This window comes from Eleutherodactylus coqui, chromosome 5 (assembly GCF_035609145.1).
Source record: "Eleutherodactylus coqui strain aEleCoq1 chromosome 5, aEleCoq1.hap1, whole genome shotgun sequence".
NCBI classification, from domain to species: Eukaryota; Metazoa; Chordata; class Amphibia; order Anura; family Eleutherodactylidae; genus Eleutherodactylus; species Eleutherodactylus coqui.
In genome coordinates this window covers 202,665,230-202,737,318 of record NC_089841.1, presented here as the reverse complement: position 1 = coordinate 202,737,318, position 72,089 = coordinate 202,665,230, and the positions used below count along the sequence as shown (strand labels likewise).

Genomic DNA, 72,089 nt, shown 5'->3' with positions numbered 1-72,089 from the left:
CGATTGAGCGTGCGGATGCGTGGTGGCGTACTTGCGCTTGCGCTCCAACACTTGCGCTAGCGACGGCTGGACTGTGCGGTGCGAGACATTGGTGGATGGGGCCGAGGACAGCGGAGGTGAGGCTGTGGGTGCAGGCCATGAGACGGTTGTGCCTGTGTCCTGAGAGGGAGGTTGGATCTCAGTAGCAGGTTGGGGCACAGGGAGAGAGGCAGCGGTGCAAACCGGAGGCGGTGAACGGCCTTCGTCCCACCTTGTGGGGTGCTTGGCCATCATATGTCTGCGCATGCTGGTGGTGGTGAGGCTGTTGGTGGTGGCTCCCCGGCTGATCTTGGCGCGACAAAGGTTGCACACCACTGTTCGTCGGTCGTCAGGCGTCTCTGTGAAAAACTGCCAGACCTTAGAGCACCTCGGCCTCTGCAGGGTGGCATGGCGCGAGGGTGTGCTTTGGGAAACACTTGGTGGATTATTCGGTCTGGCCCTGCCTCTACCCCTGGCCACCGCACTGCCTCTTGCAACCTGCCCTGCTGATGCCCTTGCCTCCCCCTCTGAAGACCTGTCCTGAGTAGGCGTTGCACACCAGGTGGGGTCAGTCACCTCATCGTCCTGCTGCTCTTCCTCCGAATCCTCTGTGCGCTGCTCCCTTGGACTTACTGCCCTTACTACTACCTCACTGCAAGACAACTGTGTCTCATCGTCATCGTCCTCCTCACCCACAGAAAGTTCTTGAGACAGTTGGCGGAAGTCCCCAGCCTCTTCCCCCGGACCCCGGGAACTTTCGAATGGTTGGGCATCAGTGACGATAAACTCCTCTGGTGGGAGAGGAACCACTGCTGCCCAATCTAAGCAGGGACCCGAGAACAGTTCCTGGGAGTGTTCCCGCTCCTGAGCAGGTGTCATTGTAGCGGAGTGAGGAGGCTGGGAGGAAGGAGGAGCAGCAGACAGAGGATTCGGATTTGCAGCACTGGACGGCGCAGAACTGTGGGTGGATGATAGCTTGCTCGAAGCACTTTCTGCCATCCAGGACAGGACCTGCTCACACTGCTCATTTTCTAATAAAGGTCTCCCGCGTGGACCCATTAATTGGGCGATGAATGTGGGGGCGCCAGAAACGTGCCTCTCTCCTAATCGCGCAGCAGTCGGCTGCGACACACCTGGATCAGGAGCTCGGCCTGTGCCCACACCCTCACTTGGCCCTCCGCGTCCTCGGCCACGTCCACGTCCACGTCCTCTAGGCTTACCCCTACCCCTCAGCATGCTGTATTACCAGTGATTTGATTTCCCAGGCAGGAAATAAATTGGCGCAAGCCTGCAGGCCAAATATAATGTTTTCGCTTTTTTGCAAAGGGAAGACCCCACTGCGTGTATTCAATGAACAAGAAGTTTAATATCTGTGGTGTGGCCCTCAAAAAGTGTCACACAACTATAGTGTAGCAGAGTTATTAACTCTAGCAGAGCAGGTATTTTCCAGTCAGGAAAGACAATGGCGCTAGGCTGCAGTAAAGCGTAGCTGGTTGCGTCTGATTTTTGTACGTTGTACACGCAGCACACACGTACACGGAGACCTTAGGACTGACACAGGCAGGCCAAATATAATTTTTTTCCTTTTTAGCTTAGGGAAGACCCCACTGCGTATATTCAATGAACAAGAAGTTTAATATCTGTGGTGTGGTCCTCAAAAAGTGTCACACAACTATAGTGTAGCAGAGTTATTAACTCTAGCAGAGCAGGTATTTGCCAGTCAGGAAAGACAATGGCGCTAGGCTGCAGTAAAGCGTAGCTGGTTGCGTCTGATTTTTGTACGTTGTACACGCAGCACACACGTACACGGAGACCTTAGGAGTGACACAGGCAGGCCAAATATAATTTTTTTCCTTTTTAGCTTAGGGAAGACCCCACTGCGTATATTCAATGAACAAGAAGTTTAATATCTGTGGTGTGGCCCTCAAAAAGTGTCACACAACTATAGTGTAGCAGAGTTATTAACTCTAGCAGAGCAGGTATTTGCCAGTCAGGAAAGACAATGGCGCTAGGCTGCAGTAAAGCGTAGCTGGTTGCGTCTGATTTTTGTACGTTGTACACGCAGCACACACGTACACGGAGACCTTAGGACTGACACAGGCAGGCCAAATATAATTTTTTTTCCTTTTTAGCAAAGGGAAGACCCCACTGCGTTAATTCAATGAATAATAAATGTCTTCTGGCCCTGCCTACACAATTCTATCCCTGTAGTATTAATGCCGGGTGCAATGCTCTGCACAGCCGGTTTTGAGAAAAAAAAATAAAAATGCAACACTGCTAACAGCAGCCTGTACAGTACTGCACACGGATAGAAGTGGCCCTAGAAAGGACCGTTGGGGTTCTTGAAGCCTACACTAACTCCTAACACTCTCCCTGCCTAACCCCCACTTCTGTCCCTATTGCAGGGCGCAATGCTCTGCAGATCCAATTTTGGACAAAAAAAAAAAAAAATACTGTGCTAACACAGTACTGCACACTAGTAGATGTGGCCCTGAGAAGGACCGTTGGGGTCCTTGAAGCCTACATTGACTCCTAACGCTCTCCCTACAGCAGCACCAGCAGCAGCACTGTCCCTCAGCTAAGTCACAAGGCATGTGTGGCGAGCCGCGGGAGGGGCCGACTTTTATACTCGGGTGACATCTGATCTCCCCAGCCACTCACAGCAGGGGGGTGGTATAGGGCTTGAACGTCACAGGGGGAAGTTGTAATGCCTTCCCTGTCTTTCAATTGGCCAGAAAAGCGCGCTAACGTCTCAGAGAGGAAACTGAAAGTAACCGGAACACCGCGTGGTGCTCGTTACGAGTAACGAGCATCCTGAACACCCTAATATTCGCACGAATATCAAGCTCGGACGAGTACGTTCGCTCATCTCTACATGGCATGTCTTTTAACCCCTTAAAGACCAAGCTGTTTTGTACCTTAAGGACCAGACACTTTTTAGGGATTTTACCCATGTGGCGGTTTTACTGCTCTATTTTTTTTCCCTTTAGCTACCAAAATTATTTTTGCTGCGTTTTTTTACCATGACATATAGGACAATTTTTTAAATATCTTTTTCACTGACTTTTTTTCCCCGTTTTTTAGTTTTATTGGTGGTAAAAAGCTAAAAAAAAAAATTGGTTTTTTAACATTTATAATTTAAAAAAAAATTATTTTTATATTTACACTAAAATAAAGTATGGGAGTAGGTTCCTCTAGTTGTTTCGGGCGTTTTCATATATAGTATGTATGGTTTTGGTTTACAGGGCGCATACGGCGACGGTTTTTGTTGGCGTCGGTTTTGTGTTATTGTCTTTCTTTTGTATGTATTGTTGTTTTATTCTGTTGTTTTGTTTTACTTATTTATGTAATTGTGTTTTTTTTACTATCTATGTCCACCATGACATCATATAAGACCTTTGGGGGACATTCACATTTTTTCCCCCTTTATTTGACACTTTCCCACTGTAGCTAGGGCGTCCATAGGAGCCCTAGTTACAGGGGAAAGCAACCCCTGTTGTGACATTGGTGACTTGCAGAGCTGCCAGGATCTAGTCTGACCCTGCAGCTCTGCAGTAGCAGGGAATCCCGGGAGGTCACATGACCCCCCGAGGCTCCCGTAGTGAAAGAACATCTTACTTTCACTTTCCCCATACAGTGCTCATTGAGTTAAAAACCCCTCCTGCCTTCTGCTCCGGGTTATCAGCTGTCACTAACAGCTGATAACCCGTTCCTGCCTCTGACTGATTGCAGAGCCAGGAGACTTAGAGCACCGCCGTAATTTTACTATCGGCGGTGCTCTAAGCCCAGGATCAGCCGCCGTAAATTTACAGTGGCTGGTCCTAAACGGGTTAAGGTCCTGTTGAAAACAATGGGTGAGGCGTTCCGAGGGAATGACAAAAAATAGAACGCACTGCGATTTTTTTCCTTGCAGAATGAAGTTCATATTTGTGAGAGTGTTGTGTGTCTCTCAACACACAAAATGCATGAGTGGAAATTCCCCTGCATCATGCAGAACAATTTGCATCTGTGTAAAAGGTCCCTAAGGCCCTAAAAAGTAATAAAAGCTATGCGCAGGAGCAGATCTGTTTGACGCAATAGAAGTAGCAGAGAAAGAGCAGAAGATTCTTGCAAGAATCCACTGCGTCGAGTTAACACAGCTTGGTGTAATTGACACTGCAGAGGAAGAAAATGAGAGCAAAGAAAGTTTACGAAAAATGCTCTTGTATGCGCTGTTAGCCGCCACCGGCTACTATCCATGCTGTCTGAATCAAAGATGGCGATACTGATTGACTGTTAGTGGATGTCATTATCGGAAGTCTGTGGCTTTTTCCTTTTAATAGTTAAATACTTATTGTTCATTTTACTAGAATGTCTATTAGACTTCTGAACTAACTGAAGAAAATTGGCGGGTTGCCACCATTGGTTAGGCATTATGTAACCTCACTTTGCAGGCAGCTTGGAATGTGTGGGCGCCAACCAAGAAAAGTTGCAGAATTGTGCTATTATGGATCAAGGTGGCCTCACGCATTAACAGTCTTAAAGGTATTGTGATGTGCGTCTGTTGCAGCAATACAAAAAAAAACGTTATTAAATACGATGTAATCATAATAATTAAATTAAGCAAGCTCTTCTCTGATTACTTGGTAGATTGAATTCCACACAGTGCAGGCTTCCATCTCCAATAGGAAGTAAAAATGTGGAAGAATTAATTTACACATATGAGGAATGCTAAATGTCATGGCTTCTGCTTATGAATATGTTCAAGAGAGTCAAGGAGCAAAAGTAAATTAGGAAAGCCAATGAAAGGTCAGCTCAATATATCAGTGATATCACTCAGAGATCCCGAAAAATAAATCCACAGTCCCAATAAAAATGGAGAAGAATGAGAAGGGTGCTGAGAGGGAGGACTTAGCACTGTTGTTCTTTTCTTGGACACAAGCTATATCATAAAATATCATTAATATGTTTACAAGGTTAGATCTAATCCAAAACTATTTTACAACTTGCTTTTCTCATCATAGACATTCATAAAATAGGATATGTATTAATACCTGATCCATGTCACTTCCATTTATCAGAATGGGTAACCCGGATGTTTGCTTGACTGTTTTCATAACTTTTATTTCTAGGATTTAAAGGGAACCTGTCCGGTACTACATGCTGTTCTCACCGGGGTAGGGGAAGCATAAAATAGGGACAGACACACCGACTCCAGTAACTTATCAATGCTGTGTTGTGTTTTTAGACATTTATATAGTCAAGCCACATGAGAGAGGTCCAGCTTCTGCAGTGCCTGGCTTGACATAGATCCAGCCTGTTTATAATAGCCAGAAAAATGTCAATCAAGGTGTCTGGGTCGGGCTAGCGGCACCTAATGAATACGCATGACTTATCTCAAGCCAGGCACTGTGAAAGCTGAATCTCTTTCATGCAGGGAGCTGTGGCTTGACTACGTAATTAAAGAAAAAAACTGCACATCATTGTCCTATAAGTCATAGACTGGTGGATACCAATGTGTCTGTCACTACTTTATGCTTTCCCGGTGAAGGCAGCATAAAGAACTTGACAGGTTCACTTTAAAAATTAATGGTCTGTCCTTAGGATAGGAAATAAATGTTTGATTATAAAAAAGACCTGCTGCTTCTCCTGATATATCTGTTTTAGTAAATACTTGTATTCAGTGGCATGCTGCCAATGTACACAGACCATGCGACTGCTATAGGGAGCCTGGGGCCGGATGGCACTGGCCCCTGTCTGACGACAGCCCCCCCCCCCCCCCCCCACCCTATTCTAAATCTCCAACAGCACAAGTCTCACTTACATTCTAGATGCTCAGGACACTACTGTATCAGTCAGTGCAGACTGCTCCCCTCTCTTGCCAGCAGGGGCGTAACTAAAGGCTCAGGGGCCTTGATGCAAAACGTGAGCTTGGTCTCCCTCTATCTGTATCTGTACCCGTACCCATACCTAAACCATGCTGCACAGAGACATAACTTGAAGCTTCTGGGCCCCAATGCAAAACCTGTAACAGGGCCCCCAACTATAATGCTTTATTCATAGTACTGGGCTCCCTATATGGAGAAGAGAGGCCTTATGGGCCCCTAAGGCTCCTGGGCCCGGGTGCAACCGCATCCCCTGCACCATCTATAGTTACGCCCCTGCTTGCCAGTACTACAGTGAGAGCAGAAAGGTGAGGGAGGAGCAGCTTGCACTGTCTAAAAGAGCAGTGTCCCAAGCAGGTATTATGTGAGATTTATTTTGCTAGCCATCCAGGGAAAGGAAGACGCACAAAGTGGACTCCGTTGTCTTGTGGGGCCACACAGAGGGCTCACCAGTGCTTTGTGGGCTACACAGAGGGGACATCAGTGCTTTGTGGGGCTGCACAGAGGGGACACCAATGCTTTGCTGAACCACACAGAGGGGACACCAGTGCTTTAGGGGGGGTACAGAGGGTACATTAGTAGTATGGTGGCTATCAAGAAGACACCAGTGTTAGGGGGGAGCCACACAGGGGACATTAATACTATGAGGGCCATAGAGGTGACACAAGTACTATGGGAGAGTTACTGAGAGGTGCATTAGGGGCAGTGACAAGTTGGTAATAATGCACAGTGAGGAGTCATAGCTGTTAATCTTTATGGTCAACTAGGCTCAGATATAGTTCAAAAATGAAAACTGGCATCACCAATCACAGGTCCCCTTTCATGGGGTTCAAATCCTCTTTACTTAGCTCCACTGTAGAATGATGCAGACCTTTAAGATCGAATAAAGAACTTTTACTCTTTCTCAAAAGTTGCTTGACTTTCCTGGATGCCTCTAAATATGGGTTTGCCTATGCTGCTTTGCCACAGTGGGTCTCTGTGAGGCTACGCTCTGCTAAAATCAGCAGTACCTGTGTACAACCCCTAACACTTGCAGCTAGGGGTAGTCAGATTTGCATGGTAGCTGGTGACAGAGCAGCCACAAGGATCTACAAAGGCACATCCATACTGAATGACTGTCTATTTGAGAGCAGGGGTTTCCCTTTTGTAATTATCATTACGATCTAGTGCATGCTCTATGTATAGAGTGGGAAACGATCATGACGCACACAACCCAGTTAACTAGGAAATTACTCTACTTGGCGCATGCGCTGTTTCTCTGGATAGACGCTGTTCTCTTTGCACCATTACCTTGTTCATGTGTGAGTACTAATTTTGATATTTGTTTAGCTGATTATGCATGCCTGCATTATAACTATCCGGTTTGGATATTTTCTTATTGACTTTGTCCAGTGCATGTTGAGTTTTTTGTGCTCTTGTATTATTATTTAGTTATATCAAGCTGTGCCCACTTTTCTAGTTTGTCAGAGTAACTAATATAGTCCCAGTCAAATTTGGAAAACGGTTTCCAATGCTTTAAAGGACTTATCAGTTTAACAGCCAGTGACAATACAACGGCATGTTACTTACAGTATTTATCCCTCCATTATGTCGGACGTCTATCATACTTGAACATAACTGGTTACTTGAGTTTGTCTTCCAACAACAGACTGAGTTAGTTACTGTCCCTCTTAGCCCTACCAGTCTACTCTGCTAGACTTGGATGATTAGGCTCCTCAGCATGCCTCAGGTCTACCAGTCTCTTACCATCCACTGGGCGCTCTAACTCTGGGCTGAAGCAACCCACTGTCCTAGGAATTGCCCCCAAAGTCTTTAAGCCTATCTACCAGCTCACCAGCTTCTCTCACAGCAGCCACACCACTTGGGCATACTTAGTCTCTTAGGGCACCCATACACCTGTAATAGCTGTCAGATAAATGCTTGTGCATGTACAGTATTTTTAATAGAGATAGAGAAATAAGCCACCACCAAAGATCTCTAGTGGCAGCTTATCTTACCTGAAAACAAAAGGACGAGGTGTTGAAACTTAAAATGCTCAATCCTTCTTTCCCCTAATGTTAAGAAGAAGTGTTCAGAGAACCCCATAAAAGGACAGTCACAGGTCCATCCAAAAGTATTTGGAAGCCTTTAGCCTCTGTCTGCAGCCCATTGGCTTGACTCATAGCAGCTGTTTTCAGGCCTACTTGTTCTGCGAGGACCCATCCAGCTCTTGACCTTCCCCAGCCGCCACTAGTTCAAAAATTTGACTTAGTCAGAAAAGCAGAAAGAGACACAGAAGGGCTCACTCACTGCCTTGGGGCCCCAAAAGGACCTGAGAGACGCAAACACTATGTTCCACTAGGTCAACACTGGTGTTTTTTTCTCAGTATGAAAGTCCTATACTTTAGTTTTATATTTTTTGCTGTATTTTCTTATACTTCTTTTTCTTTCCATAAAGGCCTTTTCCTGACTCTCTTTTCATACTTTGCTTAAATAATACCTAATTTTCTGTATAATACCCAAATATTTCATACAATGTTTAAGGAAGATATATAGCATATTTAAATAAAAAAACTAATTTTGCACTTTTGCCTAAAAAATTCACACATTCTATGGATTACCTAGGCGTTCTACACAATGGCTGCTTTTCACACATATCCTGTAAAATATATACAATAGAAAAAAATGAAGACAACAAGCATAATTCATAGTCTCCCCGATCCAGCATCTGCTCATTGAACTTTTGTTGAACCGTCAACTGCTACTTAATTTTATAACATTTCCTTTCAAGCCATCCTCATAACAACTGTAGAATCTAATTGCACTTTAATTGAATTATTCATGCAATTCTATGTCAAGGTTTTGCTTTGGTACCTTAAAAGTCAACTTGACTGGTGTTTTAATAAGCGGCATTTGGTGATGATAAACTTAAATTAACAAATTTGTAACTTCAATAGATGGCAGACACCAGGATGTTATATGGCTGCCTTTGAAAAGGAATAAAATGTTCTTGACTTCTCTACGTCTCTTAGCAACAGGAATACACAGAATGCGCCGGGTACACATTTGTTTACTCACTTGCTACAACGAATTCCCAAATGATCATTGTCTTTTTCTACATAAGCATGTCATGGGAGAAATAAAAGAACAATAATATTGTGCTCTTTCGTACCATGCACAATGTGCTAAGTGCTTCATAGGTATAAAACGGGGCCAAGGAAATTCTTCATCAAGCACCACGTATGTCTGAATGTCAGGAGTCATCATAACAGTTTTATTGCCGCACAAGGGATATTCTGACAATTGTGATTTGTATTCTGAGCTCATAGATCTCCATTAGTACTTTGGTATACATCAACGTAGCAAGCCAGAGTCTAATCCATTATTATGAATGCTCAACAAAGACCTGAAGGATAATAATAGATAATATCCACCTGTCAATGCAGGAAGCCAATGACCTGGTGTCATTGTAGAAAAACCGGGCAGCAGCAGTTAGGTAGATGGAATAAAGGCTCCATTCACACCGTGTTTCTGCATCTTGTTCAAATGTACTGCTTTTATTTTCAAGGTCAGGAAAAAAAAGTACTTTTAAAAACAGGATGCAGCAGAATATACATCCTATTGTACAAATACAAGATCTAGCTGGGTCTCGTTCTTAACCCCGTAAGGACCAAGCACGGTAAATTTACGGTGCTTGGTCTTGGGCTTTAATCCCTGCCAATAGTAAAAATAGGGCGTGGGATTAGAGCTCCTGCCGTGTAGCAGGTTGGGTCCTCGGCTATTACTCACAGCCGGGGACACAAAGAAGAGTTTGTAACCACTTCTGCCTTCTCCTTTACAGGCTACATAGTTCTCAATGGGTGCTATGTAATGAAAAGAGAAAGCAGAAGTGTTACTTGTGCTATTCGACCTGGCGATCATGTGAACGCCGGGTGCCCCCTGCCACAGCAGAGCTGCAGGGTCCTAGCTGATCTAGTTCAGTTCTGTTAGTGACCACTGTCACTACAAGGGAATCTTTTTCTCTGCAATTGAGGCTGCAATGGCTGCCCCAGTTACAGTAGAAAAGTGTGAAATTAAAAAGATAACGTGATTGACCCCCAGAGGTCTTGTGTGACGTCATGGGGTACATAAATGTTAAAATAAAAAGTTACAAAAAGAAGTGAAAAAAAAAAAAAAGAATAAAATTTTATATATATATAGATATATATACTGTATTTTTTGCTTAATAGTCAGCACTTTCCCCCTCCCCCAAGTTTGAGGGAGGAGGGGGTAAATCAGCGTGTCCTATAAAGTGAACGTGTCGAAATCCGGGCCCAGCCAGCAGCTGAAAAGGATCGCAAACCCTTCTCACACAGCTGCCGGCAGAGACCGCATCCATAGCAAGGGAGCAGAGCCGTGCATTCAAACAGCTGATTAGTGGATGCGGGGGATACAGTAGATGCAGCTGATTGGTGCCTAGTTGTCCACAAACGTATACACCATACCTCACCATAAGGAGACGTGGCGTGCAGGGTTCCTGAAAAGATGGGTGACAACGAATGGAATCATCATTAGATTGTCACTTAGCTCTTCCAGGATCCCGAATACCAACTGCAGAGTTATGCAAGCATTTATATCACATACATCACTATAACTAGTCAAACATGGCATTCAGGGCTCCTGGAAAGCTCGGTGACAAGTAATAAGATCATCTTTACATTTACACCCAGCTGTCCCTGGATCCTGAATGGCAGGTTGACCTAGTGCTATATACTTATTTCCGTGGCGGTACTACTGCTCTTTATTCCTCCTTTATACCTACCTGTCTGGTCTGAGTTCAAAATATTTTTTTCCTATTTTCCTTCTCTAAAACCTGGGTGCGTCTTATCATCAGGTGCGTCTTACAAAATGGAAAATATGGTATATTAAAAAAAAAACCCACAGCAACCAAAGCCTTTGCTGTATGCGCCTTGTAATCCAAGACTATACAAATCATAGATCAAAATGTACAAAGCAAAATGAGGAACCCGTTCCTGTACTTTATTTTTAACGTAAAAAAGGATCCTGCATCGTTTTATGAGTCCTGTTGCAATAGTAAATTTGCCCAACAAAAAATTGTACCTTTCAACACGATGCAAAAAAACATGGTGTGAACCTAGCTTTAAACACTTTCTGATCTTTCTGCAATACTTCACATTATGGGACAAAGGACTGTTAGATGAGCTGCGATTGGACTCGAGACACATCAGAATAAATTATCACTAAGGGTGGACGCACACTTGCGATATTTTCTCTCTTGCGCTGTGAGAGCACGAGAAAACTCTCGCCACGCAGCGCAAGAAAGAGGCCGGTATAGAATCGGCATATCGCAAGTGGTTTCAACGGGGCCAGCGGCAGCAGCGCTAGCCCCATTGAAAGCATAGGGAGAATGCCGCGGACTTCTGCCACAGCTGACAGCTGTCGCTGCTGTGGCAGGAGTTTCCATCATCCCCGCGGGGACTCTGATTGGCGGCGCAACACAAAGGAAGTCTCCATAGGGAAACATGGGCTTAAAAACCTTGCAAATCGTGGCTGTATAGAGCATGCTGTGATTTTGTATTCTCGCAATGTAGCAGCCTTCACATACGATTTTCTCGCCCGTGTGAAAGCGGCTTAAAAGACTGAAACTTTCTCCTCTTTTCCTTGAATCCACTCCTGATTTCGGCTTCAAAAACTGCTTCAAATAATCTGAACAAAATCTGCATGTTTACTGGCAGCCTTGTTGTGGGGTGTGGTGCAAGACACAAGTTTCAGGATATGATACAGCCAACGGAGGTACCAAAAATATACAAAGTTTAATTAAAAATACAGAAATGTAACTAATAATGGTATGAGAATAAGTAAGCAATCTGACTTTCATTCTACGGTTGCCTAATACTATCTGCACTAACAGAGCTCTATAAATAATATTCACTGCCAGCAATAAGATAACAACCGTATTGGAAAATAGTATTAACAATACTTTACAAAGATTATAGTCCTATAACACTGAAATACAGTATCCGGGTTACAGTACACAGTCCTTCGGAGAAAGGCTAGCAATCCCCTGCTATCAATACCATATGACTAAACACCGCGTATAGCTGAACAAGAGCTCGCATTGGTGTATAACTTTAGTCTCAGTTCGCATCTTGCAATCAATGATCCCATTGTTGAATACCTGATACAGCGTTTCCCTACATAAAAGGCTTGTTGTGATTTATCTACAGTGGATATAAAAAGTCTACGCAAACCTGTTAGAATGCCATGTTTTTGTCATGTTAAAAATTCCAACAAAGATGAATCATTTCAGATTTATTTCCACCTTCAATGTTGACCCATTATCTCTACAATTCCATTGAAAAACAATTGTTTTAGGTAGAAAAGAAACCAAAACTAAAATAAAATGGTTGCATAACTATACACACCCTAAGGGCTTATTTAGACGACCGTATATTGGCTCAGTTTTCACGCTGAGCCGATATACGGTGTCCTTGTCTGCAGGGGGAGGAGGATGGAAGAGCCAGGAGCAGGAACTGAGCTCCCGCCCCTTCCCCACCCCTTGCCAATATTTGCAATGGGAAGGCCGGGACATGGGCGGAGCTAAGCGTCAGTACTTAGCCCTGCCCCCATCTCATCCCCTCCTATTGCAAATAGTGGAGAGGGGCGGAGAGGGGGTGGGAGCTCAGTTCCTGCTCCTGGCTCTTCCATCGTCCTCCCCCTGCAGACAAGGACACCGTATATCGGCTTGGCGTGAAAACCGAGCCGATATATGATCGTCTGAAATAGCCCTAAAACTAAGATTTTGTTGATGTACCCTGTGATTTGTTGATGTACCCACAGATTTTTAATGGCATTCAGGTCTGGTTGGGCCATTGCAAAACTTTGATATTCTACTGCTAAAGCCATTCTTTTGTTGATTTGGAGGTGTACTTTAGGTTGTTGTCAGGCTGTGAGGTAAAATTCCTCTTCATTGATGTAGGTTTTGGCAAAACATAGCCGGACTTGGATGTTTTCCTTTGTTAGAAAGGCTTCCGTCTTGTCCCCCTGCCCCACAGCCCAGACATATGAAGAACATGGGAAATGGTTGTCACATGCACTGTACAACCAGTGCCTGCCAGAAATTCCTGCAGCTCCTTTAATGTTGCTGTAGACCTTTTGGCCACCTCCCGGATCAATTTTCCTCTGATCTTCTCAAGAATTTTTGAGAGACGTCCAGTTCTTGGTAATGTCACTGTTGTGCCAAATATAACCCACTCCTTGATGATGTCTTCACTGTGTTCCATGGTATATAGAATGCCTTGGAGATTTTCTGGTCCCCTTCTCCTGACTGGTACCTTCCAACAATCAGGTCCCTTTGATGTGCTGAAAAATGCAACTAAGAAAATGTCAGGAAAATCCTATTAGAAGAATAAAAGTAGAACCTTATAGGTGATAAATCAGAATCCCTGTAAATAATGGTAGGCATGTACTGACTACTATGCAACATGCGTTTAAATGTGATTGACTAATTCTGAACACAAGCGCATCCCCAAATGTTAGAGGGGGTTCGCACTTATGCAAACACATCATTTTAGTTTTGTTATTTTCATTTTTCCACGCTAAAAGATTTCAGTTTGTTTTTCAGTGGAATTGTAGAGATAACGGGTCACACTGAGGGCTTAGTCACACGGGCGTTTTTTGTGCGCATAACTGATGCGTTCAAAAACTCACGTGACCGAAGCTGGCATCACAGTGGAAAAAACGCTGCTAGCAGGGTTTATCCGCACAAAAGGGCTCGGTCACAAGGGCATTTTGGCTAGAGATGAGCGAGCGTACTCGCTAAGGGCAAATACTCAAGCGAGTATTGCCTATTGCGAGTACCTGCCCGCTCAGCTCAAAAGATTTGGGTGCCAGTGGGGATGAGCAGTGAGTTGCAAGAGTGAGCAGAGGGAAGCGGCAGCTTCAGAGAGGTGAGTATACATTTTTTTTTCATTTTTACACATTTTTAGGATGGTTTTCAGGGAAGGGCTTATATTTTAAACCTTTACCCAAAAATTACTATAGCGCTCGCCGGCAGCCCATTGCTTTCAAGGAGCTGGCTGCATTGCCGGCTCCATTGAATTCAATGGGAGAACATCGTTCTCCTCTGCCACAGCTGTGGCAGAGGATCACGATCCTCAGTATCTGTTCTCAGTGGGGTCAGCGCTGCTGCCGCCAGCCCTTATTGAGTGCAAGGTGAAACCCCCGGATGCAACAGCATCCAGGGGTTCCACATACACAGAACACCGTTTTGTCGCAGAACGCAGTTACATGTATTCTGCGAATCGTTGTGTCCTATAATTTTCGTCGCATGCGTTTGTGCGCATGTAAATTTCGCACATGTGATCGCTCCCCTTGCAAAGCATTGGGTCTATATAGATGCGGATCGCAAATGCAACTGTCAGACACGCGTACAAACGACCATGTTACTGAGCCCTGAATATGAAAATAAATCTGAAATGATCCATCTTTGTCATTTTTTTTAACATAACTAAAACATAGTATTTTAACAGGGGTGTGTAGAGTTTTTATTTCCACTGTAATCTCTATCATTGTGCAGACTTTTTCCTTGTATTGCAGTTGATCTCACTTACAATTTGCCGCTTGTGATAAAAAGAATCACTGTCCATATGCTTTTTTAGTTAGGCCCCCTGTCCATGGCTGTGACGGAATATCGTCAGCGATATTCCGCAGCGGGGGACGAGGGAGGAGCGCCAAATCGCAGCATGCCGAGATTTAGATTCCGCGAGCGGAGAATCACTGTGATTCTCCGCTTGTGGACGTCGGCGCTATGCTTTCCATAGCACCGCTATGGAAAGTGTCACACAATGTGATCCGCCATCAATTTATCACTGGCGGATCATCGCCCGTGGACATGCAGCCTTACTTTCTTATTGTACAGTCAGAAGCGCACGGGCCTTATGGAGCTGCACTACCAATTATATTTTCTGCAGATTGTTGCTCTGTGACTTACGCAGTGTTCTAAGTGGGTAAAAGCGAATCCTGTTGCCTTCTTGTGTTCCACACTGTCCTCCACTTGTCCTCCTCTACTGGCAGCTGCTGCTCTGCAGATGCCTGCACTCTTAAGGCCCATTTACACAGGACGAGTGTTGGGCAAACTATGCCTGACACTCATCCCTGTGTCTCTGCGCTCCATGCTCCTGCACGGGAGCTAGCAGAGCTGGCTGGTTCACAGAGCGGCCAGCAGGGGGGCGGGGCAATGCAGGAGATTTCTCTCCTCTCGCTCCCCTGCCCCCCTTGCTCGTCCACTCTAATTCGAAGTGGCAAATGTGTACAGGGGCACAATAACTGTGTGTCCTGGCCAGCATTTCAGCACTAGAGCTGTTCACGGAAATCTTCCGGGGTTTAACTGCATGGTCAGTGCAGCAAACCCCGGAGATTTTCCGGGCGTGCCACTAAAGGGGTTTAAAGATGTGTAGTACGTGGGAATGGATAGACTGGATAGATGGGTGGAGTTACAGTTGCTCGATCTCTTTGTCCCTTCCAACAATGGCCACTGTGTTTCCACTCCCCAAGTATGTACCAGAGTGAAAATGACATGCACCTGACTGTACTGCTTCCTGGCTATGATGTTAGTGTAATGCAGCCCAAATAATAGTCCAGGAAACACAAGAGCAGGTTCAAACGGACATTAATGTGCACAAAACTCTTGATGATTCCGCATCTGTTATACAGAGGCAACAACACTCGTAAATAACCACTTATTTTATCTGTGGTGGTGGCTGTTCTTGCTCCTTACTGCTATGGGTTCCTGGATTTATGTTCTCATGCTGCTCTCAAGCTCTTTTCTCTGCACAGAACTAAAGTTGTAAGTCTTTGGCTTTGTTCCCTTTGTCAGGTGGATGTGGCTGGAATTCATCTCTCTCTCAGCAACTGCCCCATAGTTCTGGCTTACACCACTCTCGGGGTATGGTCACTGCAGGGCAGTTTATAGGAAATGTATCCAAGAGGGCGAATGTCCAAAAAAGACCTAAACATCAAGTGATCCAGGATGTAAAAAAAATGGACACAAAGTGGGGAATAATTATTACTCACTTAGTGACTTCCTCGCCACTCTAGCACTGTCACGTTCTGCTTGTCCCATGTGTCTTAGCTCTTCTGCAGTGACAAAGTGCTGACCGTGCTACCTACCACCAGTGCAGAGATCAGTGATTGACTGCAGTGGTCATATGCAAATAGTCAGCACCACATCACTGCAGGACAGCTTACAAAGACTAGAGGGACTACCAAAGCAGTAGTAGATTTACAAGGTAAATAATAGTTGTTTTATCATTTTATCATATTCTCTCCTTTGTGGCCATTTCATTAATGCACTATCATTGATATAACAAGAAATATCTGATACTAAAACCATCTATGCAACCAACCAATGCTATCACAAAAGCATAGCACAATAAAACATGACTTGTACTGAATTAAATATTAAAATAACAAAGTAGAATGATATACAGAAGATAAAACAAGGCTATGGTTCCTAAAATCTTACTGGAATGATAAAACAACAAAAGTTGAGTGGTGGAACAGGAGTACAATAACATTTACCAATATGCAAATATAATGGGGAAGCTGGCATAAGGAGAGATTAGTATGCTGTGCCTAATTCTATATGCCCTAAGGTCATACAGAGCACCTGCCCTCAAAAAGCACAGTTTGTCTTCTGCAGCTTCTACATATCACTGTATATATAAACTGCAGTCTAAGTCTCCATAGGAGATCTGTCAGTGTAGTTGGACTGACAGTTTGGTTTTCAGACCAATAAACTTTATTGGGGACATAAACTGGCTAATAAGCTTCTGTCATATAGTATGAGTCATTACAGATTGGGGATATTAATATTTTGTACTTTCTTATAGTTTATATTTTTATATAGAATAGCATTTCTGTGAATAAATTTCTTTTCTGTTCTTTCATTGCCCTCCCCTTTTTTTAGTTTCAGTAAGGGACTAAACCATGTGATCAGAAGATCACTAATACAATATACTATTTATCATAGGATCTAAGACATTACAATTCTTCTGGAATAAGATCTATCTCCGATCCTGTTAGAGCTGACATCTCCCACTAATGGAACAGAAATGGTGAAAAACAACTAATATTTTAGCATGACCTCTGCTAACAGTGCAGAATCAGCACCTCAGCCCATGGTATCACTATATCATGCAACTGTTGCAGAAATTCATAATGCACACCTGGGTGAAGTAGCAATCCTTGGTTTGGGTATTGATAGAATAATTACCACCCAGCAAGAGTAGGAAGAAGTGAAGCTCATTCCACTTCTATCCATTTAAGCATCTATCAGTCGCCCTTTTCAATCTGTGTTTTAGAAAATGTGTTGTCTTCAATTTCAGGCTTTGGGGGGAAGAATTATGTGTGGGCCCCATAGTATATGTTGGTAAATCCTGAGTTCCACTCAGCCCAACAGTAATGTTCAAGTAAATGGCCAGTCCTCTTCATTTGCCTGCTGTCATGTATTACAGTCTGACAACAGAAGTGAGATCCCAGATGGGTTAAATGCAAGTAATAACCAAAGAGGTTGGGTGTAATGGTTCTGCCCTGCAAATCTAGACTGAGTTAGCAAGTTCATAGTTTTGTAATGGGTTTGTACACTGAGGATTTCCTGCCTCAAACATTGTCTCTGTTTCAAAGGGATGCCGAGGTTGGCTTTCTTCAAGTAGGGGGGAACTGTAGTGGCCCAGAGTTAGAGGCCCATCCAACACTGAACCTGTTTCTCCTTGTGTTTGTTGTCTCATGTCACTGTTGAGAGTGGTGTATGGTGCAGTGTTATCTATTAACACAAAATCGGGCATGGAAGAGCTAATGTCTGGTGTCTGGAATTGTATCAGCCTAGTCTAGTTATATGTATTGTCTGCACCTGCTGTGTAATGTGTCAGGTATTAGGGGGAGGAGTTAGAGAGAGTGTGAGAGAAGAAGAGTCAGGAGTTGATGAAGAGAGGTCAGAGAGAATAGAGATAGAGGAGAGAAGGGTTGCTCCTGCTGGGGCTGAGCCGGGGATAGGTATTTAAGAAATGAAAGGAAGGAGTTGGTGCAGTACCACCCGCTCCCCCGGTGAACCACAGCTTAAAGAAACCAATGAGAAACTAATTGCCATTTGCAACAGAAGTAAACATGTGTGAGACTGTGATGTTTAAGAGAGTTTGCCCAAGAGAAGCGTTCATCTAATAACAGCGACTGAGGATATATGTGCCTTGGGAAATGAACTGTTCCCTAATTTGAATGAGTCAAGGAATGTAAATCTAAAGGTTATTTTGAAGCATTGACTGCCATACTTTGCAAAGCTCAAGTGAACTGTTTGTAATTGGAATTAACCAAGTTAATTGTGAGTAACCAAAACCCCGAAAAGGCTAACTTCTTGTAAGGAGAGACTCCTTACTTCTTATAAGCAGCCCATCTCTCCTCCATCGCCATTACTCGACCAACTCGAACCACACAACCTCCTCTCTTGACACCTGACTCACGCCTCATACCACGTGCACATAGACCAATACATAACTAGACAAACTGATACATTTTCCAGACATCACCAGACATCACCAGACATTACCAGACATTAACACTTTCATGCCTGGAAGCGTTAATACACATAACACTCATGAAAATGAGACAAGACGTACATAAAGTATACATTCTAAAGTGCTGTAGGGGACTCCAAACTCTGGACCACTACATCTCAAGATAGTATGCCCCGAATAAATGAATGCTATGTTCCACAGACGCATGGATAAAGCCAAAAAAAATGGAATTCTAGTTTAAATTGAGTAAAATGGGAATATGATGTGTATGTAGATGCAATTGACGGGGAACCTGTAACAGCTCTTTCATGTAAGACAGAGTTTTACCAGGTATATTTGGTTGTACACGAACTCAGAAATCTCAACATGCAGCAATAAGAGTCAAAGATTTGGGTTTTAGTATTCTGTTGTGTGTTCAGGAAGAAGACTGATTTCTTTTAAGTGAAAATGAAACAGTCACATAAAATGTAAGAGATCATTTTGTTGCTTTTCTAAAATAGTTTTGAGATCACTGAGGGAAAGAAGATGCCATATTGAGAATCTTATCGTTACAAGTATGAAAAGATAAAATGATCATTTTGGGGGTGGATGTTGGAAGTGAAAACAAAACTTTAGCAGGCTGTAGGATTCAGACAAGGAAATCCTCAGGAACAGGGCAAATTAGTGAATAAAGGAAGGTACGTGTCCATCCCCAGGATGTTCTGTATTCACCTGTCTTATTTGTATTGATGGCATAAACTGTCAGCCTTGTATCTATATGTATCTGGGTTACTTGCGCTACAAACGTATATATATATATATATATATATATATATATATATATATATATACATACATATATTTTTTTCCCATTTGTGAATAGCTCAGATACATTGCATATAAATAATGACACCGGAAAAGTTTCTTTTTGCAAGAAGTTTGCTTAAAATTATGCCCATTTGCCTACTGTGTTTTCCATCCTTATTACTAGCGGGCACATGGAGTACAAGGAATCCAGTGCAACGGTTAAGAGAACAATGGGTAAACTATTGGATGGTGCAGTCACACAGCTCAGAGGTATTGATGTACGATCCAACATCTGATGTGACACCTAGGATTACATAGAAAATGAACTTTATTATAGTGTTGACACTTCTCTCAGACAGAATTACCTGTGGCCGAGCACATTTCTAGTCACGGACATGACATAGAAGATATGAAAGTTATGATACTGAAAAGCAATTTCAAGACACAAAGCTATAGAATAATTTGGGAATATAAATTTAAAACAACTTTTGACACGTTCAATAGAGGGTTAAATTCTTCACAAGGATTTATGCGTGACTGGAAAGTATGAGAAATCTATAGCACAGATAACACTGCTGGCCTCCTCTACCCCACTTCTCCCCCCAACACTAAAGGCCCATTTAGACACAACGGTTATTGCTCAAAAGATGTCACACAAGAGACTATTGAGCGATAATCGTTGTATTGTTTACAACCCAAGTTAAGCGATCACCTTGTGCTGCCAGCGGAGGATGCAGAAGGCAAGCAGGGCGTCCCCAGGATGTTATACAGCTGAGTGCTGGGAACAGAGGATGCAGAAGGCAAGCGGGGTGTCCTCGCAGATGTTTTCTGCACGAAGCGCCCGGCTGTTATACAGCCGAGCGCTCAGAGCGGAGGATGCAGAAGAGAAGCAAGGTGTCCCCACTTGCCTTCTGCATCCAGCTGTTTTCTGCACGAAGCGCCCGGCTGTTATACAGCCGAGCGCTCCGTGCCGGATATGGAGAACAGAGCTAGACCGCTCTGCTCTTCATACCCAGCCTGTCATCAGGGAGCAGGATGCAGCTTAAACAATAGTATCAGCTGTATGCCGCTGTGAATCCCTGATGAGGCTGAAAAACAATGATGAGTGACGGGATAACGAAAACTGCACAATGTAAGTGCAGTTACACGCAACGATTATCACTCAAAATATGGCTTTTCAGCGAATTTTGAGCGATAATTGTTGTGTCTAAATGGGCCTTTATTCAGGGACCATGAAAACATTCACTCTCTTATCAGCGACTATTTAAAGATGTTTGTATTTTTGTGGTAGTATTCTTTTAAGTGCAAATAATTCACATCCATGTTAGTGACTTGTCATATTTATGTGTGTATAAATATGCATACTTCTTCGGATCTATTTCATTTAAACCTGAAGAAGAACCCTACGTTGGTACGAAAGCTCGCATTAACATCATGTATTTTTGATAGCCATCAAAAGGTATCATATCTACAAGACTACGTGGTTTCTCTTGCTGGGAACAATCACATTTCATTCAGAGGGACACGTATGTTCACTAATCTCTGAGTGGCTATTACAGCACATGTACACAATTTTTATAGTGAGTAGGCAGGCTACTATTGGCTGATGTTATCTATATATTAACCCTTTGCAATCCAATTTTGCATTCAGGGTTTCCTAAAAGGTTTTCTCTTTTTGCACAGAACGGTGCCATCTGCTGGCTAAAGCCAGTATGTGCGTGCCAGAGAGGCTCCGACAGTGGAGTGACTGGCAATAGATGGTAAGAATACCCTGTCGGATGTCTTCTGAAATTGGAGCTGTACAAGTTTACAAGGAAGCATGCTTTTACTTTTGGATATGAAGGTAAAAGAGGAGGGAGAGAGAGAGGGGACAGGGGTCAATAGGGGATCACAGCTGCAATCTTCTTGGTATCCAATTACAAAGTGCTCATCAGATACAAGTTGAGAGACAGTATCACACAGCAGAGGATTAGATGCATAGCTCAGCAGCTCTCGGGCTGATAACAGAGAAACAATAGCTTATAAATCCTTGTACCACATTTTAACTTGAAGTTCCTGTGCCCAATGCAAAACCAGTAACAGCAAAATCCATCTAACATGTTCTATTTGTAATACCAGTGCCTTCGTATGTGGCAATCAGGTTTTTGGGCCCTATTCGGGCACCACAACCTGGGTGAAGCATCTTCTTTCCCTAGGGCAGGCTCACACGAGGGAATGGTAAAATGCTGTGTATAAAACACAGCGATCGTGATTACGTATGCCTGCGCATGACTGCGCATCTCACGCACGTTGTCCTGAACTGTCTTACTGGTTTCTTCTTTTTTTTTGTGTGTCACTTACTTTGTTTTGCTCCCTAGCAACATGTGTATAAAACGCCACACATATGCAAAGCAATTGTGTACATACAGCGTTTTCATACGCACCCATAGAGAACAATAGGGCTCTATCATGCATAATACGCAGTCAAATAGAACATGCTGCGTTCTTTTTTTACATGCGTGTTATACACAATAAATATATGCAAATGTGAATGGATCAAGGAAAACCAATGTACTTTCATTGACACCATTACACGTATATCGCGCACGCAATGCATAATGATATTACGCTCATGTGAGCCTGCCCTAATAGCTGTTTCCTTGAAATGACTGCTCTACTGAAAGCTGTATTAAGCAGTTGGTACGATGCCGGACCTGACCATGCATGTAATGACCTGTGATAATGCTTACCTTAGACTGCAGGCAGCAAGAAGGCGAGCACAGCAGGCAAATGTACACACATTTTAAACCTATTGGAGCACATTTATTATTTGCTTGTGATAGAACTGTAGCATCAGAAAATCACAAAAATACCCCAAAGCCAGAAATTCCAACTTTTTGCAAGTTTATGCTTGCCAGGCCCTTTTTAAAGTGAATGAGGCCTATTTATAGGAAGCATAAGCAGCTCACAGCCCATCAAATTTACTGTCATTTACGCCAGAACCTGGTGTAAATTATATCTGAAATCTATGCTAGCTTGTATATACATACAGCTATGTCGATGAAAAAATAAAAAAGTTATTGTTATTGGAAGGCGGACATGAACATAAAAAAAAATTTAAATCTTTGGTTTTGAAGGAGTTAACTTTCCTAATCTGCTTTAAAAATTCTGCTAAATTGCGAAACCAAGAACCACTCTTCCTTTCAAATTACACTTCTGACATTTAACCCTTTCCAATCCACTGTCTGACGTCTGAAGACATTCTGATTGAAGGCTGTACAGCTCCGATGTCGGAAGACATCCACCAGGGTATTCTTACTGTATTACAGGGTATTCTTACTGGTCGCTCTGTTGTCGCGGGCTTCTCCAGCATGTCCCATACCGCAGTACTGGCTCTAGCCAGCAGATGGCACCATTGTATAATGGCAGAAAGAGAAAGCCCCCTAGGAAACTCTGAATCCAAAATTGGATTGCAAAGGGTTAAAGAGGTTGTCCCATTTCTAGCTGTTTTGCTGAAGGCAGAAGACAGCTCTGTACATTGTGCAGTGGCCAGTTTTGGTATTTCAGGGTAGTTCCTACTGAAGTGAATGGGACTCATTAGCCTGTAGTACCAACCCAGACCACTGTGCAATGTATGGAGCTGGCTGCTTCCTACAGGAACAACCCCATTTAAGAAGATTGCACACTGTTATAAGCTGCAACATTTAAAGCGGTTTTCCAGGGAGAATACTACTGATGACCTATCCTCAGGATAGGTCATCAACAGTTGTTTGGCGCCAACTGATCAGCTGAGTGGGCGCATACTGTTAGCGCCACAAATACACAGAGGTCGGAGCTTAAACAGTGGAAATCTCTGCGCCGACCTCTGTGGCTGCCGCTTCTAATTTCTTGTAAGAGCTCCTGTCCATGGGCGAGTTTTCACTGTGTTCCCCACAGCGATAATCCGGTGTTGCTATGGAAATCATAGCGATTCTCCGTTCGCAGCCAGCAAATCGCAGCATGCTGCGAATTGCCGCGATTCTCCGCCGTGAGCCAATCTGTCAGATAGGCTCACCGCGGAGATCCATCTGCTGGCTCCTGTTTCCCGGTGGCGGATCTCCACCACGGGATATCACAATGCCCGTTGAAATCAACATGAGCTGTTCCTGCGGTTACAAGATGCAACCACTACACAGAGGTTGGCGTGGAAACTTCCACTGCTCCCGCTCTGACCTCTGAGTATTTGCCGCGCTGACAACATGCACCCACTCAGCTGTTCGGTCGAGCGACGGACCCCAGCCGATCAACTATTGATGACCTATCCTAAGGATAGGTCATCAGTAGTATTCTCCCTGGAAAACCCCTTTAAGACTATATTTGTTGTGCTTCTAAAGGGTACCTATCACATGTCCAAAGCACTATAAACTAAGTTATATCTCTGCTAGGGAGCGTGACAGGAAGTGGAGGACTTAATTTTTATGCTCCCCTGCTCCTGTGATCCATCTCTGTCCTCCTTTGAAGTCAGCGTGTGGCAGGAATATCTGACTCTTTTCGGAGCCCTGCGCATGCTCTCTCGCATAAATTTACATAGGAGAGTGAAATCATCGGACTCTGAAAAGAGTCAGACTTTCGAGCAGAGCTGGGACTTCAGAGGGGGCCACTGCTGGATCGCAGAAGCGGATGAGTATAAAAAATACATTCACCGATTCCCTGCCACGTCCCCTAGCAAGGTCATAGCTTAGTTTAGGGTGCTGTGGAGAGGTGATAGTGTAGTGGGCCAGAGTTAGGGCCCCCACAGCACTTATCCAACTACCTCATGTGGAGTCTCTATGTAAGTATGTCAGTGTTGTCTAACTTGTGTATGTCTGTACCCCTGTCACCCTAATCTGCTCTGTGTCATGTCAGTTCAGGTGTCGAGTAAACCATGTGCCTCTGGTTTTACCAAAGTTCTTCAAGTCTAGATTCTTTTTTTCCTTCATTACTTGATACTCAGAGGCACTGGCGTCACATGGAACTTTGACCACCATGATTTCTAGCCACCCTTGTGTGATTCGTCTACTGCACGGGCCTTCGTTTCACACACCATAGCCACCACTGTGACTAGGCCTAAGGAATGATACCCGCTCGAGCTACATCTGCCAACTCCAGCTCGTTGCAGATAGGTTCCTTTTAAACTTTGCTTACTACCTCGTGTTCCTAATGTTGGTCATGTGCGGAGACTGTTACCTAATTGTGTTTGTACATAGAAACTGCTCCCACATTCGCAGAAAAGTAGAGCATAGTGGGTTTTTTTCATGACTGAAATGCGTGCACAAAATGCGGAAATATGAACAAACTCATTGAAATCAATAGGTCCTATTCTCTGCATATTGTGCACTCAAGTACGCCCGTGTGAAGGAGCCCTGAGTCTCAACTCCTTATTGTGGTTAATACTGAAGTTCCAGCATCTTTCTCCCTACTACTTTCTATGCTCACACAGGGTGCGACTGCAAATACTACAGGAGGCCACCTTCCACTGGCTTCAGCAAAGCTTCTACCTATGTGCAGACTCCCACTTTCACTCCTCCCTTCTGCCAAGGCATACCCACCTCCATGCTGACTGGCCAGCCAGTCAACTCTTCTAGCATGGTGCTGCTATGCCACATCAACACTGGGTTCAGAACAAGCTCACAATGGAACTGTGCTTTGTCTGGCTACTGCATAAAACAATATTCACTGACGCCAGCTTCACACAAGCATTTGCTCCAATCGCACGCCTCAGCGCAGCGTATTTGCGCACTGAACAAGTCTTTTTTGCGTCCATATTGGCATATAAAGTGCTCTCAGGGAATGTTCATTTACACACGGGACACAAGGACGCACCAATTGAAATGGCTAATTTGTATCGTGTTCCAGATGTGTTTTTTTTTCAGCATAACTACGCAGTTTCATGCATCTTCTTGTGTATTGCCTGCACATTTATGCACTGCCCATTGACTTTCATGGAGACCTTTGATATGCAGAAAAATCGTACATATTCAATTTATTTTTTGAACAACCGAAATCTGCGTGCAAAATACCGAAATGTGAAAGAACCCATTGAAATCAATGGGTTCCATTCCCTGCGGATTGTGAGCACAAATATGCCCACGTGAAGCTGCCCTTACTTACATTTTGCTAGCAGTGATTTTCCCTTCATATTGCCCAATAAATCACATTATTACCGTCACTTATAGGCAATTTTTTTTAGTTGCTAAAATATTATCTTTGACCAAACTGCTTTACCTAAATATCTGTGGTCATCTGAATAGTACAAAACTTTTTTTTATATACAGCAATGAATTAGGCAATGTTCACTTATCTGATCAGCGTTCCATCCAGGAATTCATAGTCATACAGTATGAGAGGCTGAAAAAGACACTTGTCCATCCAGTTCAGCCCATTATCCCCCAATGATGATCCAGAGGCAGGCAAAAAAAAACAAACAATGAGGTAGGAGCCAATTTTAGGGAAATAATTGCCTTCCCGACCCCAAATCTGCCAATCGGAATAAAAGATTTATGTCACTTTTGACTTCAAAAATAGTGCAACAATAGAAATTTCGAAGGAACCCCAATGCACCCCATTACAAGTCAATGGGGTCTTTCAGTCTATTGGATGTGTGACGATTGGAGATGAGTGAGCATACTCGTTAAGGCGATTTACTCGAGAGAGCATCGCCTTTTTCAAGTACCTGCCGGCTCGTCCCTGAAGATTCGGGGGGGCCGCGGGGGTGAGTGGGGGGTTGCGGAGGGGATCGGGAGAGAGATCTCTCTCACTCTCCACCCCGCTCCCCTCCGCCGCCCCCCGCCAGCCTTCCTCCCCGAATCTTCAGGGATGAGCCAGCAGGTACTCGAAAAAGGCGATGTTCTCCCGAGTAAATCATCTCTAGTGACGATGTAAACAGGGCCTTAAACAACTTATTTATTAGGTAATTTTAGGTCAAATAAAACATCTCTACCCATCAGACTGCATACTTTGGGTTATATATTTCGTACTCAGACTCACTACAGTATGGTATGAGTGATGCCAACTGGTGAGCCTCATCCATTGGATGATACACTCTCTAAGTGAATGCATTGTTATGTTGTTATGGTATTAGTAATTCACACGCCTATGGAAGAAGAGAAAATCAAAGGTTGAGTAAAGTAAGGAAATATCTATATATAAGACTGTCAGTGTCCTAACACAGGCAAAAAGAATCCCAAAAAATCTATAAGATTTGACACGTTGCTGCAGGATAGATTCCAGTAAGGCGAAGTTAAGAGATGATTGTCAATGCTGCATTATTATATATAGATTGCAAGGGAAATATGTCAAGCAGTGAAGCAATGCAGCAGAAGGCTAAAGCAATCAAGAGAGCATGAGATGAGTGCACTTATGAGAAAGACGGAGTATCTTATCTTATATTATGGAGAAGCATGTGGAGCACAAAGGTATGATAAAATGTAATGGGAGAATGAGATGTGTCCAGCTTAGTTCTGCTTTGACCACAGAAATGTTCGAAAGAGGAATATTCCAATTTTGCTCTCATATCAAATTGTAAACCAGCAGTGAGCCTATTAATTTACATGTCTACCGTGTATTTTCTGATTTTATGTATGAAGTTATGGTTTACACATTAATATTGGATGTGGGAAGTTACTTCAAAGGGGTAAGGCTGAGCATAAACATTTCACTGATTCAATGGACTGTAATTGCCGATGTGCTGTGAGTCTATCAGAAAGATACCACAATCCCAACTCCTGTATGAATATTTCTGTAGACATTCATGCTGGTGCTTTTCACACTTGGCTTAGTATATTCCCACTTCTCTGCCATTTGTAGGACCATGGGAAGAACAGTCAACAGCTCCGTACTCAGGACTCAGGTGTGTGTCACACAAAGTAGGTCTACCTCTGGATCACACATGTCAAACACAAGGGACGCGAGCTGAATTCGGCCTGCCAAGTCATTTTGTGGCCCGCTGGCTGTGCATTAAACTTTAACAATGGGTTATCAAGGCTACACTGGGGTCAGCGAGGAAGCACTACTCCGAGCCTGTGTAATGGCCAACGCTTGTATTTGTAGGTGGAGCTTTCATTAAAATCAGTGGGATCCCAGTCTGCAATGAGCGCCGGACACTACACAGGGGTTGGAGCAGCGGCTTCCGCTCTGACCCCGCTGTATCCTGTTGGGTGCTGCCTGGATAACCCCTTTAAAAGGAATACTACTTCCCCTGCCTGCAGCTCTGGTCCGTGGGTGCAATGTAGAGTCTGTGACTGGTGACCCCTGCCCCAAGGTGAGAGGTTAGCAGTCACTGACTCACTAGTGGCTACCGCCGGATCGGAGCTGTAGGCAGAGTGAATGGAATGTCTGTAGGGATGCTGACCAGCGAAAGGCCAATAGGGAAGCTGCCATTGGCCTCTGGCCGGGCAGCATCCCTGGGATTACTGTGGGGTGGTCACTATTACTACTAGGGTCAATATAGGGGACACTGCTACTACTAGAGCAACTATTACTACTAAAACCACTATGGAGTGGCTCCATTGAAAACAAGTCAGGCAGCTACCGAGCATTGGTCACCCTGAAAAATGCTCGGGTCTCCCATTGACTTCAATGGGGTTCGTTACTCGAAACAAGCTCTCGAGCATTACGAAAAGCTCGGCTCGAGTAACGAGCACCCGAGCATTTTGGTGCTCGCTCATCTTGAATTATGACCCCTCCTTTTAATCTGCTTTACACTACATTTTCACAATAATTGGGATGATATCAGTAAACCTGTTGGTTGAAAACACAATAGATATACATACAGTTGGGTCTATATACTTGCCAGGCCTTTAAAGACATACTGTATGATGGAATAAATGGAAAAAAAAGCTAATACCAGTAATCTATATTCACTTTGGACCGAGAGCAGAAAGAAGCTGTGTTGACAATTCTTTATTTGCACACATTCACTGAAGCATTTCAGAGAATGGCTTAAAACAGTAGGCTATACAGGTACCATACCGGAAACCGTGAGCTGGATATATGGTTGTAAAATATGCTCTATTAATTCAATTGTTTCTGCAAAGAAGACACTCCGCATGCACCATCCCAGGAAGCTGAGCTCCAGACTCCGGACAAGTTGTAGCAGGTAGTGATAGAGATGTACGAAGAACGCAACTTGGATATTACACCAAATAAGCATCAGCATCGCTTTATATAGCAATCTGCAAAAAATAGCTGTTATAGAGCGGTACAAGGACGATATACTATGGGAATGAAGACAAGGCAGCAGAACTCACCGTAGTACTAAAAAGCCCCGTTTCTTCTGTTGCTCTATCCAAAGCCGTCGCTCCTCTTTCTGAGAGCAAAGCACAGAATGGACAGTTTGTTGGAAGTTTAAGATAGAATTGAAGTATCAGTCAGCTTTGCTATGTCATTTTCTCAATAGTAGCTATGGGATTGTGCGGTATTTTCTAATGTTACTGGCATGGAAGTAGCAAAGCAACTGGAATAAATATATAGATAATCTTATACAGTCAAACCTCTACTTTCGTTGTCTTCTCCTTTCACCAATTTTTATAGCCAGGATTTCGCCTCCAGTTTCGCTGGCTGCCTCTAGGTTCACCATTGGCCGCCGGCCCACTTGACCCTGCAGGCGGTGTCACCGTCCCTCTCGCGGCTCTCGAGGTGCTCCGGCAGGCTTCCATGATGGCTTCAGCTCTGAAACACCATTCTCTTCCTGATAATGTGGGTTGAATACCCCAACCCCAGGAAGAGAATGCTGTGATTGGCTCAGGAGCGCCGAGGCTCAGCCAATCACAGTCGGAGCTCGATGAGCCAATTACAGCCATTCAATGATGTCATTTATTGAATGGCTGTGATTGGCTCATCAAGCGCCAGCTGTGGTACTGAGCCAATCACAGCATTCTCTTCCTGGAGGAGGAGTATTCAACTGATGTCAGGAAGAGAATGGTGTTACAGCGCTGAAGCAGATAGGGAAGCTTGACGGAGCGCCTGGGGAGCAGTTAGAGGGGCGGGGATGCTGCATGCGAGGTGAGTAATATTTTTTATGTAGTGTAGCTAGGGCTTATTTTCAGGGGGATGGGGGCTTACATTTCAAATGTCTAGAACAAATCCATTCGATTTACATTGATTCCTATCAAAATAATTACCTCTGGTTTCATTGGTTTCACGTTTTGCCAATTACTTTCAGACGGATTGCCAATGAAACTAGAGGTTTGACTGTATATAGGTAAGTGTGGCTACTATTTAAAGGGGTTTTCTAAGGCTAAACTGTTGATGGCCAATCCTTGGAATAGGGCATCAACAGTTGATCGTTGGGGGTTGGCCGCTCAGGATCCCCACTGCTTGAAGTAACAGCAGTAATGCTGCCATCATTGTTGATATGGGCCATTCATTTAGGGTACGGCCACACAGAGTGGGGGTTGGGGTTGATTTTCTGCAAGATCCGCAAAAAAGTGCACCAAATGGATTTTGCTGTAAAAAATGCTTCAGAACTGAAATGCACAACATAAAATGACATCTGCATTGCATGTCAACTTCTGTGCAGAGTTGGTACATATTTTTTCCATGGTGTCTGGGTGGGATCTGAGCAAATCTCATCCACTTTGCTGCTATTGTAAATGTTTCTGCACAGAAATTCCTTATAGAAAATCCACAGTGGACCCTCCCCATACCCTAAATCCAGATTAAGAAGACCACATGCATCGTTGCACGCGCCTTAGTGCGTACATTTTCTGCCTGCTTGGCACGTTTATTTGTGGGTAAGACCCCAAGATGTAACAATTTAAATGGCTAGTTCATCTAATGAGTTGTGTTCTTAGTTTTTAGCGAAATTCCGCAGTATTTCACACATCTCCTTGCGGATTGCTTGCGCATTTGCACACCCCTCATTGATTTCTATGGGGACCTTTGGTGCGCAAATATGCAGAAAAATACAGCATGTTCTATCTTTTTTTTGCATGGCCGAAATGCGTGAGCAAAATACGAAAATGTGTACGAATCCATTGAAATCAATCGGTCCTATTCTCTCTGTATTGCCCACGCAAATCTTTGCAAGAATAAATATGCACACAAATACGTCCTTGTGAAGTCGGCCTAAAGAGATTTAGTGTGATGTGCTAAAAATTGGGGTCTTTGTGTTTTTCACACACAGCGTTTTATGGGAAAATGCCACTGCAGTCTTCTTACACTTGAGCCAAAGCCAGAACTGCATTCAGAAAGGGAAGGGACATTTCCTTCTCGGTCTTGCTGTTTCCAGTTCTGGCTTTGGCTAGAAAAAAACTACATGGCAAACTCCAAAAAATGTGTCCTTTTTACAAAAATTCTGTGGGTGAAACCACCTTGAAAGGGTATTCTGGGAGTTTAGAAAATGAGGAAAACAGCAAGGAGGGTAATAAAAAATATTTAATACTCACTTATTAAATCCCCCACCGGACCGACGTAAACACTTTATATCTACTTTGCTGCAATGATGATGTACTATAAGCGCCTATGCTCACATGTATGCTATAAGTCCGCAGCGGCCAATCATTGGCTACAGCAGTCATGTGGGTAAACAGCACATAATCACTGCAGTAAAGTAAATAAAACCCGCCAGACTATTGGTGCTGGAGAAACGGGATTTAACAAGTGAATAATGCTTATTTTTTATTTCATCACATATCTTAGGCTACATCCACGTCTACCGGTGGCATATGTGGACCTGTGGCAAAATCCACTCCAAAATTTGCATGTAACGCATATATTGGTGCATCTGGATGGGAAGTCTCATCCGCTCTGTTGCTAATGAACAATGCTGTTGCTTTTCCGCAGCTGATTCCACTGTTGATAGCATGAGGAACTTCTGCTACGTGTGAACATACTTCCACAATTATGCAAATTTTTAAAAACTCCAGCAAAACCCCTTTAATATCTTTTATGGTCCATGGAATATACACTATATATGTCAGCATACATACAGGAATATACATTACGTGTAAAACCAAATGCAAAAAAAAATTGTTGTATACTGTATAGTATAATACCGCTAAATATTGTACAAATAAGGACTATAATATAATTGAGGAATTCAATGTCAATTTCTCCTATATTTTCTTTTTGCTCATTGGGTTAGGCAGGTTTCAAAACATGTTTATTTTCTGATGTACACACTCAATATCTCCATAGGGTTATAATATATGATAAATTCCTGGACTCCATCTGCATGGAGTTTGTAAGTTTTCCCTGTGTTTGTGTTTACTCTGAGTACTCACCCTCCAAAAACGTAATAGTCAAACTACTGACTGTGACCTACCCGTCCGTGTGTGAGTGAGTGGGTTTGTGAGTAACTTACATGCTCTGCCCCATATCACATAACAGTGACATCATCACAGGTCCTGTACTCAAACGGCTGTCCGGCTAGGTGTTCATTAGTATTACATAACAACTAAGGCCACAGGGGGATCGTAGTCCGCCCCGTTATCTGCAAAAATGATGCAGGACCTGTGATGACATCACTGTCATGTGATAATGCGCAGAGCATGTAACGTCCTCACTGGCGATGAAGGACCTTTAATTACATCACTGTCATGTGTTCAGGCGTGGAGCATGTAAGTCGTTCACTTGTGATCAGCGTTACCATCATGTGATCAGGGGGTGGGGCATGACGATGATGTCATCACAGGTCCTTCATCTCCAGTGCTGTGCTACTTCTGATCCCTGTTGTTAGAGATGAACAATGTATGTAGCAGAGCTGTATGTGTGATGTGCATGTAGCAGAGCTGTGTGGTGCATTGCGCCACCAGAAACATTGGTACTATTATTTCCTAATAATTCTTAGTAGGTGAATATAGATTGTGAGTTGCCATGTGGACAGGGTCTAATGTAACTGATGACAATCTGAGTATAGCACTGCAGAATATGCATGCACTATAGAAATTAATAAAATGGATACATTTAAATACCTCCAATGGAAGCAAAATATGAGGGCTAAACAGAGTCAAAACTGTATATTCTGCTCCATGTACAGAGTACCTTGATTACAATCAAGCCAATAAACTCAGTACTGTGAGACAACCTATGGACTTTGCATTAACAAGAAATACACAATCTTCCTCTCTGTTTCAGAGTCGAAATATAAAAAGTGATGTAAACATTGTGTAGCGAGACATATCCTCCTTATATTGACAGGCGATATCTGAATTCCACTCACTAGCTTGGCCTGGAGTATCTCATACATGAGACTGCCATTCTCTGGCAAGTGTTCAGGCGTCCTAGACAACTCATCCATTCTCTTTCTCCTAAGGCAAAAGACAAAAGTCAATCATCATTGAGGCGTCCTTGGCACACATTTTTGTGTAGCAGATTTTTGGGCACATAAAACATCAGGATTTTCATCCATGTCTTTGGATAGTGCTTTTCTATAGACACTTTTTGCCATGCATTAAAAAAAAAACAAAAAAAAAAAAACATACCTAGCATTTGTGACAGCTTGGGAAAAAAATGCCACTGACCTCCCATCCTCCCCCCAAAAAAATTGCCTTACAGAAAACATCTAGCTTTTTCGGATTTTAGAAAAACACTGCAAGAAAACACCACATTTTCCTTAAGGGCTCACACCCATTTGCAATTTTTTTCCCTGCGATGCGACAACGATGATTATAAAACCAATGATTTTCAATGGTTTCATACTCATTTGCGATGTTTCAGCAAAGTTTCTCATCGCACTGAAGAAATCTGCGATATCGCTCAGTGTTTTCAATGGGGCCAGCGGCCGCAGCGCTAGCCCCATTGAAAACATAGGGAGTATACCGTGGACTTCTGCCACAGCTGTGACAGCTGTGGCAGGAGTTTCCTTTATCCCCATGGGGACTGTGACAGCTGTGGCAGAAGTCCAGGATGCTATCCCATTGCTTTCAATGGGGTCGGACCTGCTACCGGCCCCATTGAAAGCAGTGGTTTTTAGGCAATCCCCGCAGCATGATTTTCGTGGAAGGACTTGAAATATAAGCCCTTCCCTGAAAATCATCCCTAGCTAGTGAAAGAAAGCGGAAAAAAAAAATTTACTCACCTCTGCCGCTCAGGCTCGTCCTTGGCTGGCTCCCCTGCACTGCTGTCCAGCACTTTCAGCAGGTGGGGATTTATCCTGAGGACGGGATCATCAATACTTTTTGCCCCTCTTTACATAGGCTGTGCAAAGACAGAACGTTATCCCCTATCCATTGGGTAGGGAATATGTTTCTAATTAGTGGCGGTCCAATCACTGGGAATCTTAGCCATCCTGAGAATCGAAGTTTAGAAGGTCCCTGCATGTATGGCTCAGGTTGGATGAGAAAAAAGTCAGCGTATCTTTGGAGAGCCATGAGGGAAATGGTAAAGTGTGAGCATGAAGAAGTGTGTATTTTACTAGGATTTGGTTTACTGGATTTGTGGAAGGAGTGAAGTTACTGCCAGCTTAGATATGCTGATGAACCAATGACTGTGTAAAGAATACTTTATAAAGGGCGATTATTGCCCAAAATCTTGTGGGAAACAGCGAATTTGACAAGGCCGCCGACAGTGCCCTGAGCGAGAAATCAGGTACTTGTTGGAGTCACTGCGTTTTTAGCAAAACTAAAAACCAAGCGACTATTGGCCCGTGAAAACATGAGCCGCTCAATGTTTGGGTGACTCCTGTTTACCGTGAATGAAGAAGAGCAGGCGCCTCTATTCAATTGAATTAATATTGCTCCTGTGTAAGCACAAGAGGGATAGCCAGGGGGCAGTCCGTGAGATGGTTGTCGGGCGTTTATGCACTTCTTGATGCGGAAACTGAATTTTCCATGTTGGAATTCTGCATGTGGATTTTGTCCATTGTTCCAAAAACATAACCTAATAGTAGCCAAACATAAAATTCCTCCTACATTCTATAGACAAACGAAGGTAAAGGTGAATTCTGAGAATAAGACAAGCAGATACTAACTGGGAACGTTCTTCCATCTCATTGTTCAGATCCTACATAGGGCAAAATATAAGGAATTGCATTATACAACACAGTTGACCCCAAGCATTAATGATCACTTGCAGTTGTCGGATGCTGATGCTTACCTCCGCAGTAGTTGTATTCTGTGTGGTAGTCTTACATTCTCTGAGGGACTCCCTCTGAAACACAGCAACAGCTAAATGTCACAAAAGTGATGCCCCTGCCTCTCCTCCCAGATTACCATTTACTTCTCAGTGTTGAGATTGAGGCCGGCTTCACACTGGCGTAAGTGCAATTGCGCATGCCGCAGTGGAACTTTTTTGTGCTCCGAAGGAGGCTTTTTTGTGCGCATGTTAGCGCATTTTACAATAATTTTTCTGCCTGCAGGCATTAATTTTTGTGTCCACTTCTTGAAAGGCTTAAAAGCCCATTTACACAGAGTGATGATCGCTCAAAATTCGCTCAAACTACAGTTTGAGTTATAGTTTTGAGCGATCCTCTATGCATAACTCCAAGTAGCTAATTAGTTACTTAAGAGTTATGCACGTGGAGCAGGACACTGCCAGGATAGCTCAGAGAACAATGCAGCTGTTTTGTATATGCAAACAGCTGCTTAGTTCTCACGATGTCCCGCTGAGCTGCTAGCTCCGAGAAACAGCAGGAGTACTGACAGTTCCTTTGTTTTTGGAGCTTTCAGCTGGTATCCCGCTGATAACAGTCATCAGTGATTTCTAGCAGTAAAGGAATAGTGCACAAACAGCGCACGGTTGCTGCGCATTTAGACAGAACGATTATCGGCCAAAAGATGGCTTTTGAGTTAATTTTGAGAGATAATTGTTGTGTATAAATGGGCCTTAATTTATCTAATGAGTACCAGATGTTTTCTCTTTCCAGCAGAATTGTGCTGGGTTTCACACATCTCCTTGCGTATTGTTTGCACATTTGCACACCCCCAGTGCTTCGATGGGGACTTCTGGTTCCCAAATACGCAGAAAGATAGTCCATGTTCTATTATTTTCTGTGCGCACCAAAATGCACGCATGGGAACAAACTTATTGAAATCGATGGGTTCTAGTCTCTGCTTATTGCACGTGAAAATAAACAACAAGCTGACCTGACGGCTTCTACCCACTAGCGTTTTTTTTATCGCTGCGATATCGCTGCGTGTTTTTCAATGGGACTTTTCAATGTTAAAATCGCATTAGACAAAAATCGCAAAAGCACAAACTTGCGGTTTTTGTGAGATGCGATTTTAACATTAGAAAGTCCCATTCAAAAAAACGCAGCGATATCGCAGCGATAAAAAAAAACGCTAGTGGGTAAAAGCCCTCAGGCTGTATTTACAGGGCTGATATAAAATTGGACCTATTTTGCACTCGGAAATCTGCGATTTTTAAGCTTCTGCGTGTGTTATCATGTTAAAAATGTGAGATTCTCATGGCTGTACTATGTGTTTTTCACATTCATGAAAAAATTGCATATTCTTCCAATAGCTGAAATATGGAATTACATGGCATGCAAGTGCTATGCAAATTTTTCACATTCCCATAGGGCAATTTTTAAAACAGAATCACCCCCAAGTAGGACATTCTGTGATTTTTTAATCCTGCAATATGGGTACAAGTGCAAAATCGCTCATATAAATTAACCCACGTGCGAGTTCTGTGTCTTGCAATGACACAAAACTCATTGTGTGAATATCGCCCATGTAAATACAGCCTCACGAATGTGAAACCACTGTTACTGCAGTATGCTAACCATACCATGATTTCATTATCAAACAGTTAGGCCCGCTTCACACGGGTGATAAAATCGTGCAAGATTTGGGAATTGCGAGACGCACAAATAGAAGCCCCATTCTTTTGAATGGGGTTATACACATAAGCGATGTTTTCCCGCATGGCATGTTCTATCTTCCTGCATGCTGCAGCATCACATTGTCCATTGTTCTCATTACATCTCAGATCACAGCAGGAGGATTGCTTCCCCCCGAAGTGATGCGAGGCTGTCTTGACATGCAAACTCCTCACATCTGTGAGAGTTTCATGTGTGGAGCGCGATATGAGGGTGGGATTCACGGACCCATATCGCGCTCGCCCATGTGAAGTTCACCTTAGGGCTTATTCAGACAAATGTATGCATTAATACATTCACCCGTACAGAACGTATATTCACATGAATGAAAGGAGGAGATGGCAAGAAGCCGTCTCAGACGTCCATGCAAGCAGATTGATCGAAATGTCCATTCACACGCTTACGTGTAACACACTTCCCGTGGATTAGAATGCTGATTAAATGCTTAATTAAGGCCAACTATTTTCTTCTCCCTCCCCTTCTCTTTTTCTCAGCTGCCATAAAAGTCTATTGCATTTTTCTGCGTAACACGGACAGAGATAACCCAAGACCTATCTTTTCGCAGACAAAGATTTTGCGCGGATTTTGCATTTGTCTGAATAAAGCCATTGAAATCAAAGGCATCGCTTGGTCACGTTATACTTGCGAATTTTTGACGTGCGAAAGTGCTTCCACAAGTACGTTCATGTGAAATTAGCCCTAATGTAGGCATGTTGAGGGTTCCCAAAACCACCTCACATTTCCTCTACCTGCCCATTTACCTCTTTTGCGAGTTCTTCCTTCTCCTCTAGCTCTACTTGCTTCTGCTGCAGGCTTTTCTAAAAAGAGAAATTACTAATTTTATATGACATGCACAATTTGATGTTATGAATTTAAATGGCTTGTTCTATAAGTGTCCTTTTTTGCAAAGTTCCATATATGAGAGTAGATTTGCACACTACATATTGTTGTGGTGGTTCTGGGATTGCCGCCTTGCTGATAGTCTTGTGCTGGTTTTGGAGATGTTTCTACATCTTCTGGCTCAGTAGGTGTGCTATTTGGTGTGATGTGCTTGGTCACACCTGTGGATGATTACTTGGGCTATTTAAACTGGCTGGAGACTGAGCTGAACTGTGGTTGATTCTCACTCTCTCCCTGAGTGGGCTAGCAGTCAGAAGGTTCCTGCTGGATCATTCAGTTACTTGATGCAGCGTAAAGCTAAGTGCTGCATTTGTTTTGCATTGTTATTTTGGTTTTATGGTTTTGTTTCTTTTCCCCACATACGGTCAACTAGGGCCGAGGTACGTGGTCGGGGACGCTCTTGTCAGGGCGATCACCCTGCTTTTCCCAGTGTTTGTTTACATAGGGACAGTGTTTCACGTATTTTTGTTCCATTCTTGTTTTTTTGTTTTTTTTATGCATTTCTGGTAAATCTGTGAGTGACAGATACAGCAAGTCCAGGTTAGACTTAACACATATCATATAATGAGGCCCTATAATTATTGGACTTGAACCCAAGCTAGAAATTGATACCAAATCTATTTAAAAAGGCACTTTAGTATATTATAACTTCTACCCAATCCGCCTAGATATATTCTGATCCATTAAGCAAAGCCCAGAAGTATTTGATAAGTCAAGACTGTTCCTCCCAACTATATCAGGTTCCATAAAATGGTGTATCATAAGAGCTTCTGCATAAGATGTTATGCACAATGGCTGAACACAATGAGGTCAGTGAGTCTGCAGTACATAACTAGCAATTTGGCTATTGTAGTCATAGATATGGTTTTAGGATTTTAGTACCTATAAATTTATAACAAAATATAAATAAATCCTTTCTCTCACTATTCCATTGGTTTTCATAGATTCTTGCTTCTCCTTTTATAACTTACCTCCAGGTCAGAGACCAGATGCCTCAGCTTAATGACCTCTTCATTCAATGCAAAGTGTTCATCTTCAGACTGGTCAAACTGTGACAACAGAAGTAGAAGTATACTGATATGATTCCTAATTGTAAGGAATTTGCTCACCATGTTTGGGCAACTGCAAATGCCACTCTGGATGTACCAACAGATAGGGCCAAATATTCTGCCAGGGCAAATGTAGAGTATGTATGGCCACCTGAACAATCAAGGAATAGACCTCATTATGAAAATTTGTTAGTGGCCACTATCAGGGCATCACCAAAGGGATAAATCCACTATGGAAAATGTAGACATGATATCAGATGTTATTTCCATCCAGGTCTAATAAAGTACACATGTAAAAAGTGGAGGAGCCCCATATTGGGTGGATACTGGTGTTCTTATTCTGTGTTATGCTGTGCTATATTTTGTTTTGTACATTTCTTTCTTTGGAGGTGAGGTTCTTGAGAAAAGGTCATGTTTTCAACATGTGTATTCCGCCTGTTGCAATGTTATACAGCAAGGACCAATGTTGTATTGGATGGGCAGTGGTTCTCAGGTGTGTTAATGAACAGCGACCCTTTCAATATGAGGATACTATGATTGGTGGGGAACTTGTCAGTAGTTGGCCTCAACGAACATGAGAATACAAGGGTATGGATGTGCCCAATGCTCACAAGGACCTCTAGCGATGCAGAATCCCCAATTGGTTAGCCAGTTGCTGAAGCCACTGTCTGCTATAAGCCCCACTAGATGCACATTTTCCTCAAAGGGTCACAGTGGATGATTTAGTGTCCAGAAAACAACAGAATAGGGTGCAGCAGATGGGTCGGGTAGTGGACTGTGACTAGGAAGCAGGTCTGCAACAGGTGCCAAATCAGTCAGAACTATGACCTCTGTATATTCTATGTATGCTGGCTATCTTTCTCACATAGCACTATAAGTGTTAATAGATAGGTCCAGTTTGTAGTTTCACAGATAATGCCAATCAGTGCTATGTTAGTGGTAGGCGCTAAGTCTATATACCTATGCTTGGTTATGCTGATTCATTACATGTAACTTTCCTGCCATTTTCCAAGGCCTAGGAGAGGCAACTGTTGAGTAAAAGAATACACAGCTCAGGTTGAGCTAACTTATTAGACCTATCATAGGGACTCAGGTGATGACCAGGAAATGCTACCTCTGCTGTGAAGGCTCTATAAAAGATGCTGGAGAATTGAAGCCATGAAGACACCTTATAGGGCTATATGGAGGTCAATGAGTCAGCCACCACCAGACCAAAAAGGCTGTATAAAGTTGTTGCTGTTTATTAAGGACTGTACCTTCATCTATATGAACATTGGACCATTTATGCTTTGTGAACAAGTAAATATGAGTTTAACCTTCCTCTTCTGACTATCTTGACTTGATTTGCGGTCTCGCACTGCTACAACACCATCTACACCAGGGAGGAGACACCAGCACAGTGCACAACATCAGCACCCTACCTTTATATTATGCGGCTGACCGGTTTAGGGACTAACGTACTATAATTGTCTACCATGGAGAACATCAATCGGCATCATGACAAATGATTGCCTAACACCAACCCTTCACTCAGTCAGCCCAATTCGTGCTCACCATATTTCTGTGCTTACCTGGTTTGATAGCTGATCTGTTCTTTCTTCTATTTGCAAGTATCTTTGTTCCTGCAAGCAGACAGTATATGTATTTTACTATCTGTCTGTCTAATCTAGCTATGTACAAAGGTATAAAAAACTGAAAAGCTATTGCTATGTTAATACAACAGAAGCCATTGCAAAGCAATTAAAAATGCAAATAAACTGTTTCCCAGAAAGTTATCCTAACGCATTAAGTCAAGTTAAGCGTTGCTACATCCGTAACTATCTATCCTTCCTGTTATAGCCAGAGGAAAAATAGCTATAAGAAATATAAATCTTGTACTTAAACCCATGTACTTCATTGAACACTTCTGGTTATACCTGATCCCTTTTTAGTTGCTCCTCTACCTCCACTGCATATTTGCTTTGTTTCACTTCTAACCTCAGGTTTTCCACCTGTTCTTTCAGATCTGGAAATTGACCTATTTCCTTCTGTAGGCTTAAAAGACAGAGAGAACATAAGAATGTGATTGTACTCCCCCCTCCACCAGGACTCCGAAGAGTCATACATAGAGCAATGTTAGTCATAGTACAAGTAAGTTACCGTACTGAACTTCTGCACTGAAAACTATGAATAGGAAGTACATGGAGTGGTAGACCCTGATAGAAGCATGAGAAGCATTAAAAATATTACCATTATTGATACTATTAGAGGGGCTCTCCAGGCCTACAATGCTATCAGTATGAGATAGATCTGGGTCAAACTCTCAGCACTCCCGTGGATCAGTTGATTGAAGGGCAAGCACCATGGCCCCTTCATTGTTTACCAGACAAATCTTCATACTTTTAGCAGTGCTTCTGCCTGGTATTACCACTCAATTTCATGCACTTGAATAGAACTGAGCTGCTCCGAGTTGTCACACCCAGTTGAGCCATGGTTGAGGCAGATCATTCAGCAGGCGGGGATTTTAAAGCCCCGCCGGCTAAATAGTGCCGAGAAGCAGTTCAGGAGAACTGACAGCGGCCGTGGCTGGACTCCGGCTGCAGCGGAAAGGTGAGTATACAATTTTTTTTTATTTTAACACATTTTAGGATGAATTGCAGGGAAGGGCTTATATATTTAAGCCCTTCCCGACAATTCATCCCGGGCTCGCCCGCAGCGCATTGCTTTAAATGGAGCCGGCTCTATTGCCGTCTCCATTGAATGCAATGCGCTGGACAGCTCCGGCCCGTTTCTAATGAAACGCGGCTAGGAGCAGATTTTCGGGCGACTTGCGGGCGACTTGCACGCACCGGTCACGCGATTTGCAGATGCGCATCCGTCATGCGATCCGCAAATCGCGTGAAAAAACGCCCGTGTGACTAAGGCCTCTGGGTGTATATAACGCTTGGTAGTTGATAGATTACTTAAGGTCTTGAAACTGTGGAAGACAAAGTGTCCTAAATAACCTTGCAAATCAAAATCCAATGGAATTAGATTCCATTGGTCATTGTCCAGTGTTATGGAAAGCCAATACTCCGGCACCCAATAATCTGCTCTTACAGTGAAAGATTTAAGAAAGTTTATTTAGAATAAGTACAAAGTAATTTATAGAGAAAAATAAAAGAAGAAGAATACATGGCCACCGAGATTGTTGCCAAGAGATAGCAAGAATCTATTCTTTATGCTGCGGTGGAGGGATTTTGGCTACATATTGATTGGCCCATTACTGACCCATCATTGACGAGTTAATATAATTAATACATTCTTCATCACATTGGATTGTTTTAGTTAAAGCTAAGGCCCATTTGGACACAACGATTATTGCTCAAAATTCGCTCAAAAGCCATCTTATAATTGTTGCGTGTTAATGTGCCCATCTTTAACTTTCCTGCTAAACGATGGATTTCAGTTCGGCATGAAATACATTGTTCAGCAGAACAGCTGATAAGAGGACCACACTCTGTGTTCTGCCTGGGGACCACTGATTACATTGTCTGAGCTGTCAGCCCCATGGCAGAACAAAGGGAATTTATTCAGAGAACAGCGAGTGGTCTGTTCCCTGATTACAGATCCCAGCAGCTACACGCTACTAATTGGTACTAATAGGCATCAGTACCAAGTAGTAGTTTATGCAAAATGATTGCTCAAAAGCCATCTTTTGAGCGATCATATTTGTGTCTAAATCCACCTTTAGACACTGACTTTTTGGGGTCAGGCAAAACCTTAAATTATGTACATATCTCCTAGTGTTAAACAATTGTTTTCATTAAGATTACATGGAGACATTCAGTTATTGCAAGCATAAGGCCTTGTAGCTTTTAGGGCAAATGTCAAAGTAGTGTAAAGAAATATGTCTTGACTAGAGATGAGCGAGCATATTCGTCCGAGCTTGATGCTCGTTCGAGTATTAGGGTGCTCGAGATGCTCGTTACTCGAGACGAGCACCACGCGGTGCTCGTCTCGATTAAACGAGTACTGACCATTGAATTCAATGGAGCCGGCAATACAGCCGGCTCCTTTGAAAGCAATGGGCTACCGGCTAGCGCGGGATGAATTTTCGGGAACGGCTTAAAAATATAAGCCCTTACCTGAAAATCATCCTAAAATGTGTAAAAAGTAAAAAAAAATATATACTCACCTTGTCCCGACAGAGCGATGTTAGCCCATTGAATTCAATGGAGCCGGCAATACAGCTGGCTCCATTGAAAGCAATGGGCTGCCGGCGAGCGCGGGATGAATTTTCAGGAAGGGCTTAAATATATAAGCACTTCCCTGCAATTCATCCAGAAATGTGTAAAAATAAAAAATATATATATATACTCACCTAGTCCCGGCAGACGGAGTTCAGCTGCGGCCAGCTGGCAGTTCTCCTGGACTGCTCTCTGTAGTATTCAGCAGCCGGGGATTTAAAATCCCCGCCTGCTGAATGAGCTGCCTCTGATTGGTCACAGCCTGACCAATCAGAGGCAGATCTCACTCACACCCATTCATGAATGGGTGAGTGCGTGCTGCTTCTGATTGGCTCAGCGCAGCTCTCAGCTGAATGACAGCAGTTCAGCACCACAGTGCAGGGGACAGCAGGAGAAGACACTGCTGTGCCCCGGCAGCTGAAGGGAAGTGAGTATCTATTTTTTTTTGTTTTTTAAATCACTTTTAATTCATTTCCAGAGAATGGCTTATATGTAAAGCCCTTCCCTGAAAAAGAATTCAGGTGTGCCAGTGGACCATTGTCTTCAATGGAGTCGCCGGCAGCAGCAGCGGCTCCATTGAAGAGAATGCCTGCATTTTTATTCTTTTTTACACTAAAATCTTTCTTTTTCAGGTAAGTGCTTATATTTTTAAGCCCTTCCTGAAAATTCATCCCGCGCTCGCCGGCAGCCCATTGCTTTCAATGGAGGCGGCTGTATTGCCGGCTCCATTGAATTCAATGGGCTAACATCGTTCTTCTCTGCCACAGCTGTTACAGCTGTGGCAGAGGAGAACGATCGTTATGCTGACAGGGGGGGGGGGTCTCACTCTTGCCACTATTGTGGCTTAATAGTGAGACCTCGGAGCCCGAAATGCAGCCCTGCATGTTGCACCTCGCCTGCCCTATCCATTTCTGTGTTTTTTACATGACTTTGGTGATTTGCTAAGATTTTCACAAATGAAAACCTTAGCGGAGCACCAGTCATATACAAAAATGCTCGAGTCGCCCATTGACTTCAATGGGGTTCGTTACTCGAAACGAACTCTCGAGCATCACTGAAAGTTCGACTCGAGTAACGAGCACCCGAGCATTTTGGTGCTCGCTCATCTCTAGTCCTGACCTCACAATATCTTAGCATTTAACTATCAGCAAATACTATACTGATTATAGGTATTGAATATTTTCTCAATCACCAGCGGAAGTACATGAAAGTTGGAATTTCCTTTGTTGCGATGGGCAACAGCAACTACTTGTGTATTGGCCCTGGTCAGCAAAATGTAAGGGAATTTTCAATAGTGCCGTCATATTAATAAACCTTCAAGTTACGAGTCTACAAGGCTGGGTAGAGATGACAAAATTTAAGAGGTCTTATGTCTTGTGTGTCACCTCACCTTTTGTTCTTTTTCCGTAGTGATGCGATTTCTTTATACAATTCATCTGTCTCTACATAGGCTTTCTCCAAGGTATCTTCTATGTCAGTATTTTCCTGCCCAAGTCTTCTGCACCATCCTTCAATTTCCAAAAGGTCACTGGTTCTTGCTTCCCTGTGTGCAACAATGACTATGACATTGATGATGCAGAGACAGAGGTGTGTATAATTCTAAAAGTGTACATGCCAATTGTTAGGAGGACTATGCTGTTAAATACAAATGGCGATGCTCATCTCAGAATAGGCGAGACTCAGGGGAGCACCAGTAAGTATAGCAAAATGTATATACTGTAGGAGTAGAATTGATGTTGCCGAAAAAAGTTTTCTCACCATTCTTTGACTTACAGAAGGGTTTTATAACTTTGTATGAGGGTGGATGTGAGATCCAGGTATACAGAGTACAATACAGGGATGTAGATTACAGGGTAATAACGGGTCAGTGATGTGGGTGAAGGATCGGGATAGACGATCTCTAGCAGATTGTCAATAATGTGCAGTATGTAAAGGAGGTAAAGAATACTTACAGGGCACCACAATATGGATCATCATATAGTTCAGGAGAATCTGATGTCATCCAGGTTTCAATCTATGATTACATAATACTCTGTTATCAATTACCATATAAAGCTGAGGATGGTAGAAAGGGGTTAGAGTAAAGGCACATTTATACAGAGTGATGATCTCAAAAAAATCACAAAAAGGCGATCGTTTTAGCGATAATCGTTGCGTCTAAATGTGCGCTCATCGTGCACTGTTAGCTCATCATTAAATTCAGTCCAACCTAAAAATCGTCTTTCAGCCTTATCAGCAGTTTTCCACGGGGAGTGCTGATAGCATTGTTTCCCGCTGGAGAACAAAGGATCTGAGCGCAGATAAGATCCCTCAGGCTATTAACTGCATCCAGCTAAAGGCCCAATTAGACACAACAATAATCGCTCAAAAAATGACGCTCAAGCGACTTTTGAGGGATCATCGTTGTGTCATTTACAGAGCAAGATGATCACTCAAGATGAGTGATCACTTTGCACTGCCAGCGGAGGATGCAGAAGACAAGCGGGGTGTCCCCGCTTGCCTTCTGCATCCAGCTGTTCCCCGCTCTAACCGCCCAGCTGTTATACAGCCGAGCGCTCCTTGCCAGGTATGGAGAACAGAGCTGGACCACTCTGTTCTTAATTCCCAGCCTGTTATCAGGGAGCGGGATACAGCTGAAACAATAGTATCAGCTGTATCCTGCTGTTAACTCCTGATAAGGCTGATCGTTGTCTTTCAGCTTGCTGAAAGACGATGATGAGCGACAGGATAATGAAAACTGCACGATGTCAGTACAGTTACACACAACGATTATCGCTCAAAAGACAGCTTTTGAGCGAATTTTGAGCGATAATCTTTGTGTCTAAATGGGCCTTAAGGCTTCATTTGCACACTTAATTGCTCTTAAGCAGCTGAGTAGCTACTTAATAGTTTATGCAAAATGATCGTTCAAAGCTGTCACTCAAACTGTCGTTTGAGCGATCATCAGGTCGTGTAAATGGGCCTTAATCCCAAAATTATCGAAAGTCTGAGTCTAAGGCGTAACACTCAAAAGCCTTGAGGAGGGTTACACAAAGCAGGTAGAGAAGGTGCTGCCAAACAGGTTGACCCATCAAAGTTGGGAGGACTAGATATCCGAATATAAAAAAAAATTGTATGTTGGGGCAACTCTCCAATGAAAGTCATGAGATAATAAGATGAAATATCCAACTTCTCTTGTCTTTAGTCATTTAAAAGCCAGCAAAAGATACGTGTTTCAGGGTGAACCCCTCAACAGTCATGCTGGGAGGTTCTAGTATACAAGAGGATTGGTGAAATAATTACAACATACAATGCGTATGTTGAGGAGTGGAAGGGAGCATAAAAAAAGAGGGGAAATAAAATATGTATGAACTGTGTTCTGTACCTCTTCTGTTGTCCCCATATGCAGACCACTGATCCAGTGATCCATTCGGTCAGAGACATACAGAGAGGATGCACAAGCCCTGGCATCCCCGAGATGTCATTGCTGATATTACATGGATTCCCTATCAATCACGTGAATAAGGAAACCCTATAATCGGCGGCACAGGATGGATCAGCTGTCACATTAGGTAACATTGGGAACCCGTCCTGATGTTACTTGCTGTGACAGCTGATTGCTCCTGTGCTGCAGCGACTCACCGACCGCGGCGTTCCTGCAGCATGGGATGGGTTAAACTAACCAGTTCTTATCAAGGTGCCCTTATCAGGACCTGAACCAATCCGTCCAAATGTGCCCCCTCCCCACCCCCTCCTCGATCAGAGCCATAGCTGGAACTGCCCTGAGGATGGAAGCCAGGTATAGCTGACGAAAGGAGGACCGTAAATATAGGGGAGCTCCGCAAACTGGCACGCTGCTCTATATTTAAGTGAGGCAGTCGGGAATGGGTTATATATATTGTAGAAATATTCCCTTTTGCACAATGCGGTTTGTCGGCAGACCTGATTTACTGTGGGATGACTTGTATATATGGTAGATGCGCTGCTGGACCTAGCAATTATCATACTAGCGGCCTTCCTTCATTTAATAGTCCATTTTCAGAAAAATATGGCATTTGGTTACATAGCTGGGTATGCTGGCGGTCACTTACCATGGCTGCTGTTTCCATAGTTTACTGCTCTTTGTCAACTGCCAGTCTCCTCCACTCCCCACCGACCGCAGCGCCTAACTGCCATCCAACCCCTCCCCAGCTCCGTGCTTTAGGCAGCATATCACGTAGAGAATAAAACCCACTGATTTCAATGGGTCCGGTCACATGTACGTATTTCTCACGTAATGTTTGGTCGCATGGAAAAAAATCGCAGCTTGTCCTATTTTGGTGCATGTTACGCACCGCAATAGGCAGTTGAAGTGAATGGACCAGCGCAAAAATGCAGTAAGTACACAGGAAACCTGCATATTCACTGTATTTTTGCTCAGGAACTCAATGGGCCCTTCTGCATATGTTATTGCGTTGGTGAATATGCAGCGCGTTTATGCGCAAAAAAACACAGAAATGGCAAACACACAGGCGATTGCGATTTTCGGTCACATAAACACGCAGTGTATTTATGCAGCCGAAACCCGCATACGCCCGTGTGAACGAGCCATTAGGCTTCCTTTAGATGATTTAACACAACATATTTGCTCAGTGAACAAGGTTGATTTCTGCACGTGTCTGCACATAGTACTGTACTTTCTTGCCCACCCATGTTCACATACGCTCGCAACACCCTCCGCCCTGATTTAAAAAGCTATTTAGGCTAATGAGGTCTAACTGTGTTCTTTTTTTCACCGAATTGTGCAGCCTATTAGACATTTGCGCACCTCCCATAGACTTCTATGGTGATCTCTGCAGCACAAATATATGCATAGAGATGGAGTGAGTTCTATTTTTTTGTGCGCATGGGAATCGCGTGTGCAAAATTAGGAAATGAGAACAAACCCCTTGACATCAATGGGTTCTATTCTCTACGCACTGTATGCAAATACAGGGTGGAGCGCGGTAATTTGCTAATTTGGGAGTGAAATAAAAAAATTATGAACTTGTAAAAACTTTATTTTATATTTTATTTACATTGAACAGTAGTGGAATTTACAAATTATTTGATTTTAAATATTGTATCTGGCAAATGTTGACCTTCGCTACGAACATCGAACGAGTTAGAGCAGCAGTATTGCAATCTCCGAAACGCTCTGCTCGGAAGCAAGAACTTGCTCTTGGCATTTCAAGACGTTGTCTCCACCGGATTCTTCATAGTGAACTGAATTTTCACCCGTATAAAATGTGCGTGGTCCAACAATTGTCAGCACGGGATTATGTTACACGACGAACATCTGTATTGCAACCGTCCCAACACCCTGGAAGACCTAAGGAACAATATTGACGCTGAGATTGCCAGAATACCAGTCGACATGCTTGAAAGAGTGCATGAGAACTTCAGAAAACGTATGCAGCAGTGTGTGGATAGCGAAGGTCAACATTTGCCAGATACAATATTTAAAACCAAATAATTTGTAAATTCCACTACTGTTCAATGTAAATAAAATATAAAATAAAGTTTTTACAAGTTCATTATTTTTTTATTTCACTCCCAAATTAGCAAATTACCGCGCTCCACCCTGTACATCTGTCTGAAGGTACCCTTGGTCTTGCAATTACAGGACCGCCCTGTAGACCTGTGCAAGAAGACAAGCGAGCTATTGGCCAACAGCTCTATCCATAATGTGTGATCGGCTTAAGTGTCCCACGGATGAGAGAACTAGAGTCTACTAAGTGTTGAATATCCCGATTTTAGAAGGCAGCTCGATTCTTGAGGTCACAGCATGTCGCCAATAACACAGTAGAGGCCTTGTATGGTCACCATACTGTCCAAGGTACATTCAGATGTAAGGGCGACCAGAAGCTACTGCAATGTCTGCTTACTCTACCAGCAATTAATTGGTGCACATTCATATCAAGTGAGTTAAAATGCATGTTCAGGCATATTGTAAATTCCAGGCGTCTGTGAAAGCACTTACCACTAGATGTCACTGTCATAGCTTTTATCATCTTGTGAAAACTGACCTTGACTGAGATTGAAGATTTCAAGTAAATAGATCCAATTAGCCAGTGATAAATTTGGAGATGTTTCAGGCAACTCCATTTATTCTCAGAACTGCAGATTTTTAATCTGCTATCCCCAAGTAATTTTGCATGACCTTGTCCACCATCCAAAATGAGGATGCAAAAGTCCATCCCAGTTGGTCTGCACAGTGGGATAAAAAAAATCAAACAAATAAAAAAATCAATAACTATTTTCTAGGGATCTTTTTGGATTAAGATTAAAGATTCCCTCCCATCATTTATTATAACAGCTCTAGTAATATTAATAATATTAAAGCTGCTACCTTGCAAGTAATAAGAGGGCCTTGCTAACACTGTTTCCATAAACCCTATAGAAGTCAATGGGAGCTATGCACAGTACAGTGTGCTATCATGAAAAGTTTCAGATGGGGATACGCCTTTTAGACTGGTGTATTACTATTACTTAGCATCAGTTATATTAGGGATCTTATAAATGGCCCGACTAGTCAGACATGAATGCTTGCTTCCCCAATTGTAAGGTTCTGTAATGTTCCTATTACACAAGTGCTTGTGGCTGCTGTTAGTGCTTGCGTTTTCCTGACAATGGCCAGGCTAGACCTGCAAGCGCCGATGCAGGCTGGGAATTAGCATTATTACATGAGCACTAACAGCACTCATGTAATAGCATCCTACAAATGCAAATGATCACTTGCTCATTCGACAGCTGATTAGCTTATTGCTCATCCTCATAGTTAAGATCGGCTGCCCATGTAGTAATTATCGCTGACGGAAATGCTCATTGTTAGTTAGAGCTCATTAGCGTGGACAGAATTATCTGCCTATGTAAAAGGATCCTTTAAAGGGTAAATAAGAGGAATGTAACACATAAATCAATATCTAGTACTTACATATTATTGACAATGCAAGTTGCAGCCGGGCAGTGGTGCACCATGATGGAGTACGGTGTGGTGGGGAAGATATCTGATCCCTAAATATATTTCTATCAACTTTTGAAGAACAACTTTTTATGTACAATGTATCTATGCTATCTATCTAGTAAAAAAATGTGTGTGTGTGTGTGTGTGTGTGTGTGTGTGTGTGTGTGTGTGTATGTATATATATATATATATATATATATATATATATATATATAATATATATACTGGGTGTGAGGCTCAGATGAGGGCTCTGTGTGTGCAGCTTTGGATCTTGGTTGGCAACAAGTACAAAGAGGTTGCAGTTCAGGCTTTATTTGCTGGACCAGCAGATAGTTTTCAGGTAGAAGCTGCGCAGTATTTCCCACGGGATGAGATGAGCGGAGTTGTTAATGGCAGAGAATATAGCTGTGGCTCTGGATGCACAGTGGGTTAAATTTACTGTGTTTCAGCCCCCAGCCTCGTTTCATCAGATCAGCTGCAAGGATGTAGAAAAAGGATTATAGCAAAGGGATTGTGTCATTTTTTTTTTTTTTGCAGCTTTTTCTTTTGTGAAGTATGCCTCTCCTCAGTCATTCTCTGCAGAGTTCTTCCTACCAACCCCAACAATAACCTAGTAACATAGTATGTTAGGCTGAATGAACACAATGTCCATCTTGTTGAACCAGAGGAAGGCAAAAGAAAAAACAATGAGGCAGATGCCAATTTAGCTTCTTTGGAGGAAACCATTTCTTCCCGACTCCATAATGGCAGTCAGAATAATCCATGGATCAATGTTTGAGTTCTACCTAACTCCAAGACCCAGATCAACAACCCCACTGGTTATTTAATGTCTATATTGCTCTAGAAAGACTTCTAGTCCCCTCTTAAACTCCTTGATGGATTTTGCCATCACCACATCCTCAGGCAGAGAGTTCCACAGTCTCACTGCTCTTACAGTAAAGAACCCCTTTCTGTGTTGGTGATGAAACCTGCTTTCCTCTAGATGTAGCAGATGCCCTCTTTTTATTTGGTCACCCCTTAACCGTCTTTTTCCCAGTACATCCTGTAGGGGAAGGTTTGTGCATTGCTCCCTTCTAGGAGATTCCAGCAGTGTTATGAAGACTTTACAATGCTTTCATGTGTCTGGCAGATCTCTCCTTTTTTGATAAGGTGACTTTTAATGAGCAGTACAAATCGACAATTGGGACAATTTGAACTGAGCATGCCTAGAAAGGCATTCACCGATTGGCTGCTGCTAGGCCAATAACAAGTTTTTCTGGCTGTGTCACAAGCAGAAGTTGGTGTAAATGTTTTGGCTTAGTCCACTGTCATATATGGCATACATCTGTATGAAATGGATTATAAACATGAATATAGCCAAGTGTCTTTACTCTTTTTATTCCTGATGCACGTTTTCTATTGCTTAGTGAATCCCATGGCAGTAGCTGGGATTTTAGTGGCTATCTACATCTTGTAAAATGTAATAGACATGATGAATACATTAATGTAAGTTTTGTTATATTGAATCAAGGCTCTTAAAACCCACTGGTGCAGCGACTTATTATTTTTTATTACCAATTCCCCTGTTTTCCTTCCTAATCTGTCAGAGTTCCGTAAATACTTCCAGCTCTCCAACTTTAAAATTAATTTAGCTAAGTCAGAAGCGTTTAATATTTCTCTCCCTTCCTGTCTTCAACATTCCCTAGAGGCTTCTTTTAGTTTTTGCTGGGCCTTACAATCTCTCAAATACGTAGGTATATTTTTGCCTAAGGACCAACATTTGTCTTTTCTCTGAACTTTCTCCCGCTTTTGAAATCTATTCAGGAAGACTGCTCCAGGAGGGCCCAGGGCATGTTCACATGGTTGAGCTAATTCCAGATATTTAAAATAAACATCCTCCCTCTGGTCCTGTAACTTTTTCATGCCCTTTCCATCAAAATCCCTTCCTCCTTTTTTAAATCCCTTTCCGTTACACAATCTAGATTTATCTGGGCAAATAAACCAACTAGAATTACTATTACTAGAGATGAGCGAGCACCAAAATGCTCAGGTGCTCGTTACTCAAGACGAACTTTTCACGATGCTCGAGGGTTCGTTTCGAGTAACGAACTCCATTGAACCCTCCTCCTCCTCCTCCTCCTCCTCAACGCGCTGAGATATAGACAGGAGGGTGCTCTGACTATCGAGCGACATGCTGTCTTCCCCCGCCTCCATTTCCGAGCGCAAAGCGTCTGCCTTTATGGTTTGCAGGGAACTTCTCAAGAGGCATAGCAGAGGAATTGTGACGCTAATGATTGCAGCATCGCCGCTCACCACCTGGGTAGACTCCTCAAAGTTTCCAAGGACCTGGCAGATGGCTGCCAACCAGGCCCACTCTTCTGTAAATAATTGAGGAGGCTGACTCCCACTGCGCCGCGCAAGTTGGAGTTGGTATTCCACTATAGCTCTACGCTGTTCATAGAGCCTGGCCAACATGTGGAGTGTAGAGTTCCACCGTGTGGGCACGTCGCACAGCAGTCGGTGCACTGGCAGATGAAACCGATGTTGCAGGGTGGCAGCGTCCGTGTGGGACTTGTGGAAATATGCGCTGAGCCGGCGCACCTTTCCGAGCAGGTCTGACAAGCGTGGGTAGCTTTTCAGAAAGCGCTGAACCACCAAATTAAAGACGTGGGCCAGGCATGGCACGTGCGTGAGGCTGCCGAGCTGCAGAGCCGCCACCAGGTTACGGCCGTTGTCACACACGACCATGCCCGGTTGGAGGCTTAGCGGCGCAAGCCAGCGGTCGGTCTGCTCTGACAGACCCTGCAGCAGTTCGTGGGCCATGTGCCTCTTCTCTCCTAAGCTGAGTAGTTTCAGCACGGCCTGCTGACGCTTGCCCACCACTGTGCTGCCACGCCGTGCGACACCGACTGCTGGCGATGTGCTGCTGCTGACACATCTTGATTGCGAGACAGAGGTTGCGTAGGAGGAGGAGGAGGGTGGTTTAGTGGAGGAAGCATACACCGCCGCAGATACCACCACCGAGCTGGGGCCCGCAATTCTGGGGGTGGGTAGGACGTGAGCGGGTTCAGGCTTTGACTCTGTCCCAGCCTCCACTAAATTCACCCAATGTGCCATCAGGGAGATATAGTGGCCCTGCCCACCTGTGCTTGTCCACGTGTCCGTTGTTAAGTGGACCATGCCAGTAACCGCGTTGGTGAGGGCGCGTACAATGTTGCGGGAGACGTGGTCGTGCAGGGCTGGGACGTCACATCGGGAAAAGTAGTGGCGACTGGGAACTGAGTAGCGCGGGGCCGCCGCCGCAATCATGTTTTTGAAAGCCTCCGTTTCCACAAGCCTATACGGCAGCATTCCCAGGCTGATCAATTTCGCTATGTGCACGTTTAACGCTTCAGCGTGCTGGTGCGTGGCTGTGTACTTGCGCTTGCGCTCAAACACTTGCGCTAGCGACGGCTGGACGGTGCGCTGAGAGACCTTGCTGGATGTGGCCGAGGACAGCGGAGGTGAGGGTGTGTGTGCAGGCCGGGAGACGGTCGTGCCTGTGTCCTGAGAGGGGGGTTGGATCTCAGTGGCAGGTTGGGGCACAGGGGGAGAGGCAGTGGTGCAAACCGGAGGCGGTGAACGGCCTTCGTCCCACCTTGTGGGGTGCTTGGCCATCATATGCCTGCGCATGCTGGTGGTGGTGAGGCTGGTGGTGGCTCCACGGCTGATCTTGGCGCGACAAACCTTGCACACCACAGTTTGTCGGTCGTCTGCACTCTCAGTGAAAAACTGCCACACCTTTGAGCACCTCGGCCTCTGCAGGGTGGCATGGCGCGAGGGGGCGCTTTGGGAAACAGTTGGTGGATTATTCGGTCTGGCCCTGCCTCTACCCCTGGCCACCGCACTGCCTCTTCCAACCTGCCCTGCTGCTGCACTTGCCTCCCCCTCTGAAGACCTGTCCTCAGTAGGCTTAGCAAACCAGGTGGGGTCAGTCACCTCATCGTCCTGCTGCTCTTCGTCCGAATCCTCTGTGCGCTCCTCCCTCGGACTTACTGCAATTACTACTACCTGAGTGATAGACAACTGTGTCTCATCGTCATCGTCCTCCTCACCCACTGAAAGCTCTTGAGACAGTTGCCGGAAGTCCCCAGCCTCATCCCCCGGACCCCGGGAACTTTCCAAAGGTTGGATATCGGTCACGACAAACTCCTCCGGTGGGAGAGGAACCATTGCTGCCCATTCTGGGCAGGGGCCCGAGAACAGTTCCTGGGAGTCTGCCTGCTCCTCAGAATGTGTCATTGTAATGGAGTGAGGAGGCTGGGAGGAAGGAGGAGCAGCAGCCAGAGGATTCAGAGCTGCAGCAGTGGACGGCGTAGAACTCTGGGTGGTTGATAGATTGCTGGATGCACTTTCTGCCATCCACGACAGGACCTGCTCACACTGCTCATTTTCTAATAAAGGTCTACCTCGTGGACCCATTAATTGTGAGATTAATCTGGGGACGCCAGAAACGTGCCTCTCTCCTAATCCCGCAGCAGTCGGCTGTGATACACCTGGACCAGGAGCTCGGCCTGCGCCCATACCCTGACTTGGGCCTCCGCATCCTCGCCCCCGTCCACGTCCTCTAGGCCTACCCTTACCCCTCAGCATGCTGTATTAGCAGTAGTGCAGAAACAGAACGCTGTAAATAAATGTGCCGCTTATTGGCCTGTGGTTGGAGGCTGACTCCGCTTACGGAACGCACAGCAGAGCCAGGAAAGAATTTTGCGCAAGCCTGTAGTGAGACGTACTTGCGTATGACTGAGCTAGTGGAATTCACAGCGCAGAAGCAGTCAAGTATCCAAAGGCCACTAGTAGGCCTTAAGTATTTTGCTTCTATTTTTTTAAAGGCTGAGCTGAGACAGCAGACAGATACTGTAGGCAGCGTATATATGTATACTGTTTCCCTCTGGACGGGATGACGGCGGTGATGTAACGGGCAACGCAGAGCCAGGAAAGAATTTTGCGCAAGCCTGCTGTAACACTTAGCTGCGTAATAATTAGGACTACTACCCCCAGCAGAGACGCAGTACACTCAAGACGATCACGGGCAGCCCAAAGATAGTATTTTTCCCAAATTTGTTTGAAAAAGCCCACTCCCTATATAGACAGTATATCCCTTTCCCTGCCTCACCAGTACTGGCCCTATACTATGTACAATGACTGCAGACTGAGGACGCAATGCTCTGCACACCCGATATACAAAAAAAAAAAAAAAGTGCAACACTGCTCACAGCAGCCTTAACAGTACTGCACACGGTCAGATGTAGCCCTAAGAAGGACCGTTGGGGTTCTTCAAGCCTAAAATACCTCCTAACGCTCTCCCTATAGCAGCAGCAGCATCAGCAGCGCTGTCCCTGATCTCTGTCAGAATGCATCTGTGGCGAGCCGTGGGCGGGGCAGATTTAAATACTGGGGTGACACCTGATCTACCAGCCACTCACTGCAGGGGGGTGGTATAGGGCTGGAATGTCACAGGAGGAAGTTGTAATGCCTTCCCTGTCTTTCTATTGGCCAGAAAAGCGCGCTAATCTCTCAGAGATGAAAGTGAAAGTAACTCGAACATCGCGTGGTGCTCGTCTCGAGTAACGAGCATCTCGAACACCCTAATACTCGAACAAGCATCAAGCTCGGACGAGTACGCTTGCTCATCTCTAACTATTACCCAAAGATAGTGGTGATATCGGTCTCCCGGACTTTAGAGCTTATTATCTTGCCTTCCGTCTTGGGTTTCCATTGAACAGAGCTTTACTGCCATTCCCCTTTCTGCCATTCCCTGGTTAAATCCACCTGATCTAATCCCCCTAAAATCTCACCCCATCATCTGTGCCACAATCGCCTGCTGCACTTCTCCTGTGGTCCGTGCTTTTGTCCAACCCACACCATCTCCTTTGGACCCAGTCCTGTGTAATCCTATATTTTGCCCAGTCTTGGGGGATCCTGGATTGAATCAGGTTGTTCTTGCATCTTCATATTGGCAAGGGCACTGACTGGTACTCCCTAAATCGATTGCCTCACTAGCTGTCCTCCATCTCTAGGTAATGCTCTCTTCTGCCTTGGTCTTACTTTTCTAGAAAGACCCCTTTTGAGCTCCATTGTTTGGGATCTTAACCATTTTCAACATTCACCTACAAATACCTGATGTCCCACCCAGACCAGACCCCTCCTATGCACCTGCTACACTAGAAAGCAGAGCTCAGTTTATCATTGACTTCGGAATAATGCAGTAGCATTTTTACATTTACCTACAAATCCTCTATTAGCTCACTTTTTCAGGAAGCCAACCATAAAATTCTTGCCCTATGGTACAGGGTTCCTACTCGCCTACATATTCTCTTTCCTGGGATTAATGACACTTTGTGTCATGTTGTGTTCTTGGCCCCTTTTTGGACAAACTGCGAGACGTAATACAGAAGCTAACTGGCCTGACAACTAACCTTGGTCCGGCACTCTTTTTGCTTCATTACCACAAGACTCTGCTTTCCAACTACAAGTGGTCCATATCTTATTTCCTAGTGATGACTGCTTGGGCCTGCACCCCTTTGCTGTGGAAGCAACTGTGTGTGCCAATTATATCACTATGGTTCAATAAAAATAATGTTATGCTTATGGATGATATCACCTTCTCCTTTTATAACTTTTATGACACATTCTATAAAACTTGGTTCCACTGGATGGAATTCCAAGATACCTCTGAAGATAAGAACCTCTTGTGAGTCGCTGCCAAAGTGTGCTTACTGCAGATTGACTTTACGGTGGGGACTTGCTCCTTGTTCCCTTCCCCCCTTTTACTCTTCTCCCTCTCCTTCACCCCCTCTTCCTCTCTTCTCTACTCCCGTCTCTCCTTCTTTATCTAGCTCTACCTCCTTGTTATTGTTTATTAAAACAGTTGAAAATCTTGGGAAGGATCCGGTGGTGAGGTCTTCCACTTGCCAATGGGATGTATTATTATATCGCAGTTGACCTACTATTTCACTGCTTAGTTACCTGTTTAATAACCATGTATTCGTGTTTCTGTGTTATTGCATAGACTGTACTTATATACTCTAGTTCGGAGGTCCCCCCCCCTCCGTGTTTCCACTCTTGTTATAAATAAAGTGTTTAGAAAAACCAAATCCAGGTGCCCTTATGGGAAATCTCATTTACCGTACTCTTGTCTCTGCATGCTTAGGCCTTGAAGGCAAACAAGTGTCAAATTGAAACTCTCTTCCACAGTTACAACAGTTATTCATGCGGATATACTGGGCTCTTTGTTGCTGAAAGCATCTCCTTGATTCACGGGAGCATCACACTATAATACATACTTCAAAATTCGAACATGTTTTCTTTGCACCTGCACCAGCATTAGAGCTGAGATGGATCAATTGGTCAATGTTATAGTTTATATAACATATGTTAATTACATATTGCAGGCAGAAATCTTTGGTTTTACAAAAGTGCGCCAACCTCAAAGAAGCATTTAGCAGTTTTTAATGAACTTTCACAATCTAAATGTAGAAATAGGCACTGAGGAAAACAGTAATTTGCGCTCCAGTTAAAACACATTCTTCATTAATAGGTGCATCTGTTCTTCAGCAATCACTGTCTCTATGTAGCATTTTTATTACTTTACATTAGGTAGAGTAAGGCAAGAACTATAATATTACATGAACCTGATCAACCTCATCCATCTGTTTACTCTTTACAGACTTTACTGAACAGTTCAGTATGTTATCACTTTCTCCCTCCCCAATTATCCCTACAGGGGAAATATGAAAAACCTCTAGACCCATTTTTGGGTTTTAATAAGAATGTCCACTTTCCTAGAATGTAACAGTAACTCACAGAAAAAGGAAAGACCAAACCACTGGATCCCCAGGAAACTACTGAACCGTTGGTCAGCAACTATTAAGGCCTCGTCCACTAAGAGGCGCTGTGTCATGCTCTGTATAGGGAATAGTAAAATGCACTACATATGTAATACAGTGTACTACACAAGTGATTGAACAATCACATCTTCAAGCCCCCTTCAGGGATTAAAAAATAGCATTAAAAAGTTCAATATTGTTTAATTTAAAGGGAAAAAAACACCAGAAAACCCTTTTTAGGGCTTATTCCAACATGCATATATCGGTTGGGTTTTCATGCCCGACCAATTTATGCTGTCCCTCTCTGCAGGGGGAGGAGGCGGTCCGGGAGCAGTGCACTGAGCTCCCGCCCCCTCTCTGCCCCTTGCCACTATTTGCGCCCCTCCCATTGCAAATAGTGTCAAGGGGCCCAGAGGGGTCAGGAGCTTAGTGCACTGCTCCTGGCCTGGCCCACCTTCTCCCCCTGCAGAGAGAGACAGCGTATATTGGCCGGGCTGGAAAACACGGCCGATATACGTACATCGAAATAAGCCCTTGAATGGGTAAAATTTTTAAAAACTGTTCAAAAAAGAAACACATAGTGGGTATTACTGCATTTGTAGCAACCCAAACAATGAAAATATTTTGTTGTTTATCACGCCGTAAAAATAACTTTAAAACGTTACGCCAGAATTCCTATTTTTGTTTTGTTCACCTCTCAAAAAAACACAATAAGAAGCAATCTAGAAGTCACATGTAACTCAAAATAGTACCAATAAAAAGTGCAACTTTTCACATTGCTCCACTGCTGGAAAAATAGAAATGCAATGTATCTTAGAATATGATAATGCAGAATCAATTGTTTATAAAAAAACATGTTTTTATTGTGCCAAAATGGTAAAAAAATGTACATAAACTTGGTTCTTAAGGCACAATTTGCCTGGCCAGTAAGGGTTTAACCCTTTCCAATCCAATTTGTATTCTGGTTTTGCTAGGGGGCTTACTCTTTATCTACTGTTATACAATGGCGCTATATGCTGGCTAAAGCCAGTACTGCATGAGGTGACACATTGGATAGGCTCCGACAGCAGAGAGGCTGGCGATATACAGTAAGAGAACCCCGACGGACGTCTTCCAACATCGGAGCTGTACAGCCTTAAATCATAATGTCTTTAGATGTCAGACAGTGGATTGGAGAGGGTTAAGAAAGGCAGATAGACGCAAACAAGAACTTGACACAGACATGGACCCCAAGGGGTTATTGCCACAGACAAAATAGACAATACTTGCACTCAGAACTAAATACTAGAAACTAAGAATTTGGAGTAGTGGATGAACATGATTGTCACAGCTATTAGCAGCGCAGCTAGTGGTAGCTGAACATGGTGGTCAGCAAATGCATCTAATGATTCAGCTGTGAGAAGAGCTGTAACTGCCCCAACCACAACCTAGAAGCAAAAAGATCATAATGCAACAGCAGTTCTTCTGTTTTTCGTACCAGTCCTTAGTATTGCTGCCTACCTCTTCCATTCAGGTAAGGCACACTGTAAATAACATAAAGTGCTCTACTATGCCTCTTTGTAGCTGATCGCTATCTACATTAATGGTCTCCATAGTTGAGTTCCATCCTATGAAGCCTTCCATCTTCCGCAGCCAGAAGCCCATAAACCATGACTCCTTCTGAACTCGGTTGGCTGATGTTATACAATGCATCTGAGAGCAAGTTTATTGCATTTTATGTTGTTGCAAAATAAGTTAGACATTTTATTTCAAACTTTTTATGGATGATGTCGGAAAGTGAGGACTTGTAAAGAACGTTCTTCACTTTAATCTATGAGCGGAGAAGAGTTTTTACTTTTAGGATGTTGCAAAGTTTAAAAAAAAAAAACTGACACGGTGAGCACTTTGAGGAAGTTGGCTATTTTTTCTCATCATTGGACTAAGAAATTTTCCTTTTTTTCAGTGTCTCTGGTGTCAGATGATTTTCTTTTAGTTTTGGGTTGTATGATTCATTGCACTAACTTCCATTCTTATTTGTGGGAAAGCATTGCAAACACTAAATCAAAGCAATAAAAGTTCTCGAAATACAATTTATAGTGAAAAACATAACTCATGGATAGTCACCGGTGACAGCTAGTTATTCATAATCAAGATGTTTGCAAAATTCACAATTTTTCTTCATTATGCATTATTTTATTCAGCAAAATCTATGCAGCATAATTAGCCATGAGGAGTGCGCCCATTGTTATCTACCTGTGTTTAAAAGGGACATTTCCTCAATTTACTGGACAGTTTTATTCCATTTATTTTCCCCGTTATCAGCTGTTTGGGCGCTGTAGAGGTTACTGTAGCATTCTTTAATGAGATTACTAGCACAAAGTTTAATAAAATGTCTAGCCTTGTGATCACCACTTTATCTTACATATATTTGGCTATTAGAACCTTCTAGAAACATTTCCGCACATATTTATGGTTAATATTAACAGCTTTTGCTCTAAATTGTACTTTAAAAAACTGCTGACCTCAGTTCTAGTAGTTCCTTTAAAAAGCAGCTGTTCCCTTTTTATACTGGAAGTCACTTTTTTTGGTGACTCAGCTAATGATCCCGAGGATGCAGCCTATTAATTTACTACGAGCCAAGAACATCACTGAGGCTCATCACAGCCCAGCTTTCATGAGGCATGACCAATATTCAAGGTACTCCTGCTAGAAATGACACGATCTCATTAGTTTGTGTCCAAAGTGATTCATTCTTTGTGTGTAAATAGTTAATAGTAAGTAGTACCATATCCAATGCTAATGATTGGCCAGAAGTGAAAACTACTTTATTAGCAATATTTCCATCATGTCCTTATCTCCTATGTTATATAGTTTCAATAAACAGGTTTTGCTTACAGGCTATGGGCACCATAAACGTTTTTTAAATTATGTGTATTTTTACAGAAAAATCATTCTTGAAATTGGTTGTTTGATATTTCAAAATTTTAACCAATTACTTTCTGTGGTTCAGTCAACTTCAGTACACTGAACTATTAGAGAACTGAGATTTTTGCACAATCCATCATTTAGGCAGACTGATGGAAGACGGAAACTAATGATCTGAGTCATTCTAATACTCATCTTAAACAACGTTAATGGAGGACAATAAACTCTATGCACTGAATACAGCTGCAATACTCGTTGACTTTCAGATAGAGATATCATTGGAATCAGGGACGTAGCGAAAGGCTCATGGGCCCGGGTGCAAAAGTTTATCTTGGGGGGGCAACTTCTCTTAACCCCTTAACACAGAGGTGTAACTTGAAGCTCCCGGGCCCCAATGCAAAACCTGTAACAGGGCCCCCAACTATAATGCTTTATTCATAGTACTGGGCTCCCTATATGGAGAAGAGAGGCCTTATGGGCTCCCTAAGGATCCTGGGCCCGGGTGCAACTGCATCCTCTATAGTTACGTCAGTGATTGGAATCATACACTGCAGCCCATTTATCTTCGCTAATATGGCCTAAATCTGACTAATTTTTGTAAAAAGACCAACACAACAGGACTAAACACAGATTTTAAATGATCATTTAACCCTTTCCAATCCAGTGTCTGACGTCTTAAGACATTCTGATTGAAGGCTGTACAGCTAAGATGTCTGAAGACGACCGGCAGGGTATTCTTGCTATATATTACTGGCCATTCTGTTGTTGGGGGCCTCTCCAGTCACATACTGCAGTACTGACTCTAGCCAGCAGATGGCGCCATTGTATAATGGCAGAAAGAGAAAGCCCCCTAGGAAACCCTGACTCCAAAACTGGATTGCAAAGGGTTAATTTATTAAAGATAGAGATTTATTCAAAATCTATATCATCCATGTGAAAAACCCTTAAACCTAGTAACTGGTTGTGCTGTCCTTGGCAGTAACAACTGCAATCATGCTAAAATTAAGATCTCAAACCGTATCCTAATATTAATTTAGACCTCAGACTAAGCCCCTACATAAGAAGAGACCACAGATCAGACTCCAACATTCTTTTAGACCCCAGGTCCATGACGCACCACAGCGACACCTGGAGGTGAAGGGACCCTGGATCAAAGGAGCCAACAGCATCATGCAAATCAGGCAAATAATGGCCTATTTAGAAATAATAGTAAAGAAAAAAATGCAATCCAACACATATTAAAACAGGAAAACTATGTCTGAGGTGGTATACCGGTGTTTTATTCTGCGCAACCAGCAGTTTGAATGTTTTGTTCATTTCCTTATCTTCAGTCAGCAGGTTTTTGATTGATTTTCTAGAAAATATAACCATAATCATTCTACAAATGGACAATTCTGCTGGTTGATTATAATTTGCTATCTCTGCATTTCTTTCAGTAACAGCCAGTAATTATAACAATTGCACATTACTTGTGGAAAAAGCCTACATAATTATGGCCTGTGTATCATCCTGAACCGTAGGAGGATAGGTGGGACCTCCCTAGATAAAAAAGAAGAAAGCTTTGCAATGCAGGTGTAGTTTCACTTCATCTCTACTATGTGTTCTGTTCTGGCTTTGGATGAAGTCATTTCAGGAAACTTCTGCATACGTGATATTCACTGTCTTACTGCCCATTATCAGTCTCTTCTACCTGAACCGAATGAATATAGTGTTGTTATGGGTTTACATTCATGTCCGATAACGTAGTATGGACATGACAAATAGACCTGGGTAAGAGCAAACTGGGTAAAAGTAACTTTAGACTCCATATGAGTGTATTGCTACAGTTCTGGTGCATTCCGTTTACTAAAAGTGAAGCTACACGTTATTTCCATTGACAGTTATGAACAATGACTGTTCATCTCAAGGCAAAGCAACAGTTGCATCCTTGCGCATCCACCCGAGGCTGTTACATCGTGGATGTATTGAGTCTCTTGCGGTGTGTAGAAATGCCACTTCACATTTGAATAGATGTAGTTTACTAAATTCTGCTGGAGATATTGTACACTTCTTCATCAAAACTGTACATTCCTGTGGATACTAAATCCTAATACATTGAAGGTTTAACCCTTTCCAATCCAATTTGTATCCTGGTTTTCCTAGGGGGCTTACTCTGTCTGCCGTTATACAATGGCGCCATCTGCTGGCTAAAGCCAGTACTACATGAGGTGACACGTTGGATAGGCTCTGACAGCAGAGAGGCTGGCAATATACAGTAAGAGAACCCCGACGGACGTCTTCCAACATCGGAGCTGTACAGCCTTAAATCATAATGTCTTCAGAGGCCAGACAGTGGATTGGAAAGGGTTAATAATCTGGCTCTAGACTGCTGAAGTAATGGAACACCAGTTTTAGCAGACTACTTAACATAGAGTCAATCAATAAGATTCATCCTACTGTGTGAATATTCAGCCAATCAAAAGCCTTCCTTGGCATTTTCACCATTGGTCCATCTGTGAACTGATAGTCCTCACATAATAGTAGAGCTTTTCTAAATTATAGCTTCCTTTTGGTACTTATATGTTTTAAATATTCCCTCCCTCTATCCCAGACAAACATGCACTCATGCAAGCATATTCACAAGCTTTAGCCAATTTTGTCAATTTTCAGCAACTGTGAGCGGCAAAAATAACACAAATGATTGATTGTGATGGCTGATGGCAGACTGTAGTCTGCCAAAAATGTGATCTGGCCTGTGGAAAATTTTTTGGCAGCCACAGCCAAATCTGGCTGATCATGCCATTTTGTATAAGCCTTTAAAATAAAATTATAGTATGGCATACTCGCCTGACTTCACTCCCCCTCACTCTTGTTGCTCCAGCAGCCTGCCGATCATTGATCTTCTCTTTCAGTTGCATGGATCATGTGACCACTGCAGCCAATCACAGACTCTGCTGAAATGGTCATGTGATTTTTGTGTCAGGGCTTTCATCCGGAATTAAGGCCTTTTTAGACACAATGAATTTTGCTCGAAGCCATCTTTTGAGCGATAATCATTGTGTCTAACTGCACTGACATTGTGCAGTTTTCGTTAAGCCGTCGCTGATCTTTCAGCGTGCTGAAAGATCAGTGATCAGTTATCAGGAATTCACAGCGGAATACTGCTGATACTATTGTTTCAGCTGTATCCCGCTCCTTGAAGACAGGCGGGTATGAAGAACACAGCTGTCCAGCTGTGTTCTACATACCCCGCTCGGAGCACTCGGCTGTATAACAGCGGGGCACTCCGAGCAGAGAATAGCTGGATGCAGAAGACAAGCGGCCCCGCTTGTCTTCTGCATACCCCACTCGGAGCGCTTGGCTGTATAACAGCTGGGCACTCTGAGAGGGCTCCAGCTAAATGCAAAAGACAAGCGGCTCCGCTTGTCTTCTGCATCCCCCACTCGGACACAAGGTGATCGCTCAAGTTTGAGTGATCACCTTGCGCTGTAAAAGAACACAACGATAATCATTGTGTCTAAGCCAGGCTTTAGACACTAGTGGTGGACCAACCACCGGAGCAACAGGAGTGGCAGAGTTGGCAATGTAGCCGATCAAAGTCTAATGTGTAGGGCCAACTTTACAGTACTTCACCTGATGGTCAGTCATGTGCACCTTTATATAATAACCAGCACCAGAATTTACAGTGTCAGAGCCCATGTAAAAAGGCCTTTAGTCCAATGTGTATGGCCGCCTTTACACATGGCTCCTGGTGAGCACAGATGCCCTGCAGAAGTAGTTGCGTCAACCAGTCTTTAGCATTTCTTTTTTGTGTTTCCTCTTTTTAGGTTGTTTTTTTGGGTCTTTTAAATGTGAACCGAATGCTTTGCTTGTGAATAGTCTGAAATGTAATAACATAGTTTCCAAAGAGCTTTATTTGTAAATGGACAGACAAATGGTGGTGTAAGGTTAACAAGATTAAAGCTACTTCATTCTTCAAGTTCAATTTCATAATGTACTATCTTGTGTTTCTCCCTTGAGCAGTTCTCAAGAAAAAAACTGCAACTAGCAATTTTGGAATGACCTGTAAAGTGGAAAATGTTGATATTTAAAGCTAAATAGATATTTAACACATTTTTCTTGTATTCAACCTCATGAAAAATAAATGCCAGAAATGTAAGGAAAAGAACAGCCTGGGGTAACACAATACAAAGCGCTAAAGACAAGATCTCATCACTAGGCGTGGGATGTGCTAACAAATTCATCAGGCATTTTTTGCAAGAACTATCTCGTTAGACTCCGTTCATATCTCATTTGAAATGTATATGTTGGGAGCATATCCTGGCATATGCCACTGCACACAATGCGGTATACATCTTTTTACGGTGGCTCAATTTATAGTAAAACACACCTAATGTATTGTATGGTCAGTTAGAACTACAATTCTCCCGTCTCTAAAGTGGATCACGGAAATCCGAGCGATAATCGTTCCGTGTAAAAGAAGCTTTACAGTCCCATTCATTTTAATGAGATCTCTTTGCAAAGATTTGTTCTCTTTTTGACAGGAGCCATTTCTGTCATTCAATGGTGAAAAAACTGAAAATGGTGGGTACATCTTCAGAAATGGTATTGAAACATGTCAAAACATATGCATGACCCAAGACCCTCACTGATCCCTATAAGAAAGGGACCAAAGAGTATAAGTGTCTTTACCTTTCATTGGCTTATTTTGGAGATTTCCATTAGGGAAGCTGATGAGGCATTGGACTAAAGCCCCATGTTGTAGACTTTCTGTGCTGCAGATTTTGCAGCAAATCTTTTTGTGAATTATTTTTGTGTTTGCTGTTGATTTCACCTATACAGGGTCAAGTCAAAAAGACTGATCTAGCGCCATATCTCTGTATTGAAATAACAATAGCGTGCCTGAATGGGAGAAATTGGATGCTCTACCCAATGGGCCTCAGAACGTGGATTTTATATAAGTAGCATGTGGGAAGCAGAAACCTGCTTTCCAATTCTCTACATCTTGTGGGACCAATGCTAGGACTACAATAAGGAAAGCATACTCAGTGTCCTGCTTCTGCTATGACACATGCATAGAGCCATTCGACAGTGCAGCTCAGGGCTGATGCTATCATTGTAGGGCCGTATAACGCTGCGTTTAGACTGAATGATTATCGTTCAGATAATCGTTTAAAAAAGTGACTCTGAATGATAATCATTCAGCTTATATGCAACTAATGACTAAATTATGATTGATAATCGTGCGCTTCTCATTCATCGTTTAGCTTCAGCTGGCTCGTAAGCGCTGACTGTTCAATGTGTCACATAGGAATGTGAAATGCTGGACAATTAGTGCACGAGGACTGCACAACTCTCAATGAGAATCGTACAATCTAAACATGCAGCCCAAGTGCAGATGAGTTGGTGATGACATCACCAGATCGTTTGCTCAGGGCGAAGGAAAATTGTGAGGTTCTGAGCCTGTGTAAAAGGAGCATAAGTGAACAGTGAAGTGCAGATTCAGTAGGGTTGCAATGCAAATGTCTAGTAAGAGCAAGACCCAATAAGAAGACAATGCAAATGCCAGCTTGAGTGTGGGGTGGAATTCGGCAAAATTGCCTCATTGGAACTGTGCTCATTCCAAGTACTCCCCTGCAGGTGATGGGGAATGACTTTCTGGATGATCTGCCTCTATCATACCAGAAGGAGGCCACTTCCAGTACGCTTTCCTTACTCCAGTCATAACAGCAGTCCCACGGGACTTAAGCCCCATTTACACAGGATGAGTGTTGGGCAAACGATACCCGACACGCGTCCCTGTGTCTCCACGCTCCTGTGCTCCTACCCAGGAGCTAGCAGAACAGGCTGGGTCACGGAGCGGCCAGCAGGGGGGTTGAGATTTCTCTCCTCTCGCTTCCCTGCCCCTCTCCATTCACATAACACAGCCGCGGCCCCTGCTAGCCGTTCCATGAACCAGAGAGCACTGCTAGCTCCTGTGCAGGAGCACGGGAGCGCAGAGACACGGGGATGAGTGTCGGGCATCGTTTGCCGGATAATCGTCCTCTGTAAATGGGGCATAAGAGATACAGAAAGTGGATTTCTACTTCTTACATGCTAATCTTCAAATTTGCAATTGGATTTTACTCTTCAACTCTTACAGGGGCCACAACACAAAACTGAAATCCATGTTCCAGGGCCCCTAGGGGAAAGTGCGCCATACCATCATGTAGAGTATCCACACCTTCCTATTCAAGTATGCTATTGTTATTTCAATATAGGACACCAGAGTTGAGATATAGCCCTGGATCCATCTGTTTGACTCACCCTGCATATTCAAACTGTGAAATCTGCAGTGTAAAACCACAGCTTTTTGGGCAACTAAATAAACATGCCGTGAATTTGAAAATCATATTTCTATATGGAATCTTTTTAAGAACTCCATCCAAATGTATTGTAGAGTAAAATAATGGAGCAATTCTGCCACATGCAAATGTGACCTGGCATGCCTTCGTTCCAACATCCACGAACCCCACTGATAACACTGTATCCCCTGACAGCTTTTATGGATCTGTGAGATGTTTTAAGGTATATACACTCTTATTGAATGTTTTTACATCCTAAAATATATATTTTTTTAAAGTCTTGTCAGAAAGATACTTTACATGCAATATTATTCTAAATTCTGTTTCATGGAAACTTGGCCGATGACCACTAATATGGCCACATTCACAGCTCTTCCTGTTATTTAGTAATGCATAATTGCATAATCTAGTTGATTTTCCAATGGGCATTGGAGCTTTATTGGCAGTTCTGATGTGATTTTTATTTCCACATCCTTACGCTCTGTTCAATAGAAAGAGCAAACACTACTTATTACTTAGGGATCACTTATGGGACCTTATATATGGTCTTTGTTTCATCTGTATATTTTTTGTACCTTGAAAAGGGAGCTGATCCGAACAGAACAAAATAGCCTTGCCTTGTTCTCTGTAGCTTATCTTACATCTAGTAAAGTAACCGGGGATCTGTTGTTATAGATATATCAAAAGTCAATGTTAAGCCGAGCACAGTGTGATGTTTTCCTACAGAGTCTTGTAAAATGTAAACTTCTTCTGCCACTTTCTTCTCAGCTGCACACAGTAAAGGTTAGAGATTTCACATAAGTGACAAAGTAACTCCAGGACTCTGATTGCTTGGAACCATTCAGGTCACATAAGGGTCAGGAAACTTTGTTGCCTGTTTTTTGTCAACTAACTTGTCCTGTGAAAAAATAGTTATTTTCGGAGGTGTAACATCAGACCCCTACATTTTGTCAAGATAACACTGTAATTGAAAGCAAAAAGAAACACTGGTTTGTATCGGAAACTTTTACGACATATGTGCCTGTAAATAGCAGATGGACTAATACAATTTGGCATTATTTAGTATTTCGCTCTATTTAGTATATATAGGACACTCACACAGCTTAGATACAGTACAAGTAATATTTATTAGTGCAATACAAATTTTGCATATCTATAACTATATGCTGCTAGATTAAATAGTTAATAAATAAGTATTTCATTAAAATACATGGCTTTTCCATAGGAAGAGCAAGTAATATAGGCTGTGTCATAAAAATCACTATTTAAAGTTGGGTTTACATGGTTTATCCTCTTTTAAGCAACATGGACTGAGCCCAGAAAAGGTGAAAGTTGGAAACTTTGGACCACACCATACTTGCACCAAAATGTGTGACTTTTTAACTTTTCTCGACACTTTAGAAAAAGTGATGAGAAAACGAGCCACGGATTAGGAGGGGTGTAGCCCCTACAGCCCATCAGATTTGCTACAATTTGCGACAGAAAAAGGTATATTTTATACTGGAAGTCTATGCCAGTATATCTGATGTAGACTTCAGCTGAGACACAGGAGTAAGCCACAAAGTCTTTTTCTTGATCCTAAAAATGCAGATAAAAGAAGCCAACATTTTTTTTAACTGGTACATGTGTTTTTAAGAGGATAGGTGATACAGTAAATGCAATTTCACTGAGGCTTGGACCTTTGAAAGGCCACCAATCTTGAGAATGGGGGTCATGTGCCCCCTTTGAACATAGTGGTGGTCATATATGTGCATTACCACTCAATGTCTATGGGACTGATAGGGATAGCGGAGCATCGTGGTTAGGTTACAAATGCTCTTTATGGGTCAATAAAAATGATGGGATATCATCAAAACCTAAACAGATGATGTATCTATATGTGCCTCCCATGGTTTTGTATCACTGGCAAAGTCCAAACTAGCTTCCAATTAAGAGGAGAAATATAATAAATGTCAATGGATGCAACATTGTTCCACATGATTCTAGCCCAGTGTCATCACTCGCAGGGGCTGTGAAGAGAAAAAATAAAGAAATAATTAATACATATTTATGGGGTTTTTTCACACATCTACATTTTTATTTCTCTTAGGGCGGACACCCACTCGCGATATTTTCTATCTTGCGCTGCAAGAGCAAGTGAAAACACTTGCCTCGCAGCACAAGAAAGAAGCCGGAATGAGACCGGGATATAGCCCCATTGAAAAGATATGGAGAATACCGCAGACTTCTGCCACAGCTGCCACAGCTGTGGCAGAAGTGCAGCATGCTATCGCATTGCTTTCAATGGGATCGGTGCTGCTGCCGGTCCCATTGAAAGCAGTGGGTTTTGGCAAACCCTACAGTATGATTTTCAGGGAAGGGCTTGAAATATAAGCCCTTCCCTGAAAAATCATCAATAAGTGGTTAAAAAAGTTTTTAAAAAGTACTCACCTCTCCGCCGCTCACACGCGTCCTCCCCGACACTGCTGTCCAGCACTTTTAGCAGGCGGAGATTTAAAAATGAATGAATTGCTAAGCACTATCTGTAATTGGCTGAGCGCTCAGCCAATAGCTAAGCACTAGCTGTTATTGGCTGAGCGCTCAGCCAATCAGCACAGCCCTTTCAGGAGGCAGGGATTTTTAAATCCCTGCCTGCTGAAAGTGCTGGATAGCAGTGTCAGGGAGCCAGCCGGAGGATGCATGTGAGTGGCGGAGAGGTGAGTACTTTTTTTTTTTTTTTTACTTTTTTAACCACATATTGATGTTTTTAAGGGAAGGGCTTATATTTTAAGCCCTTCCCCGAAAATCATACTGCAGGGTTTGCCAAAAACCACTGCTTTCAATGAGACCGGCAGCAGCGCCGATCCCATTGAAATGTAATAAAAAGATGTCATAAAGACAAAACTTTTCATACAGTAAAGATGCAGGGAGCATTGCTAGTCCTGGAAAACTAATCTTTTTTGAATTTTGTTTAGAAACTTTAGGCCTTTTTACAGTGTAATTTGGCAGAATTTCTTAAATCATTTTGGTCCAAAACCTGGAGTGGGTTCCAAAAGTCGGACATCACAACCTGCATCAAATCTGCAATGTACGGTATGAACCTATACTTTGCTTTTCCCATTTTTAAATCTCCTCTACTATAAATTGGTGCTATGGGCAACAACCCTGATTAGCTAATATCCTAACTTCACTAATATTTTTTGTTAGCCATGATACATAAAAAAATCACGCAATTCATCAGAGACCACAGTCTTCTCTCCATATGATAGGTAGGCACTCAATTGTTTCCAATTCCTTTAAGGTTATAGTCAGTCACTTGTGAAATTTCAGGTCCAGAGTGTTCAGTATTTATTTTACATATATCAATACTATCATGAATTAATATCTGCTATTTTTATTTAAAGAAAACCAGCTCACCACAATTAGCTTGCAAGGCTTCTCTTAGGCAGTTAATTATGCCGTATGTACAGCGGCACAGCCTGCAGCCACGCAGCACCCAGTCTCCGTGTTTGATTTTGGCGTCACAGTTCCTAAATACAACAAGATAATTTTGTGATCATTTAAAAAGCATTTGAATTCAGATTTGAAGGGGTTTCCAGGGAGAATACTTCAATGAGCGCTGCACTTGGAGTTACTAGCGCTGGCCACTACACTACACAGAGGTCAGCTTGGAGACTTCTGCTGATTCCACTCCAACCCCTGTCTAATTGTGGCGGATTCAGCTGATCGGTCAGGGTCATCCATAGTATTCTTCTTGGGAAACCCCTTTAAGCAAACTCTATAGCGCTCTTGTCCTGTTGAAGAATATCACATCCTGCGCTGAAGGTACAAGTTGTTTTACAGCATCTCCAAGGAGTTTGTGCTAATGTGCTCTTTCAGTAAGTTAGTAGAACAGACTCTGAATGGAGGATATGAGAGATAAATCAAATAACATACTTGTCACTACTTTACTACAAGCAAGGAAGGACATTCAGTGTAACTGTAACTGACCTTGTGGAAGGAATAGAATAAGATATAATGGATAATAAGATATGGAAGAATGGGATTTAGTGTATAAAAACAAAAAAACACAGGATTGTTTTAATTTGCATTTATATGGCTAAAAAAATTTGCAAAAATACCATTAGTGGTGATTTGCTGCAGAACGTCCACACTCCTCCACATAACAATACCAAATATGATGAACCTATCATCAATGCAAGACCTGGGAACAAAGATCTTCATTTTTATCTTCTCCTGCCATTAGCTGGTAATTCGGCTCACTTTGACCACTATGTTCATCACTTTTCATTGAGTGCCAATCATTACTACTTCCTGTAACTTCATCAGGGTCGATTGATAAAGTGCCGTCCGAATCTCTTTACTGACAGAACCCTATGCCATGAGATGCGCCACTAAAGTGGAAGACATACACTACCGTTCAAAAGTTTGGGGTCACCCAAACAATTTTGTGTTTTCCATGAAAAGTCACACTTATTCACCACCATGCGTTGTGAAATGAATAGAAAATAGAGTCAAGACATTGACAAGGTTAGAAATAATGATTTGTATTTGAAATAACATTGTTTTTACATCAAACTTTGCTTTCGTCAAAGAATCCTCCTTTTGCAGCAATTACAGCATTGCACACCTTTGACATTCTAGCTGTTAATTTGTTGAGGTAAGCTTGTGAAATTGCACCCCACGCTTCTAGAAGCATCTCCCACAAGTTGGATTGGTTGGATGGGCACTTCGGGCGTACCATACGGTCAAGCTGCTCCCACAACAGCTCAATGGGGTTCAGATCTGGTGACTGCGCTGGCCACTCCATTACCGATAGAATACCAGCTGCCTGCTTCTGCTGTAAATAGTTCTTGCACAATTTGGAGGTGTGTTTAGGGTCATTGTCCTGTTGTAGGATGAAATTGGTTCCAATCAAGCGCTGTCCACTGGGTATGGCATGGAGTTGCAAAATGGAGTGATAGCCTTCCTTATTCAGAATCCCTTTTACCCTGTACAAATCTCCCACCTTACCAGCACCAAAGCAACCCCAGACCATCACATTACCTCCACCATGCTTAACAGATGGCGTCAGGCATTCTTCCAGCATCTTTTCATTTGTTCTGCGTCTCACAAACGTCGTTCTTTGTGATCCAAACACCTCAAACTTGGATTCATCCGTCCACAACACTTTTTTCCAGTCTTCCTCTGTCCAATGTCTGTGTTCTTTTGCCCATCTTAATCTTTTTCTTTTATTGGCCAGTCTCAGATATGGCTTTTTCTTTGCCACCCTGCCCTGAAGCCCAAAATCCCGCAGCCGCCTCTTCACTGTAGATGTTGACACTGGTGTTTTGCGGGTACTATTTAATGAAGATGCCAGTTGGGTACCTGTGAGGCGTCTGTTTCTCAAACTAGAGACTCTAATGTGCTTATCTTCTTGCTTAGTTTTGCAACGCGGCCTCCCACTTCTTTTTCTACTCTGGTTAGAGCCTGTTTGTGCTGTCCTCTGAAGGGAGTAGTACACACCGTTGTAGGAAATCTTCAATTTCTTAGCAATTTCTCGCATGGAATAGCCTTCATTTCTAAGAACAAGAATAGACTGTCGAGTTTCAGATGAAAGTTCTCTTTTTCTGGCCATTTTGAGCGTTTAATTGACCCCACAAATGTGATGCTCCAGAAACTCAATCTGCTCACAGGAAGGTCAGTTTTGTAGCTTCTGTAACAAGCTAGACTGTTTTCAGATGTGTGAACATGATTGCACAAGGGTTTTCTAATCATCAATTAGCCTTCTGAGCCAATGAGCAAACACATTGTACCATTAGAACACTGGAGTGATAGTTGCTGGAAATGGGCCTCTATTCCTCTTTGTAGATATTGCACAAAAAAACAGGCATTTGCAGCTAGAATAGTCATTTACCACATTAGCAATGTATAGAGTGCATTTGTTTAAAGTTAGGA

At 43.1% G+C, this 72,089-nt stretch overlaps 1 long non-coding RNA gene across 1 annotated transcript; it reads right to left on the bottom strand.

Moving 5' to 3' along the window:
• Positions 1-28,349: 28,349 nt before the first annotated feature.
• Positions 28,350-31,633, bottom strand: LOC136627045 (uncharacterized). Its single transcript, XR_010792738.1, has 3 exons — positions 31,518-31,633; positions 28,462-28,520; positions 28,350-28,386 (listed from the first exon to the last, which is right to left on the bottom strand). It is a non-coding gene; the product is annotated as an uncharacterized lncRNA (long non-coding RNA).
• Positions 31,634-72,089: the final 40,456 nt, after the last annotated feature.